The sequence below is a fragment of the Lycorma delicatula genome, chromosome 6 (assembly GCF_047948215.1).
Source record: "Lycorma delicatula isolate Av1 chromosome 6, ASM4794821v1, whole genome shotgun sequence".
NCBI lineage: Eukaryota > Metazoa > Arthropoda > Insecta > Hemiptera > Fulgoridae > Lycorma > Lycorma delicatula.
The window spans coordinates 124482653-124554741 of NC_134460.1; the positions used below are offsets into that span (position 1 = coordinate 124482653).

The 72089-nt window shown below is 30.2% G+C and overlaps 2 protein-coding genes across 2 annotated transcripts; both read right to left on the reverse strand.

Moving 5' to 3' along the window:
• Positions 1–620: 620 nt before the first annotated feature.
• senju (UDP-galactose transporter senju) lies at positions 621–42210 on the reverse strand. Its single transcript, XM_075368480.1, has 8 exons — positions 41908–42210; positions 35884–36001; positions 25531–25577; positions 22206–22345; positions 19858–20076; positions 13402–13596; positions 11136–11378; positions 621–4532 (listed from the first exon to the last, which is right to left on the reverse strand). Exons 1-8 carry the CDS (start codon positions 41996–41998, stop codon positions 4479–4481), a joined length of 1107 nt encoding a protein of 368 aa, XP_075224595.1. The 5' UTR covers positions 41999–42210; the 3' UTR covers positions 621–4478.
• Positions 42211–52986: 10776 nt separating this feature from the next.
• Positions 52987–60146, reverse strand: LOC142326826 (uncharacterized). Its single transcript, XM_075369550.1, has 4 exons — positions 59987–60146; positions 57067–57257; positions 55099–55262; positions 52987–53390 (listed from the first exon to the last, which is right to left on the reverse strand). The coding sequence occupies exons 1-4, from the start codon at positions 60045–60047 to the stop codon at positions 53330–53332; spliced, it is 477 nt and encodes a 158-aa protein (XP_075225665.1). The 5' UTR covers positions 60048–60146; the 3' UTR covers positions 52987–53329.
• Between the last annotated feature and the right edge of the window lie 11943 nt (positions 60147–72089).

Genomic DNA, 72089 nt, shown 5'->3' on the forward strand with positions numbered 1-72089 from the left:
AAATAAAATTAATGCATGTACCAGATGAATTTAATATAATTAATGTAAATGATACAAATAATGAATAAAAATTATGATTTTTGAATTATCTCTAACATTAACATTTATAAAATTAAATTATACATCAAATTATTGTAAACTTACTAGCAATTTCTCAGTAATTTCAAATAAAGCAAAATGATACCAAATATTAAGTTACAAAATAATTAATATATCCCTTTAGAGTTTTTTCACTTCCCTAATATTTTACATAACATTTGGCAGAAATGCTAAAAAAAGATTTAATATTTAATTAATAATAAAAAATATTAAATGAGATACAACTTTTAAAATATGACATACAACTTTATTTTAAATCAACATTATAATTTTATTTTTGTCATTTAAAAATTAAAGCCATACTTCAATCTTTGCTGACTAGTTTTTAGAATATCGAAGATGCACAATTATACATCTTTATTTTTAATAAAAATTACTTAATATCTAATAGTATAAATTAATATAATTTTTATCACAACAATTTATTAAAATTAAATTTACAAATATGACCTTTGGTATATTCTTAAAAATAAAAATATAAACTCACTTTAATTAAAAGATTACACAATTGGTGGTTATTATTCAACAGCTAATTGTTTCAATTCAAATAAAGAGTAAAGTTTCTATTAACATGAAAGTATATATAATCTCATAATTGTAAATCCTTTATCAATAAAAATACAAAAATTCTATAAAAAAAGGAAAAATAAAATTTTATCTTTATATCCTTTAGAAAATAAATTTATAAACATACAACTTACAAATAAAGATACTTTTAATCTGCAAAAATTGGAAATGAATAAAATATTTTATTAACAAACAATAAAATGAATTGATACGAGATTTTTACAAAATATGTAAACATCATTAAGAGAACATAAGTAAGTCAACATTTTTTACCCAATAATGTAACATTAATCTTTTTTTTTTTTTTTCGTTGTTTGTGAGAAAAAAACGCCTGGGCGTTATCATCGCCTGGTAGTTATTAGTAAAAGGGTAAAATAACTCCAAAATAATAAACTATACAAGGTGTAAACGTAATATTAATCATATAATAAAAATTCACTAAAACAAGCCAAGAAGGAAAAATAAAACTCAAAACTAATACCACAGACAAGGTTGATAAAATATAAAAGTTAAAATAATAGATTAAAGAAAGTATATAAAACTTACCTAACTCTGATGGATGGGTTGTGCAAAAATCCCCTCCCCAGATAGTAAAATTAAATACATAGAACCAAAAAATCAAATTGAAAATAAAGGTTAAAATTATTAAAAAAACTCTCCTTACAGAAAAACATATATGAGCATATTAAATCCTTTGCAGTAACCTGGTACTATGCAAAAAGAGAAACATCCGTTCCAAAATCCCGCTATTATTGCACAAGATATCACGGATGTTTCTGGGTATATTAAACCGATGCCGCATAACATATGCAGTCCACAAGAATGTGGTGCACAGTCATGTGGCAGCTGCATTGTGTGCACAGGGGTGGGTCTTCTGACATTAATGACATTAGGTATTTGTGTGTGACCCTCGTAAGTCCCAACTGTAACCGGCAGAGGACCACTTCCTTACGACGAGAGTTTCTGCAAGAGGAGCCCCACGGCAACACTGAATCCTTAATCCGTCGGAGTTTATTATCGACGGTAGTCGTCCAGTCACTTTGCCACCTTGCTTGCAGCTATTGTTTTATATGATTGATAAAATCAAAGGTAGTAACTCGGGTGGTGAAAGGAGGCTGAATACACGCTTCTTTGGCAGCAGAATCTGCTCTTTCGTTACCGAGAATAACAACGTGGCTAGGGATCCAGCAAAACCCTACCTCCCTGTTGCGTTTATCTAACTCAGCGATTTTATCATAAATGTCAATGACGACAGGATGTTTGGAATAAAGGTTTTCCAACGCTTGGAGAGCACTGTACGAGTCACTGCAAATAAGAATGGTCCTATATTTAGGGCCAACGATACTTAGAGCCCTATCCACAGTGAGTAGTTCCACGGAGAACACACTCGTAACACCGGGTAGGCCAAACATATAAGTCTGTTCATTGATAACAAAAGCACAACCAACATTACAGTCATGTTTCGACCCATCAGTGTATTTCACCACGTCTGAGTTCGACTTGGTGAGGAGAAACTGAAACATCTGCCGGAAAACAATAGGTGGCGTTGAACGTTTATCGTACGTTATAAGATCAAACGCAAAATTTACATGGTTTATTCTCAACGGGGGATTCGAGCACAGACATGATGGAAAGAATGAGGGAGTGTCAACATTCATACACTGCAGCAGACATCGTGTACGGACACCCACAGGTGCAGTACAATGTGGACGGTCCTCATACTTCCTCAAATTAGGATTCTTAAGAACTGGGACAAAAGCTGGGTGATTCGGCTGCCCACTGAGATGGGCAAAATAAGACAACTAAAGGTGGTCTCGTCTATCCCAAAGTGATGGCTCGCCACTTTCTACAAGTAAGCTTGCGATAGGGCTCGATCTAAACGCACCTGTGGCAAGCCGAAGAAAAGCATGATGCACACCGTTCAGCATTTTACGTACGGTTTGACAAGCTGAAGAATAGGCGACACAAACGGAACGAACAAGGGAGTAGTAAAAACGTAACATACATGACCGATCGGCCCCCCAGTTGGTGTTACTAAGGACCCGCATCATATCTAAAAGTTAGGAACATTTTGTCCTCAATTCCTTTATATGTTTGATCCAGGTAAGATGGCTATCAAAAAGTAAACCCAGAAAAAACCTGACGTAAGTAGAGACAGCAATAAGCTCTGTTCAGAAAAACCCGTGGATTAGAAGGGTTCTGTAGCCAAGAAAAGACTACACATTTTGTCTTGTCGGGTGAAAATGTGAAACCAGTAGTTCCTGTCCAAGCCTCAAGGCAAAATATAAGTGTTCTGTATCAGTCGCTCTGCAGTGGGTGTAGAGCAGCTCGCAACATAAATAACAAAATCATCAACGAAAAGAGAACAAGAGACAGGAGCCTGTACACAATTGGTAATGCTGTTTATGGCCACAGAAAACATGGTGGCACTCAATACACTACCTTGAGGTACCCCATTTTCCGAGACGACACTGTCTGAAAGTGAATCGTCTACACGAACACGAAACATCCGGTGATTCAAGAATCCCCGGATAAAAGCAAGCATATTGCCAGTGATCCCCCACCTCCTAAGGGTGCTAAGAATGCCATGTCACCAGGCCGTGTCGTATGCATTTTTTATATCGAAGAAGATAGCAACGAGGTGTTGGCGGTTCAGGAAGGCGTTTTGTATGGCTGTCTCCATTGACACCAAATGGTCAATGGAAGATCTCCGCTGTCGGAAACCACGCTGTTCCGAAGAAAGAAAGCCATGTTTCTCCAAGTACCATGCAAGTCTGCGGTTCACCATTCTCTCCATTATTTTACACAATACGCTTTTTAAAGAAATAGGGCAATAGCTTGAAGGATCGGTTTTCTCTTTACCAGGCCTTAGTACTGGTATAATAAATGCTTCTGACCAGCTGGGCGGAAAGACTTGTCCGGAGAATAAACCATTGTAAATACTCAAAAGATGTTGTAGTGCTGATTTAGGAAGGTGCGAAAGCATACAAAGGCGAACTTTGTCTGGTCCAGGGGAAGTGTCAACATAATTATCTAATAAAATAGTTAGTTACAAATGCACTTTTAAACACAAGAGTCAAATCTTGAATTAATAATTCATAATACACTCAAAAAAGGAAATCATAGTTTTATTCTGAGGAAAACAATTAAAAAATACATGTAACTTACAGGTATTGATTCTCAAATTCTAATTTTTTAATAAAAATTTGAGAAATATATTAATATATTAATCAACAAACAAAAATTTTACTATAGACAAGTTTTATTTAACTTTCTGATTTCCTAATTAATTATTATACAAACTGTGGAGAAAGAAATAATTATTCAATGAATATATTGTAATACAAAAGTAGAAAGAATCATGTAATTTTTAAACATTACATTTATAATTTTTTCCCAAATAAGAAAATAACATTAACATAAAAAAATAAAACCCTTCATACATTAAAATATTTTTGTTTTTTTATTTATAGTTTCATAGCGGTACAGATGATTATTATACTAATAGTATACTAAATATTCACTTGTTCGCAATAGATAAATCATGCATGCATGTTAACAAACTTAATGCATAAAATAAATAAAATAAATGTACAAATTAATAAATTAAACAAATTTTAATATTACAAAAAATTACTCATAAATTTATTTTCAGACTTATTAATAAAAAAAATATTTGTTGTACAACAGGATGAGATGGGCTATTATTTTAAAACTGTAAACTACTCGCTTTAGAATTAATGGATCTTCTTTAAAGGTCTTTTGGAGCTAATTATCAGCTAATCATTAGTAGCACCTAATGCCAGAATCTTCTATTGGAGAAGTGGCAAATAAATAGCTTTATCCTTCTTTGGGAAAACCAATTCCTGTGGAACAAGTTTCAGTAATTTGAAAGTGAGCAGTTAATATTTTTTTAATAATTTTAAATAACAAAAAACAATAATTGTAAACCAAATTTTTACAATACAGTTAAGTAATTATATGTCTGAATGTTCTTCATTGGAACTATAATTTTTAATTCAGCTGTTTTTTCCCAGTAGGATTCATCACTTATTAAGAGTTACATATGGCTGATTCAATTACTCAATATATAATGCATAATATTATCAACTAGGAAAGTGAACACCATTAAAGGGTGAATTGAAAGAAAAAATAAAGTATAAAATAATTACAAAAATATGCTAAACTATAATTGAGTTATAATTAAATCTTATTTACAAATATGAATAATAATTGAATCCTGAATTTTGAAAAGGTAAAATGTTCAAATAAAATTTTTCAGGAGAGAAAAAACGTTTGTTGAGATTGGAGGAAAATGAGGTTAATATGGGTTAAATAACTAGCAACAGGGTTTATTATTAATGTGCTAAAAAATTTTTTATTTTCTTCATAATATTCAAAATAATGGTTTGAAATTTTGGAAATGTCTTCTTTTCAAAATTCATAAGAAATCTTTGATAAAATACGAGTTTTAATAGCTTTAGGAAAGTTCAGGGGGTTAAAAGAAGTTAATAATTTTTAATTTAAGGTATATTTGAGGAGCGATTACTAATAAAACACTTATTTATTAAATGCAAATAAAAATTTTATTTAAAAAAAAATTACACTATCAGTTTTTTAGTAGACTAGTCATAAAAAGATTGAAAGCTCCATGTTAAAGCATAAAAATATACAATAAATAAAAATCAATCATGAAAAATACATTACAACCAAAATGAGATTAATCAGCAACATCAGAGTCATAGAGCGAATCAATTTCTTTGACTGATTCTTTATTGGTAACTGGCCAAGAAAAAATTTCAACAAAAAGATGTTTTTTCTCGTGCGGTATGTATTCTAATTTCTTAAGATCATTCATCTTCTTCATGTCAATTGTAAGTTTATAATTATATCCTTGGCAGTTCTTGGTGGTAGGAAAAGAGACCACCGCATCAGCAATTTTTGAAAGTGGAAAATGTTCTATGTTTAGGCCATCTATAAACTGTGAACGCCTTTAGTACTCCTTTACTTTCTGAAGAAAATGTTAACTGATAAATTTTCTAACAGAAAAAGATACTTTTTGATCTTTGTGAACTTTCTTACAACTTTTTTCTGATAGGACTATTCTTTTATAATGAAACTGCCATAATTTCTTATCTATTATCTCAGAAGTAGAAACCTTATGAACATCAAATTTGTTAAACTTTGATGACTTTTTTATTAGTTCAACTTATTTATCATGAGTATATGAACAATCAACTCATCTAATTTTTCTTTTTACTGTAATGAAATCCCTATAACATTCATTAAAGGAGTGTCAATGTAGTGGCAACTTATATATTATTTTTTTAAATCGACCTGATGAAACCATTACAAGAAAGAATATGATTGTGATTCTGTCTAAGTCACCAATTTGAAAATACATGCAATTCTGTTATATGCTGAGGAACATTGTGCTCAATGTAGTGATTAATAAAAGTGCACACCTCATTACATCCTTTGCAGGCTTCTCCTCATGGTAAGAATAAAATGTTGCTTTGTCAGTTTTTAGGTTGTGAACACAGAACTCATTTACCCACAACTGTCAAGAATAAAGGATCTTTTATCTTGTATGGGTAAGTGGGGCAGGAGCAGATTTTGCATGTAGTATATTCACAAACCCACAACATTTTCTGAATTTTTATCAGTACACATTTCTTTCAACTCTTTTATTTTAGAATAAGATTTCTTAGCTCTCCTCTTGTGTACCAAATGTTTGGCAGAAGTTACACATTTTGCATTGTCATTGCGGTGAGGATCATGAATTTTAATGCCAAATTTTTCACATTTAGAGCATACATCAATTTGTGGTCTTCCAAAGGAAATATTGAAATTTTCCTTTAAGTATCGACAGAAAAAGTTATATTTGAATAGAAAATAAGCAGGTCATGTAAAAGTTATCTAGTTATAAGAAAATAAAGAAAAATAGTTTAAAAAAATAATAAAAAAACTTAGGACACTGAAATAGGATGTGAAGGATCAACTGGTAAAACTAAAACGTTGCTACTGGAATGATGCAGTTCTTTTTATTTTATATTACCATTTGGCAAAGTCTACGGTTTATGTACTTTTTCTCTTTCAAGCAATGAAACGTTTAGAAGATTTCTATTTTTAATATAAGTACTATCATAATTTTATGGTACTTACATCTAACTGGCTAGAAGAAGAGGTAAGATAGGGAAATCCTATCAGCTGATTTGATTTACTTCTGGTATTGCTTAATAATGGTTCCATAATAAACAGCTGTTATATGTGTTCTGAAAAGGGAACATGCACTGGAGATGTTTCCTTTTCAAAATACACAGAAACAGCAGTCTTACGATTCTATCATTAAAACAAATGCATATGTTACCTTTTCACACTAAATATTGTATATTTATAAAAATGTGAGTGGAAGGATATAAAAAAGCAAAAATTTTAAAAACATAGAGATGTTGCCTTTTCAAAATACATGATTCAATTCTACTAGCAAGATTCTATATGTGTCCCATTAGTTTTAACATATAGAAATATATACATGTTTTTAATGAAAACCATTCTTATTTATATAATATGCTTTACACTACCATTGTTTTGAAGACGCATTTTGATGCATGTCCCCACTGCTGTAGAAACAAGTAAGCATAAGTGGTTATGCTTGGTTGTAATGGCATTTGTGATATGTTACAGATGATTTATGTTTTGCATATTTTTATGGTTTCCTTTAAAAAATGTTTATTTTTCCAATGTATGGAAATTTATAGGGCACTCTGTATAGTATTAGACACAAAATAGAAACCCTGTCAAATAGAGTTATATCTATAAAGGATTCTGGGCAAGACATAAACTACCACTAACGACTATGACATGTATCTTCCCATTCACTCATTTTTCTTACATTTTATCCCTTCTTCTTCATTATTAGTTATATGAGTATATGATATATACAAAAACTTATCCAACTTACTGTAATTTATAATAAATAAATTATACATATTTTAATATATCTACTGGATATTTTTATTTTTTACTAAAGTTACGGTGTGTTTTAAATTTGAAGAACTGCAATAATAACTACAGGTAAAACAATATATATAATCATTTGATTACTACTACTTCAGTACAAAATAAATGGATAAAAATACTAATTAAATAAATACACTGTGCTCTTTATCCACTATTTGCAAATAACATTAGCAACAATAAAAAAACAATGTAAAATAATAAAAGTAATATTTCAGCTCATAAACTATCAAGGTAATAATAAAACATCATATTGTGAATGCATATCATTATATACACAATTTAATACAAAACATATAATTTATTCTACCAAGAAAATAATAATTAATCTACTTAAACATTAATAGTAATGAAATAAATTCAAAATAATACTTGATTTGTTCACAAAAAAAAAAAACAATATAATTATACTAAATTTTTAAATAAATTCTTTTATCAAAAAGCAGAAACAACTTCCAGTTATTAATATTTCACTTATAATTACATAGATTTCCCTATGTAATAATTTTTAGTTAATTTATTGCATATAAACTTATTACCACAGTGAAGTGTCACATAAATAAACATCAAATATTTGTGTGTAAATATGTGTGTATATCTGAACTAGCTAGAAAATAAATTTGTTGTGGTATTACTCTGTAATATATACTGAAACTCTTTCCCCCAAGAGTAGTAATTTAATTTTATATTAAAGACTGAATTCATTAGTCCATTTTTGCAAAAAATAAAAAACTTCAGAAGGTGACGGATTAAATTTTTGAGATTGACAGAAAATGAACACACAATTTTACTAATTTGCAGTGATAGAATGAGACATGTCAGCGCTCAGGGCACTATAAAGAAATATCACTAATATCTTTAATATGCTATTTGAATGTCATAGCATTTTTTCAGCTTTAATGGGCAACAGTGATGAAAATGTTACAGAATTAAATGAGACTCAGATTATGAAATAATCAGAAGTATGAGATATAATATGACAGTGAAAGCAACTGTCATGAAAAGTGTTATATTTTCATTGAAATTACACCTAATGATGCATTTTAAGCAGTGAAGAACTTTATTTCACAGAATGAAAAATAATTTGAGTGCATAGAATATTTATTATTAAAATTATTGAAATGAAAATATCTTTAAAAATTGCCTTTATCATTGCGCTGAAGTTATTATGTTAACTCATTTAAGAAAACATTGACTACAGTACCTGAAACTTAACACTAGAAAGTAAAAAATTTAAAACAATATTTAATAAAAATTACACAGTAGCTACATATGTCAAAATTGGCAAAGACCTGCATCCAGGTAAAAGAAAAATCACTATCCGCATCTGTTGTAGGTTAATATTTTTGTTATTTAAGGCTTGTGAATATATCATTGCACAGTTCAAATAACTATTATAAAAATTTTGTTGTACCCTTTTTTGAAATAAGTAGCTTACTTAACATTATAAAATATTATTGATCATTTAAAAATTTGAATTACCTTTGATCACAATTGTTTTTTTATAACAAATTCAACAAATAAGTTTGTTTAACTTACATTTTTTTATATACTTATGAAAATTCAAATGATCAATCTTTGTGACATAAATAAAGAGGAAGATGTCAAGATTATTTTGAATAGAGAGACACGTAACGATGATAAAGCAATAAAGATTATAAAAAAATGTAATAAAAAAATCTTCTGTTACAGTTAAGACCAAAAAATAAACCTTTTAAATGCTGAAAATACGTTAACTTATTGCATGCATTTTTGTATTGCTGTACTTACTAGTATACTCACTTATTACCACTTTTCTGTGAATGGTGTATTTTTCTAATAAATTATATAGTCACCTATACAGCCATCGCATTTGTTAAACTACTTGGGTACATTTTATTTTAATAATACATTTATAAAACTTTTATGGTACTATAATTGTTCCTTGATCAACCACAGTTGTCATAACTAGTTTGATGCTTATTCCTAGATTACTAATAGTTGGTAACTACAGATTTTCTTTGTATTTGTATAGATTTTGTGTTAACTTGTTAATTTTGATTTACATAGTTCATTATAGCTTACAATACTGCTTCAAAAAGCAATAGGATCTCTTCTGATAGTCAAAATGTTGCAATACTTTTAAGCCTTCGACACAAATAAAAGAATTTGAAATTTACATATTTTTATATACATAATAAAATTAATTATCTTTATAATTAAAATAATCTTACAATAAAAAAATTATTGGCAATATACAAATATTTTTATCTGTTATAGGATTTACTTTTTTACTTCTTCCATTTGTTAGGAAAAGATGATTTTTAAACACAAATTTAAAAACTGGTAACTTATTCAAGAAAAATGAAACTTGTAGATAATTAGAATATCTGCATATTTTTTAAAACCGCGTATCTTTGATATTAAAAAAAATTTGAACTAGTAAACAGAATACTGGCAAATGTAATCAAATAATGAGTTCATCTCATTTTTTACTAAAGATGCAAACTTTCATAAGAAAGTTACATGCCATTTATTTATTTCACTCAAATGATAACTTAAACTTTAATTTAGTATTTGATTCTTATGCTTGATATGAATAATTCCATTTAGGTAATAGGATTTAAATAGTCATAATAATGAAAAATTAACACCTGCCAACTTCTGAAAATTAAAGATTTTCTGAGGCTCACATCACATGCGGGTTACTATCAATAAGGAATTATACCAAATTAAAAAAATTAAAATAGCACTTCATATAAGTATTTTATGAATTTTTGTATTAGTATGTTTTAAAGCTAATCAGTAATTTCATAGGACCAAACATTTTTTGCTAAATCATGAAGTGAAGACACACAAAGACAATGATCACCAAAAGAAAGAGGATATTTTGACAAAAATTGCTAAGAAATTGTGAATTGTATCTTATGAAAAACACAAAGAACTGGCTTCAGTCCTCAACACAACATTAATTATGAAATATTTAACAAAAAGTAAAACAAGAAAGCGATAATCCAAGAATGGATTAAAATCCATTACAATGAATCAACAGAGGTGAAATGTGGAATGTTTAAAAATTTAAATCCCATTTTTCTCATCAAATCAATTACGTGAGTTTGTAATTTTTTTGAGAGCATTTACTCGATTGTCTAGAAGAGTTCCATATACTTTCAAAAAATTACAAAGATTCTTTTTAAAATATAAAATTGGAATTTTCTGGGAAAATTGTCAAATGCAAATCTTCTAATAAAAATCCTTCTAGTGGAACCTTGTGGAGTAGATTTTACAAATTTGTGACAGTTACAATACAACTTTAAATTTATAATTCTGATTTATCACAATAAATAATATTAAATATATAATGTATGCAGTTACAAATAAAACTTATAGAAAAAAATAACTTATAAAATAATAATTCTATTTTACCAGATGGTAATTATCTACACACTATCACATTCCTTACTACTTACCCTGGGATTGGTAACTGTATTAACAACTGGATTTTGGCTATAAACAATGACTGCAAATGAAACAACAGCAATTGCCAACATTGTATTTGGATATATAGGTATTTCAAACAATATCCAAGATAATATTGCAGTAAATACTAACTCTAAAGCACTAGCAAATGTCTTTAAAATTGAATTAAGCGATCGTAAGAAGAAACTAGTGACAATCCCAATTGCAGCATTGTTCAAAATAACTAATAAAACCTAAAAAATGAAAACATATAAAAGATTAAAAGCAAATAAATCTTCAATAAATGTACAACAAAATCTTAAGTAATAATAATTAGATAATTATTTTTATTTTATTTTTCAAGTGTGAGTTTGCACTTTCTGCTTGTATATTCTTTTTGTTTTTCCTTTTCTTTATTTTATTTATGCAACTTTTTTTTTCATTATTAAGACTGTGTATTAAAATATTGGCAGGTAGCACAAGATAATAAAGAAAAAGAAGCACCCCGCTTCTTTTTCTTTACCCCAGTGATTTTGGTAATATTTTTAATTTAAATTTTGAAATTCTAGGAAGAAAATATAATTTTTTTTTCTTTCTTTCTTTCTTTCACTTTTTATAGTACATTGTAATTTATAATTAATTATTTAGGCTACATTTGAGATGAACTTATTTATTTTTTGTAAAATATGAAAAAATACAGGAGATCCTAAATTTAACAGATGATAAATATGTTCACTAGCTATTGTAAAATAGTGAATCAAATACAAGATTACAAAAAAAAAAAAAAATAACTATCTATTGATGCAGATTCCTAAATACTAATTACTAAACAAACATACTTCTGAAAAAAAGTCTACAAATTAAAATAATCTTTTGTTTTTAACATTTATTACTAAATAATAAAAAATACAAAACATATTTATTATTTTTCTGTTGTCTCCCTAAGTTCTACACAATTTTCCCAATGTCCGGGGGGCATTCGATTCATCTTCAAAAAACGTTTGAATATCTATCATAAGCTGATTGCGCATTAATCACTCTACTTCGTCTTTTTGGTCTAGAATCAACATCTTCCCAGTGCCTCCTTCAATGACCCAAACAAAAAGAAATTGCAAGCAAATAAAGCTATAGGGGTGATTTTCTAAGATTCCTAGTAATTATAATATACAGCATCCACAGGGGGATGTTCATGGAGAAAATCAACAAGCTATAGTGAGCTTTTATAGCTGATGGATGCGTTTTTGCCTTTACAGGGCAAAGGATCTTACCTCCATAATCATCAATTTTGACTTTCGACTATAGTAATGGGCTGATATTTCATCATATGGGACTGTTCAATGCAGAAATGTATTTCTCTGTCATCAAAATTAATTTAAGAGCCTTTGGAAAATTTTCACATTTATCAATTTTGACTTAGGGCTATAGTAATGGACTGATATTTCATCACATGTGATAAAACATGATTTCATCGATGCAGAAATGTACTTCCCTGTCATCAATTTAAGAGCCTTTGGAAAATTTCCTATCAGTCTAGTTTTTAATTTTAAGTCTTGGAATTTTGCACAGACTTTGGGGAACCCAAACTGCTTTGTGATAATGGAATGGCAAAACTGATACCCACTCTGAAACAATTTTCAACCATAAGATGTCAATCATTTCAATGAGGTAACAAATCGTTAGAATGCTATTCCCCTGTCACACTTGTTCTTGATTGCCTATTGTGATTCTTTTCCTACATCTTCATAACCTCCTACAAATTTGCTGGCAAAGTTGTAGGTTTGGGTATGTGGTATCATACCGCCAAACTAGAACACAGTTAGTCAAAATTTTGGAGGGTTTGACTTCCTCATTCATGAGAAACTTCACAGTAATATCTTGAGCAACCGATGATGAAACCTCTTGCTTTGACATGATGATGTTGATTGGAGAGACATAAATGCTGAGGCGGCGGGAGTGTCATTCCCACATTTCCACCTACAATATCCTTCCATGCTAACTCACTCATCTTTGTATGTTAGCTGTCAAGACAAAAGTCCAGTTAATGTTTGACTGACCTTCACAGTAATGTCAGGGCACTTCACATTTACTAAAAGGGTGCCGCCCTGTTTTAGGAGCAATTCCTTCATCTAGCTTCTTCGCATTATAGATAAGTGTTATCTATAATGGCAGCATTTATACAGCTACCTGATTTTTTAAGATAGCTTCTTCATCAAAGACAAGATCTCATATCACTAACTGGCACATTTAAAAAAAAAATTTCATAATATTTAAACTTACCTTGTAATGCAAAATAGAATTAATTGATGTTTGAGTAAATATTTCTTCAATACTGCCAGAAAATAAAAGTAAGACTAGATTGCAAACAATAGAATTCATATACATGAATACATTTTGAATGTAAATATTACAATCTACACCTTGTCGTTTTAGTAGGAACTCATTATAAACACCAGCTAAACATGAACAAACAACCTGGAAGCAAACAATAGATATATATTCAACTGTAAACAGTAAAATTGTTGTGAAAATTAATTTACCATTTAATAAACTAATGTTTAGAAGCATGTGTTAATGAAATAAATAATCTTTAACACTAAATAAAGTAGCAGTACAATATTTTCTGGAAATAGTAAAACATGACAGCAACCTCTAGTAATAATCACCACAAAGACCTAATTTAGTGCTGATAATATCATAACATTTTTTTTTTATATACACTGTAAAGTTTAACTATAAAAACATATTCCTGGGTCTTTAATATACTTTTTCAACAGCTTTACATTAAATGTTGAGATAGTTTTATAGAAAAAATCATAATATAATATAAATATGAGTTTCTGGGGATTAATATAATAGCTGTACAGTGTTGTGAGCATAGAAGAGAAACATTATTAATGAAGACCCACATTTCAGACTGTTCATATGATCTAATGATGCTAAAAATAACCATATCTATTAATTGTTGGTTTAGAAAATGTTTGTGTAGTATAATACATAACTAATGCAGATCTATAATGAAAAACTATTCTAAATGTAAAATTAACAACTTTTTTTTAAAATCCCTCTACTATCTAATGAGAGTTTTGTATAAAAGTAAGGGATAGGAAAGTGTACATGTATTAGTCAGACACATATTAACTAAGTAGAGAAACTGTCATTACTTAAACCTACAAATACATGATCAAAATTGAAAGTAACTACTTTATATTGCGATTTAGATCATCAGAATCCATACTGTAAAAAAATGTTGCACTGTATGCTAGAACTTTTGGGTCAATTAAATTATGATGAAATTAGAAAATTTTATTAGTAACATAAATTACAGATCAGGTGTGTTTTTTAATTCAGATATGAATTTTTTGATTACCGAGTAATGGACTTAGTTTTTATTCTGCCTTTTTACAAGATCGACTTTATTGCCTTTGGCAATAGAGGCTATTTTTGCTGTTTTGATTGAGGATTGAAGGTTTTGTTATCTATTGATAACTGTCTTTTTATTAGTTAATGGACAATACTTAATAATATTATGTTATCTTATCTCATGAGATAATAATATTAAGTAGAATATTATTTCTCAGTACTGATTATAATTTTATATTATTTACTGGTGTTATTGGTTTAAGCGATAGCTTGGTTAGCAGCTTGACTACTCTAGCTACATTATTGATATTTTAACTAGAATATTGAATTTATTTTATTTTTGTTTATCTTACTGGCCCCTCCATAATAATGGAAGTAAAGCCGGCAGAAGAACTGGAAGTTGCCCCTGAGCCTATGACGTCAAGACAGGAGGCAATAGAGGAACAGCCCATCCTGGTTGCCACTAGGACTGTAACATCTGACCTGCTGGTGGAGGTCTTGCCCTCCAGAATGACTGTGAAGGGCAAGAAGGGAGCCAAACAGCTGAAGGTGAGGTGGTCCTCCACTGAGAAGGAGGACATACCTCTTGACATGGAGATGATGGTCTGGCGGCCTGGAAAGCTAGCCAAAGAACTCAGGAAAAATAAAAACGTTAAAAGAAGTATAAAGGAAACTGATTAGGAGTTCATCACTGCTGTGAAAGATTTACGAAGACTGGTTCGTACTTTAGCTGGAGCTACTAGGAACAACCAACTGGTCGGGGCTACCTAGACATCGGTGGTTACAGGGTGCCTGATACTAGATGAATTGGACAATGGGATCAATAATCCAAATGGGAACGAACTACGGAATAGTAAAAACGCAACATACATGACCGAATGGGCACCCCAATTGCTATTTCTAAGGACTGGCAGCATATCTAAAAGTTTGGAACATTTCGTTTTTAATTCTTTGATGTGTTTGACCCACATAAGGCAGCTATCAAAAAAAAATCTGACATCAGGATAGATGGCAATTAGCTCTCTACCAAGAAAGACTTGCAGAAGACTTCCACAAGCGAGAAAAAACTACACATTTTGTTTTCTCAGGTGAAAATGTACAGCCGGTAACCTTGGACTAAGCTTCAAGGCGAGATACAGTGTTCTGTTGTAGTCTCTACGCTATGGCTGTTGAACGGGACATAATATATATATCAAAATCAACAGCAAATAAAGAACACGAAAGAGTCGTATGCACACATTTAGTAACACTGTTGATGGCTATGCAAAATAAGGTAGCACTGAATACACTTCCTGAGGTATTCCAATCTCCAAGCTGTTGCTACCCAAGAGAGAATCTCCCACATGAACACACAGAGTTCGGCCATTCAAGAAATCCCTAATAAAAGCAAGCATATTGCCCTTGACCCCATTCTTTGAGGGTGTTTAGGATATCACGTCACCAGGCTGTGTCAAACGCCTTTCTGATATCAAAGAAGATAGTGACGAGGCGCTGGCATAGTAGGAAAGCATTCTGAATAGCTGTTTCCAATGATACTAAGTGGTCAATGGAGGATCATCCTTGTCGGAAACCACACTGAACTGGAGATAAAAGGCCATGTCTCTTCAAGAACCACATAAGTCTGCGGTTCACCATTCACTCCATTATTTTGCATAAGACGCTTGTCAAGGAGATAGGGCAGTAGCTTGATTTACCAGGTTTAAGTACTGGTACGATAGACAACGGCTTCTGACCAGACAGGTAGGAAGACTTGTGCAGAGAATAAATCATTATAAATGTTCAATAGGTATTGTAATGCTGAATGTGGAAGATGTATACAGAGATGCATACAGATGCATACAGAGACAAATGTTGTCAGGTCCAAGGGACATGTCACGTGAGTTTTTAAGTGCGCATGATAACTCGAGTGTGAATGAACAATGTACCATTCGCATGTGTTGAATGTGTTGGACAATGTACCAGATGATAAGGACATGAATGTGTGTGACTCATCATTCAGTAGACAAAGGTCCAAGATTTGTCTTACTCTGTTTATCATATTTCCTTGAGAGGAGTAGAAAGATGAGCGCTAGGAAATATGGTGGGTATTGAAGTGTCCTACTATTAATGACTGTGATGTGATCTGAGTGAGATATGACATCTCTAGAGCACTGAACTCAGAGTTCAGTGAGAGATACAAATTTCAGATATGCAATTTGAAGGGAATAGAGAACTTCACAGCAACAGCAGGAATAAGGGTAGCTTGGTATCCTTGTAGCCAACACCTCATTCTGCATGAAAATGTCTGCACCTCCACCAGTCTACTGTCTGTTAGACAGTTATATTTCTCACAGAAATAGCTTCTGAGTGTTATTGCATCTTGTTGTGAAAGATGTGTTTCTTGGAAGCACAAGATTAATGGTTCATATGCATGCGCCAACACTCAAATATCCTCAATGCAGGACCGAAGACCTCTAATGTTCCAATGAATAATGTTCATAAATAAAGGTAGTTATAGATACAGGATTTTAGGAAAATAAATAAATGTTAGTTGTATGTGATCTGGTTTTTCTTTTTCGTATTTTTGATGGTAAGAAACTCCGATGCCCTTGAGTTAATGGTTCCTCAACCATACCCTCTAGTATACAAGGTGATGAGGATTAAAATACAACCATCTTAGTTTTTTGAAACTGATAATAAAATTGTTTTTCTTATTTCTATTCAATCTAATCTGATTAGGAAAATTTGTTAATTTAGTATATTTTTGTTTCTTTCTAGTTTATTAAGCGTTTAATTGAAATCCACAAATGTTTTTTCTAATTTTTTTCTAAATTTTAATAATAATTCTGCTAAGTGCTTGTAGTTTCTAATAATTTTATAGGTTATGTCCAGCTGAAAACAATACTTCATTCCTGATATGTTTAAATCAATCTCCCATTCAGATCACTGCTTTGCTGTCTGCCCTTCTTTTTCTTTATTTGTAAGATTATTTTGAAGTAGCTGTCTAATATCTGAAATTTCTATTTTATTGAAATGTGCTATCAAATGTAATTGTGTAAATCGGCTGATGAATAGTCATAATGAATAGTATCTTGCCATAAATTCTATCAGTAAGCATTAATTGTCAACATTTATACTAAAGTTAAGTTAATGCAATCAATAATATTGTAATTATTCCAGTATTAAATTACTGTTAACAAAGAATCACTCTCCACTGAATATAAGAATGGACTGAAAGTGAAACATACTTACCATTGCAGAAAAATAAGCTTTAAAGAAGCAGAAATATTTATTGTCTTGATGAAATTAATTTTTAGTAATGTTCATTTTTAGAAAACAAACATTTTTAGGATGTCACTTGAAGATGGAAATTCTTTGCTTTTCAACTTTTGGAAATAAAATAATAAAAAATAAGTAAAATAATAAAACTGAAAAAGTAACAATATATAATGATAAGTTAAAATTGCACGGCAATCTCTCGAGAGATAATTCTATAGCCAAAAATAAGAAACAATGTTCATATAAATACAGGTCAGAAAACGCTTTGTTATCATTATACCTAGTGAAAAATTTTGCCCTGCTTTCTGCTTCCTCAGTGAAATTAAACTGTACAGGTTTTATTGGGATAAAATTGGTGCTTCCTTGTAGTTTTTAGAAATTGATAAAAGTGGTCCCAGACCTCTATCTCACTAAGTTGTACCCTGTTTTAAGAAAAACAGGGTAAAACATTTTGTTGGAAAATACACTTTTCTAATTTACCAATAAACAAATAAAAATGTCTAGTTAACTTAGTAGAAAATTTAATTGTGAGAAAACTGATGTACGAAATAAAGTCTATTAAAATTAAACACAAACGAGAAGCTCAACTTTAATTACAAAGAAAACATACACAAATTTGGATCGAAAAAGTGATATGATTAAACAGTACAATTCTCACCAATGTTTGAACAACATAATGTAAATGGAAACTAGCAGAAAACTTATCAATAACAGAAAAAAAATGAATAAACAATAGATTTAAAAAAATTAAAATCACATAATTTTTGGTGTTTTTATAAAAATTATTGAATATAAAAATATTTACTTGATAAAGCTGAAAACATTTCTTCAAAGCAGTTGCTCAATGTGGCCGCCATTTTGTTCAATCCATAGTACTGCTTGTGAATCCAAGGTAGTCAGACATGTCTAATAGCATCATTATTATTCCTAACAGTAACTCCAACTTCTATATATGGTGTCTCACAATTCTTCTTGAGTGCTAGTATGAGCGGAATTCACTAATGACTTCATCCAACCCCAAAGGAAAAAGTCCGCTGGCGTGAGATCAGGAGATCAAAGTGGCTATTTTATTGGTCTGTTTTGACCAATCCATTACTTACTAAATATGTTATTTAAATGAGTCATCACATCATGACAGCAGTGAACAGGTGTGCTATCATTGAAAAACCACATCTGCATGAGGAATATCTTCCAAGAGTTCCAACAGATTTGTTTGCAAAAATATGCAAGTACCTCTCTCCATTGAGTATAGGTGGTAAGAAAAAAAGCCTATGATATTATCAAGAAGACCAAACCACACATTTAACAAAAAAGTATGTTGGAAATGACTTTGTAACAGTCTCATGGGGATTTCTTCTGCCCAAGTGTGAGTGTTTCAATAATTTACAATATCATTTCTTGTAAAATAGTATTGTGATGTTCACATTTTCTAATTAACCAACAACACAATTTCACTCGTTAATCAAAATCTTGTAATAACTCCTGTACATGTACTGTATGAAATGGGTATAATTGTTGCTTCCAAAATGTTCACCACACACTTGACTGTGAAACATGAAAGCGATGTGACAACTGTCTGGTGTTTGAAGTGGGAGATTATTGTACCACATTGAATATTGCTTCTTCAACGTTGGCATTTCTCACAAAACATTCACAACCAGCATCACATCATTGTGTTTTAAGCATATTGTTTCTTAAACTCGCTTCTCCAAAGCCTCAAATTTTTTATGATTCGGTACTCTTTGATATGGATAATTTTCCGTTTCACACACAGCAGTCAATCCACTTTTATACTTTACCATATGTTAACAAACATGTCCATTAACTCTCCAAATGAAAACAAATTTGTGTCACTACCCATTGTGTGTGACTGACCAATCAATAACAGTACAAACACCTATAAACCTAAAAACCTATATTATAATATTTTTTTAGAATATACCTTAAATGTTACCTCACGTGGAGTTATAGAAATAATATTTAAATTTTCAGCCTGTAAATGAGACAAGAGCATCCTACATCAAACATTTGATGTATAAATTATCGGGCAAAAATAAATAGTTATTAATCAACAGAGTAACAAACAAAGAATAAATAAAAAAATTTATTAAATACCTGAATAAGAATAAGAAATAAATTGATGCTAAAAGGTATCCCAGTTTCCTTATTCAAAACAGATGCCTCTGTAAGTAAATTTACATTTAGGTGACCCTGAGAAGACAATATTACTTCTTTACCTGGAACTGGAATATGGATTTGTTTTAACATACACCCTATTGTTAAAACAATCAATGATATCCACTGTTTTCTACTTAATTGTCGATTAAACACAATCTGAAAAAAAATTATGGAGATATGTTACATACAAAAAGAGAATATGGAAACACTAAAACTGTTCTTAAAGAAAAAACAAATTAATGGAAAAGATTCAAAACTGAAACAAGTCATCTTTTAAATACATAATTTTGCAACGAAACCTCAGTTCATGTTGAAATCCAGCATTCCCACATACACATACGAATGCATGAGTTATAGAACATTACACTCCATTTTCACTACATCAAAATAGTAAATATACAGCCAAGCAATTAGCTAACAGCTGAACATACCAGATGACAGAAAAATAAATAGGCAGCTCCCAAAACATTATTAACAGATAACAGCAACTATCAATGAATAGCTAAAAGAACATATAAATTATTAAAAGATACAGAAAATAGCTAACATAATTTGAAATCTTTAATTTTTTTAAACAAACCAAAAGGTAAATATTTAAATTTAAAAAAAATTATATTAATTGGATAATTAATTAATGGTAATAAAAGTCAGCTAAACACAACTTCCCATTAATATTTAATTTATAACATGAAATTGACAATAAAGTCAACATAATTGTATGCCAGGTTCTGGCACAAGGTACTCCACAGTTTCAAGAATGATATAGATTTTATTTTGCAGCACCAATAGTGTTTTATGCATGATCTTGAAGCAACAATGATTAAATTTTGTTTACATATTCTTTGTCAGATAGCAGCTGCTTTAGACTGTTGCACAGCCCAAGCTGTTATGAGCTATGTTAATTCAGTGTCATGGCGACATCACAAGAGAAAGCATAGGGGGTGTACTGGTTTGCAGAAATAAAATCAATGACTGTCATACAAAGAAATTATAAAACTGTTATTTGTACTGGTTGTGTTATCTATATAAAACTACTAGTTTAATATAATTATGTTTTTATTCAATCAAAATAAAATTAAATAGTTTCAACACAAGAAGATAGTGAACAAGTGATAAATCAAAGGTTATTTCCTAGGCTGAGGAATATAATCATCTTTAAACTCACTTTCGTATGTCTCTGAATTGTAGTCTATAAAGAATTTCACCTTAACCGATATTTTAATTGATTGTTCATCATTTTTACCCAATAAAAACATAAAGCACTAGTTTAGTACAAGATCACGTGAATATTTAATTTTACTGTTTTATTCTTTCTATAGCGTTTCATATTAGGTTGAATTAAATTCTATCTTTTAAGTTTTACCTAATGAATACGTTTTCCTACATAGATTTTATAAGAATGTGTAAATATGAAGCTTCCATTATTTTGTTACTTCATTTAGGTAATACAATGCTGTCTAACTTCACACAGTGATTAATAAATCTAAATTTGAAGATGTTTGTAACATTGTGGGTAACTAAACTGAGTCAGTTCTTTTTATTTTGATGAAAATAAAACCTTACAATGAAAACAGCTTGGAACCTAGTTACATGTTTAGTTGTAAAGAAGTGTTTCATTCACAGTTTTTTTCCATTTACAAATCATGTGAATCAAGTGAAAATGAACTGTTGAAATTTTTAGCTATCTGTCTCTACATTAAATGTAACAACACTTTTATAAGTGAAAATATTAACACTAACAAAAAAATTAACAAGGGAATGTAGTTGTGGACTTCAAAGAAGAAAACAATGCTGATAAAAAAGGACAGTTATATTTTTCTGTACGTATTCCTATTCCAAGTTGAAAAGTATTTAAAGATAATACAAAAAAAAGTCTATTGAAGAACTATTCAAACATCTGTCGATAAATTATTGGATATTTCTCTGAAAACAAAATCTAAGTAGTGTTAAAATATTACAAATCTGTTTTAAACAAAAATATTATGATAATTTCTGTAAACTTTGTTTACACAAATCATAAGAATTTGCACATGACAAATAAAAATTCTGTGGTGCTTATTCTGTTTACATTATAAATTACATTACAAATGAAGTTCTTAAGTTTTATTAAATTTATACAAATTGTACACATCCCTTCTTACATTATATATATATATTTTTTTTAAATTTAAACTTAATCTAACACACCTGATTTTACCTTAGTGTGAAAAATTTAGTGCTGCAAAATTTGACTAATATTTTATAATAAGTAAAACGGAAATAAAATACAAGTAAAGAATAAATACCTGGAAGACGATGCCAGTAATGACAACTCGTAGCTGTAGCAAAAGATAATATGTAGTTGGATCAAATACTGATAAATTGACAAATGAAAGGTTGTTGTAAAAACAGTACAATACAGCTGGTACAAAATATAGCCATAACACTGTAACAAATAATTTTATAAATAAATATTTAATTTCGACAGGTAAATAATTTTTAGATTTTTGTCAATAAGGTCAATTGTAAGCCTTAATATTAATAAATAATAATATATTTTTTAATCATAAATGAGTAATGTTGTTCAGTATGAATAAAAACAGAAAATATTCCAGCATTTACCTGAATGGATCAAGGGAATCCATGCTAAAACCTTGATCAGAAGAGGATCACAAAACGCATAATCAATAATAAATAAAAAAGTGGTTAAATTCTACACTAATACCAAATTCAGTAATGCAAATACGTGAGTATACAAAAAAAGAAATAACAAATTACTTTCCCAAATGTTTTCTGGAATTTATGTACTGTAGGTGCTAATAATAATGGGTAGACATGTGCAGAGAAATCATATAGAGAAATAATACCAGGGAGGGAACAACAGTCCTTTTAACTAATTAACTGATGGCAAATCAAGCCAGAACAACAAAAATCAAGCCTCACTGCTTTTGGCTTTGAATAGTTAATAGATGATAACAATGTACATATAACTAGAACTATATGTTCATAGAAAACTTTTACAGACTTTTTAAAGGAAAAAGTATTACTTTCAGTCACATGTATGAAGAGGGGAGAAACTGAATTTTCTTTACGTTTTACATAAGAGGAGTATAAAAATACCATTCAATTAAATTGCTGTTTCCTTATATATTAACTTGTAGGTCTATGTATAAAATTTTGTACAATAAAAAAATTTGGCTCTAAAACACAGTGTATCTGAAGTTGTGCATGTGAAAATTTGATGAAGATTGGTCAAGTGGTTGTTGAGTTATGTTCAATTTAAGATCGAAAAAATTTGTGTGGGGCAAGTTAGAAGCGTAGTTCATTATGATGCTGCAAGTTGGAACACTAACGTTTCTTTATCTATTGAGCCTATTATTAGCAATATTTCTCAGTGAATTCAGGTAACATTACCTACTTTTTGGGTCATGATGACTAGGTATATGTTTAAGCGGGTCAATAGGAAACAAAATAAAATAACAAAAAGTTGGTCTTCTTGTACAGAACTGCACAAGAGTTTTGTCCTCATTCCTTTCCTTTTCAATTAAATTATTACCATAGCTTTGTCTTAGATGAATATTTCAAGGTGTAGTAGTTACCTTATAAGAAATTCTAATCATTAATAATGTCATCTGAATAGAAAATAAGAAACAGACATTTAAATTAACATATATATTCTCTCAATTTAGAATGTGGATTGGTTGGATAGAAGTTTTTCATACTATGTTAATTTATGATACATAATTTTTTAAAACATTATTGTTTGGCTGAATTTAATGTTCCCTACCAATTTCTACAAAATTTTGTGGATAAAGAGTATTTTTTTTTGTAAAAGAGATAAGAAAACATCTTTGCCCCCAAGCTCAACAAAATTCCAGGAGTTCCATCATTCCACTTTTTGGTATTGCAATGGTTACATATTTTAATCATTTATCTCTTTCAATATCTTTCAAATTTAGATAGGGCATTTTAGAGTGATAATCAAAAGCTGATTTATAACCTAACATATTACTTGAAGGTTGAACTCTATTTTGAGCCAAGCATATACATTGCTCTTCAAGTCTTTGAAAACATTCTGGAATAGATTCACATTGTCTATGATCATAAATTCTAACAACCCTAGAAGTACTTCTTCCTAACTCCAACCTTTCTGACCTAAGTATTATGAAAATATTATTACCTAACTGAAAGTACCAAATTAATACCAATTACATATATGGCTCACCCTTGTGAAACTACTTAGATCAGGATATAAGAATATACAGTGCTACTTTGTTTGCAAATAGATGAGTTTTCGTAGGTCACTGACAGATTAGTATATGCCATTAAACTTAGTAAAACACATAACTTTCTGAAGAAGTCGATATTGATATCAAAATTTACTACTCCTTAAATTATTAAAACTTTATTAAATATGTAAATAATTAGCATTCCCTTTAATTTTATTACCATATTAATTTGTTTTTATGTATATTACAATAATAACATAAACTGATATTTTACACACAATAACATTATACTTGGTATATTGTATAACTGTCTGGAGGCAGTTATAGGCAACAATTGATGTAGAAAATGACAATCAACATAGACAACTTAAATTTAATAAAAGAAGATCTAAGTAATTCATTTATATATTTATTTTTTATTTATGATTTGCATAGTGGTAAGGTTTAAACTGTGGTGAACATTCTGGGGTCATATGAAAACTACAGTTAAAATTTTGTAATGTTTAATCATGTGAATATATATATATAAATATTTATATCTAATCCAACCTGATCCACTAAGAACAGAAATATAAATTAAATAAGATGGCATCCCTTATTTTTTCATATCTTACACTAGCGCTTTTGTGGCAACCCACATCTTCAGTTGTAATTTACGTTTTAAGTGTTTGTATCAAACTACATACTATACTCAAGTACAATTAAATATATATAAACAAATTTTTAATAATATATGAAAAATGTTTTTATAAATTTAAATTAAAATTAAATTCAAGAATTAAAGTAAAAAATTATTTAAAAAATCACAAATTAAAAAGGTTTTTTAGAATAAATAAATTATAGAAATTAAAAATTAAAAAATGTTTAAAAACTACATATATAAAAATATGATGAATTAATAAAAAATTAAAATAAATATATAGGAAAATGCATCATGTATCTTGGCTAGCCAATGTTATAATAATGTGTGGATCTGAATTAAATTGGATTTATGCATTATCATTATTTTTATCTGAAAAAGTGCTGCCATCTACTGCAGTCTTTATAAGTGAGTCATCTTCATATACTATTTGCAAGTTGATCAAGTTAAATTTCCTTTTATATTTATATATACATACATTTTTGGTAATATTACTTATATTATATTTCTTGATTTCCAATATTTCCAAATTGGTTTGAATATCAGAAATAGAATGTTTCTTGTTGATGAGGTGGTTAGCAACATATTTTAATTCTTGAATTTCAATTTTAATTCGTAAAAAAAGTCTTAAATATTACTAATAAAATTATTATTATAAATATTGATGAAATTTTATTATTTAATAATAAAATATTTTATTATATTATTGATATTTATCAGTCATTTTTAAAATCAATAAATATAGGTTAAAGATATATTTACCAGTTAAATGATTTGCTGACTCCTTCCACAACATGAAAATGGGATGACTGAAACAATTTAAAAAATAAAAATAAGTATCATTAAACATATGCTAAATATGTAAATAACATACCTTAGAATATCTGAACTGATACCAATTCACTATAAAGGAATGCAGGTTTTCTGGTTTTGCTTAAAGCAGGCTAGAGCTGCAATAAAACATTATCACTGAGTAAACATTACCATTTTTTTATGATTATCATTTTTTACAGCAGAGGAGGAAGTAGATAATTATACAAAGTTAAACTTTGTTGACAAGAATTTTAGAGAAAAATGAGAATGTTACCTAAGTATTATGTGTGAAATTATTTCAAAGTAGTATAACATTTTTTTAATATCACCTAAACAATGGCAAACACACTGAATGACAACAAGGAACAATGATTTACTGCTCAAATACAAGTTGCTGGATAATGGAAGTTGGAAAAGGGTTGTTGAAAAGTTGTGGCAAAGTAACTGATAGGCTGTGTCCTGGGTAAGATGTTTAACTGCACCCCCCTGCAACCCGATGGTTTCACAGCATCTGAAGCATCTCAGGGAGTAGCAGAGAATAGTGGGGCTGTGAAAAATACTGGTAAGTCACTGGTTGTGTATCTTGAAGTTAGTGTTGATGCCAATAAGAAATTGACATTAAATATCAAGCAAAGCACATGACAAAAGAAAGTCAAAAACAGCAAAGCCTATCCTTTATAAATAAGGGTGAGGGTCAGCACCTGGTGCCTAAAAACTGGTCCATATTGGATAGGAGAAGGAAATCCCCAACAGAAGAATTCTGCTTCTCCCAAGTTGGAATTAGGCGAGGTGTTGGCAACTCCACACTGTAAAACACACGCATATCAGGAAATAATCAAGGAGCCTCGGGTTAAGACTGGTTTTTACAATAAGCAAAATGGATATGGAAAAAAGAAAGGATTTTGGAAACAGAAATACATTATAAATGCATAAATATGGATTGTGCAAACAATGTTAAAAGTGAGAAAAATGGCAGAGATTGGTGAAGAAATGAGGAAGTAGCATTGAGGTTGGGTGGAGAGAAAGTGGTAGAATAGACAAGAAATATCTTACATTACTTTATAGTGGTGAAAAGGGAAAATCTGGTAACATGGGACTGCTTTTATGATAAATGCTAAAGTAAGGAAGAGTCTCTTGGCCTTTGAACCTAAGTCAGAACATATTTGTAGAATCAGGTTAACAGACAGATTTAGAGATATAACTATGATTTTTATATGTCTCACTGAAGAAGCTGCAGATGAAATTAAGAGGTGAATTCTACAAATGCCTTGCCATAGAATGTGAAAAGATACCAACCAAAATATGATATGTGTTTACTGTTGGGAAATTTTAATGCAAAAGTGGGAAAACAGAGCAGTTCTAATAATTGCTAGCAATCTCTTCATGCACAAGAATATACATTTGGGTACTTGGAATAACTGAGACAAGTACTGTAAACCAGACTGATCATGTGCTAGTGCCAAAAAGGCATATCAGTTAAGTAGTCGATGCCATGGTGGCTACAGGTCTGAACTGTGACTCAGACAGTGGTCTGAGTGAGATGGTAAGAGTTACTGTCTTATGAAGGATAACCTTGGCAGATAAGAGACCATAAATGGAAAAGGCCAAGGTGAAATGTAGAACTCACCTTGGCTTTTTCTGAACAATCTAAGGATGAAGAAAAAGGAAGAACTATCAAAGCAGGTTGGAAGATAGGGTAAACACTGTTGTGGTGGCAGAGGAAGAAGTGGAGAGAGATATAGACAGTGTGTGTAACACAATGATGAAGACAATGGTGGATGCAGCAAAAGAGACCATGGGAAAAAGTGTAGGGGGACGGAATGCAGAATGGTTTGATGATGAATGCAGGAATGTGATTGGACAGAAGAATCAATGGAGGCTAAGAGTGATACAAAGATAAAGAAGACGGAATATTGAAGCTTATAACGAAAGTAGAAAAATAGCTAATAAATTATTAAGAGAATACTTGAAAAAGAAACTGCAAAATGTAGAACAGTTTAACAGGACTAATGAGGTTACAAAATCCTACATTTCTAGCTAGAGATGTTACATGTAAAGACAAAGAAGAAGATAATGGAATTATGAGTAGAATATTTTTAAGAGCTTTTTCAGACTGAAAAAGCACAGCATTGAAGGGCGGTACAGGAATTGAAGGTTGGATACCAAAGTATGAAATCGCAGATGTGAAGATTGATAGACCCACTCTTATGGAGGTAGAAAATACTGTAAGAAGACTTACAGTATTTTTAAATGGCAAAGCAGCAGGGGAAGATTCAATAATTCTGGAAATCTGGAAGTGGAAAGCTTATCGAGTGGCTTTTTAGATTAATTTTGTTGGGCTGGGATAAAGAAGAGATGCCAAAAAACTGGATAAAAGGCCTGATGTATCCAATGTAAAAGAAAAGTGAAGCAGAATTGTGCTAACTGCAGAGCAATCATGTTGGATGTTGCATACAAAGTGTTTTCAAGTATACTTCCTGACAGAGTAAGTTCTTTTATAGAAGAGATAGTAAGAGAGTATCAATGTGGCTTTCAAAAGGGGAGAGGAACTGCAGATCAGATTTTTGTAATATGATAGACAATGGAAAAATGTTTTGAGTATGGTATAGATCTACATATGCTGTTTATAGATCTAATGATCTTTTGACAGGATCCTCTAGCCTTTGACAGGATTAATAAAATCAAAGTATTGATTATTAAGGAGAGCTATGGAATACCATGCAACTTATAAGGCTTGAATAAAAATGACACTTTTAGACAGCTCAGGAGTAGTACTGATGGGAAGTAAAGTAAGCTGAGGGGATAAGGTGGACAGTGAGATTAGACAGAAGATGTAATATCAGCATTGCTCTTTAATTTGGTGTTTCACAAGGTGGTAGGGGAACTGAATTTTAGAGGAAACATTATAAACAGAACCATTCAAGTGCTGGAATATGCAGACAATATTGTCCGAATTGCTAGGAATATGTATACCTTACTAAATGTATTTGATCAGTTACAGAGAAAACAATTAGAGGTGGGGTTACGAGTGAATGAGAGGAAAACTAAATACACAGAACAGATGAATTAGTAAGTAGATGTCTGAAAACATGCAAAGCTTTACGTACCTCATAACAGAAATTACCAAAGATAACAGAATTTCTGAATAAATAAGGAAATAATCCTGTTGAGTAACAAAGCATACTTTGCAAACAAGAGATTTTAAGATCCAAAGTAATATCATGCAATAAGAAAATAAAAGTATGTAAAACTTTAATATGACCAGAGGTAACATATGGTTGTGAAGGATGGATTGACAAAGGCAGCAGACTCCAATGCTTTAATGGTTTTTGAGAGAAAGGTAGCCAAAGAACATATGGATCTATCAATGAAGGAGTGGGGAGAATGAGATATAACAATGAAATAGAACAAATACTCCAGAATCAAACTATTGTTAGATTGGAAAGATCAAGGAAGCATTGGTTGAATGAACTGCTGGAGGACTTGAGGTAAATGGAAGTGCTGGAATGGAAAGCAGTAGTCTCCATAGAATGGAGGGTTGGAGGCAAATTGTTGAAAAGGCCAATTTATAATTAATAATCATATTTATGATTATTTTTCAACTGTTTAACACATCGTTATTACCTTCTATTTCTTAAAAATAAAAAAGTGGATAATGAAACCTTATAATGAATTATTCAGTAAACAGATTATTCTTTTTTGGAACCTTTATTTTATCTTTTAACACTAATTTCAGTTTACAATGACAATGTGGCAAATATTTTTCTCTATCTGTCAAAAAATAATGATGATAAAAAAATTTTAACTAGTAAAGTTAATAGCCTAAATGTGGTTAAGTTTCAAGCCAGCGGTGTTTAATTTTGGGCTTACTTATTTCACTGGATGCACAGCTAAATTTAATGACTATCAAAAAGGGTTTATATTTGGTCTACATTTTTAAACTATATTTATCATAATCAAAGATAAAATGTATAATTACATTTGAAAATGTATAATTTATGATGTAACAAAAAGATTCATCTGATTTCAAAAGGCTTTAACTCGGCAATTATTCACTGCTAACAAACAAAACATACAGCCTATAAGAGAGGAGATTCTGGATTTTCACTTGTGTGCCTTCATTATGACACAGAGTGTGTCAAGATGGCAACCCTACATCAGAAAGCATTCTTTGTTCTGCTCTTCAACAACTGTGTCTACGACTACTATGAAGTGCGATTTATGTAGACAATACCTCCAACAGTGAACCTCCTATCTCACGCCAGCTGATCTGGCATTTACCACTAGCCACCAAGGTGGCTCGATCTCACTGTTTTTTTATCTTGTGAAAGGTTCCATTTGTGTGCCCTCTCTTCCAGTAATTATGGACGAGTGCAATTATTGTCTAGATGTATGCTGTAAATCTGGAGGGAACCATATTAAACATTTTTGATAATTCATATTACAATATGAGTACAATTTCATATTCAAATATGCATTTTATAATTGACGGCACAGTTGTATGTTGATGAGTTTTAAAAATAAAGAATTTTGAATTTTCATGAATCTTTTTGATAGACACTGTATATTTATAGAACATGTAATTTAAGTATTATAATTATAACAATATAGTTGTGGTAATAGTTTATAATTGTAATATAATGTAATATTATTTATTTTGCATAATATATGTATACAATTTTTTTCTCAGCTGTCTTCAGTAGATATCTTTCTAAGATGTTATATGATTTTTTGTATGTTCACTTTTAGGGAGTAAAGAAATGAGAGGTTTTGTAGAAATAGTATCTTGTAAGAAATTTTAATTATTTAAGGATGTTTTTGAGGGAACTTCAATTTAGTCTTAATCTTTATTTGTTTTGGTTTTTAATTACTTTTTTATTACATATAAAATGGTCATTTCCTGGTGTGGTAATAATTTTTTTAATAAATTTTATTCTTTTTCTAAAGACTTTTATGATGCTTATTTGTAATAAAGTTCATATTGTGTTTTATGTTTAAGTTTTGTGTTTTAAGTTTAAATCTAATGTAAAAGTCAAATTTAAATTTACTCAACTGTTCCTTTTGTTTTTTAACAATTAACTTTTTTATTAACTAAACAATTAAAACAATTTTTTATCTCATTCACAAATATATCAATCTTTTATTATAAAATTTCTATTATAATCTTTTAATTAGAAACAGATTAACTTCTAACTGAATTGATCTTCCTACTTACATATATTATTTCTGTACAAAAAGTTAAAATAGAAATTTATAAATTTACATATATTAATACATTAACTTTTCTTAGTTTACACAGTTAATTGAAATTTATAATAAATTATCATTTATATTATGTTTTTAATTTTCAGCAAGACCACTTTTTGATATACATTTTTTATAAATATTATATACATGTAATTAATATAATATTAATAAACTGTTGATTGTTGATTATATAGTTTTTTATCTGTATGGTTAAACTCAATATAAATTTATAACCAATCTTACTTCGCTTCCCTTGTAAGTTGCTGCCTACGTAATACTATTTGGTTACAGCAGTTAGGTTTTAAAAAGTGATACTAAATTTTTTTAACATTCTGAATGGCCAGGTGATCTCCCTATTCAAATGTAGCTGGGTACTTTGTAGATGTTCTCAAGGATATTGTTAAATTTCTGATAATTACAGAATGTAGCAATAACCATTATTTTAAACATACCCTTACAGAATACCAAAGCTGATTTTCATGATACACAGTGGGATATATACTGTTAATCAACACTTATTAATATCAAGATGCTTGTAAACAAAAAAACTTAACATGTTGCTACTCTAAAAAGTATGTTGTTTAAAAAGCCAATGGATGCATCTCATTCTAATTGTAGATAATAAATATATAACGGATAATTAAACCTGAGTGTAGCATCAGCAATTATACGTTATCTCCTACTTTATTGATACAACCTTGGACAAAAAGTACAATAACTCTGTACACGGAAAAGATTGTTTAGGCATTAATTTTACATGACTTATCAATTTTTAAAATATTTCTAGTTAATTACTTTTAACTTGGCTATCTCACATTTGAAAAAATATGTTACAAGTGCTGCTTTTATGATGATGAGCAATGGTTTCATATCTATTTTTCATTCATAGTTTACCTTCTCTATTTCTTTTTACATCATTTAAGTAAAAATAATTAATGATAATTTAATTTTCAAAAATGTTTTGTAACTTTTACTTAACAGATTTTTTTCAATTATTCTGTTTAGAACATAGAGTGCATATGTATACAACATAATGTTATCACAATTATATCACCTCATAGATAGAAAAAAGTTTAAAAAAATAGTTATAATGAAATGAGAGAGAGGAATAATCATGATTCTGAAGTACTCTCTAGATAGGCAAAATAACATGACATAAAATAATATTCTGAAAACTGGTTTATATCTCCTTATTAAGTATAAGGGTTTAATATTTGTAAATCCTTATACTTTGAAAGGATACAACTGAAATATGTTAATGTCTAATAACCATAAATAACTGATATCATTAAAAATAAAAGAAATTCCTTCAAATAAATATACGAACCCAGTTAATAAATAACCAAGATCAATCTTAGAAAATCAAAAAATTTAACATTTTATAAAATCAAATATCTCTTAATCTTAGTTATTATTTATTTTTTTTTTAGTTTAGAACACCATACTTTTTTCAAAAAAAATTATTTTTTGTAGAATTTTCAGTGATAACGGTTTATTTTTTAGTAAAAAGTATCTAATGCATTCTTAAACTTTTATGATAAACTTATCTAATCTTCTTAAGTTTACATCTAACTCATTTGTCTGCCTTCAAAATAGAATCAGCTAATCAAAGTACAAGTATTTAAAGTCACAATCTCACTGACAATAAAATATTTAAATCACTGACAACAGACGAACCCCAGCTGGGCAGCATTTGCTGCATTTTACATAATCAAAATTACCTATCTCAATTAATAAAAATAAAATTAAAAATAAAAGTACTGAATTAATTAATTAAACTACTGTATTAGTGTTTGATTATGCTGTAATTTTAGATATCTTTTCAACCCAAGATCCAGTTTCTATTAAAAAGGGATACAAATTTTACAATAAGAAGATTTTTTTATATACTAGAATATTATGCATATACTATATATATTTTTTTTATTTATCATTCTTATTATAATAATTTTTATTTTTTATTAATTGAATTAAATTCTTCAAACAATTTATGGTTACATTTCTTATTTTATTATAAATCTTTAGAAATTATTGGATCCTCTTCTAAAAAAAAAAAAAAGAATTGAACTGAATAATTGTTTTTTTATTACTTTCATTCAAGAGGCAAATGATATTTATAACAAATATTAAAACAAGAAATTTTATGCTTCCAGACTTCTGGAAAGTTTATATGTTATTACTTTTTATTATTTGGGCATTTACCTTATTTTCATTTCTTATTAAATATTTAATTTTTGTATCTATACATTCTTAAAAAAATGTAAGTTTGAAACATGAAAGACTCTACAGCGATTCAATTAACATCAATTTTAAAATATGTTTTCAAATTAATCTCCAAATTATAAAATGACATTTAAATTTAATTCAATTATTTTTTTAAATATTGTAATTATAGCTTACACTACTAATTAGAAGCAATGTATATAATCTATTGTTTCTCCACAGAAGCGTTACAATTGCAAAAGCATATGAGTGACACTATTAGAATATTCCTAAAATAAAGAAAAATATTTTATAATGAACAGAATATTGGTATACCGAATATCACCTGCATAATTTAGGTGAAAATTTCACTTTTATTTTTCTCTTCTTCCCATCAACGTAATAATGATTCTTACTCAAAGAATGGTACAATTAATTCAGAAAATGTCTAAATGATGAAGCCCCCAACTTCAATTAAACTTTATTAAATAACCCTTTAATTAATAAAAATTGAAATATAGTATAACCTTTCTTATTTAAGATTATATCTAGATTATTTCATAACCCAAGAGCAAGAATCAGAAAAGATAATAATCTAACATTCTTTAAAATATTTATTTCCTTTAAATTTCAAGCAAGAATAGAAATTTATTTAACATATTAATTATCTATGTAAAAAAACACACGTGTAACAACATTATACAAATAAAGAACTAGGTTAAACAATTATTGAAATAAGTTCGAAAATAACATTATGATCAAAAACTTTTACAGAAATTTTAATTAAAATGTAAAACTAGCTGCCACTTGCCAATGTTAATTAATTTAGTGGAGAAAATTATCTAACATTTGTTTTTTACTACTTCTAGGAAAATCCCATTAAGAATACAAATATTTTATTGTTTAAGTGTAGATAACATTTTAATGACATAGTGAGTCTGTGATTAATCATCAACCTGACTAATTATGGTAGGATACTACTGTGGCAATAGAAAGCATACACACGTTTAGGAAATTTGTATCATTTATATATTTATTTGTAATGAACTATACTTTGTTGAATGGTGACTATCAATCAGTGGTTAAAAGTGTTGTCATTACTGTTCAATTGTATTTTTTTAGTCTAATGTAATACTACAATCTTCACTATCATCAATAAACTGTGTTCATAAATTAAATTAGGTGTTTTACGTCAATAAGAAAATATATTAAATTACAATTTAAAAAAAATTGCAAACTATCACAATACCCAAATAAAGAACTCTGCTACACAATTATTGAAATAAGTTCGAAAACAACATTATGCTCAAAAACATTTACAGAAATTTTAATTAAAATATAAACCCAGGTGTCATTTGCCAATCTTAAATAACCATCATTAGTAGACAATGAGGAAAAAACATATAAAATGTAATAAATAATAAATGAAGAAAGAAAAAAATAATAAAAAATATTAACTGACAAAAAAACAGCATTACTAAACAGTATAAAGCAAGTATTTGAAGCAGTTCCTTCTAAATATAAGTAGAAAATAAAAGTAACAAATACATACAACTTTATTATTTTTCTCAAAGACAAGAGAAAGTATAAATTTAATAAACAAATACTTTTTTTTTAACCTCCAGGTCTGCAGTCAAGCAATTCTTTCTGCAGAGGATGAGATGAGTGTTTTGTAGCGTGTGTGAAAAATGCCATGCCTGACCGGGATTCAAATCCAGGACCTCCAGGCAAAAGGCCGAGACGCTACCACTCGTGCCACGGAGGCCGGCAATAAACAAATACCTAAATTAGTTTGAGCACAACACACAACTCAATGCATGCTTCTGATATAAGTTGAATAGATAAAATTTATCTTAAGAAAGAAAAAAAAAATGGCCTGAACTATAAATAAGATATATTCCTGCTCACGAATGTATGAGAACAATTTTCCCTTTCACAAAAAGATCTTAATAAATTTCAAATCCAAAAAAGCTATAAGATATTTGTCCCTTATTAAATCCTTTATCATTAAATTTCTTCATCATCAATGATTAAGTTTCTCAACTTTCTAACATCTGTTGGTAATGTAAATTTTTATCTCAATGTATATTTTTTTTAATAATTAACTAATTTTATGCAAAGTTTTTAAGCAATGGTAGCTACAACTGATTTTGCGATCTTCTATAGTTATAATAAGTAAAATGCTGCTTGAAAAAGTTTCTATCTTTTTTTATTTGTCCTGTTTATTTTAAATTGTAATTATTGCTTTAATAAATTAGTGTCTTCTCTTTTGGTGGGATTAGTTTTATCTTTAGCATTTCTGAGAGCTAATGCTCCAGTTTTCTATACACAGCCATAATAACAAAGCTGTAATTTTTTAACTTGTTACTACGAAGAGGGTAACAACAATGTACAATTTTTTTCCATACTTTTCCCAAACCTATATCTCCTTTTCTTTTAAGTAAAATAGTTTTGCTAAGTTTTTTATAGCTCTTTTTCTGTATGGTCAAAAAATCAATTAGAAAATTATTAAATTGATGGATGCTTTCCCTAAAATATTTCAAGTAAAAAATTGAATATATATATTTCAACCTGATTTATGAATAAATTCCAATAAAAACATTATTATTATAATAACTCTGTTGTTATCTTTACCTAATCTCATTATCTTTATAATAATTCTCATACTGTGATAAGAAAAAAAATTACAAAAACAATACAAATGGGATTATTAATGGCATCATAAAACCATTATTATATCTTGTTTTCATCAGGTTTTACTTCTTACACATTAAGGGATCAAATACCATACAAATGGAAATATATACACAAAAGTTTAATTACATATAAATCAACAAATAAAAATTTACTTACTCTTTGCAGTACAGAAAGACTGATATAAATAATTTGGTAACTTCTGTTAACAAAACAGCCAATACAGTATTGTAGTTGTAAGCATTGTCAAATCTTTGTGAAGCAGTTACTAAAAGTCCTATAACAGATAAGTAACAATACAGTTACAATTTAAAATGAACTAATTTCAATATTAATACCAAAAATATAGGTAATCGCACATTATTCTACTTTATTATTCAAGTTAATAATAAGTGTATTGCAACACATTTTTTTCTCAGAATGTATTAAAAGCGACAGCCTAGTTGTGTAAGGATTTGGGAGTTTTAAAAAAATGTTAATTTCTCATTTCCAAGGCGTAGTAAAATTTAAGTAATACAAACACTGTTATCTACCTTTATTAATAAATAGATAATAGTTTGAACGAAAATTTTCTATATGCCGGAGGAACAGAATCAACCAATTATTGAAAAAACTTATGAAGCCCCTAAATTTTTTAAACATGTAAAACTTTACAAACATATGTAAAAAAATGTGAGAATACTTGATGATCAAAACAATCTTTTTTGATGTGAATAGTTAATTTCAAAATTTAATTACATGAAAAATAAACTAAAAATTACCTTTATTCTTTCCCATAGCGGGAAAGTAGCTGGACCTATTTGGGTAAGCAGATTATTTAATTAAAAACAGAAGAAGCTCCAAAACAGGCCATAAATCCAATTTCTGTGACTTCTCATTGGTGAGTCATGGCATTAAGATTTAGCTTCTACTTTTTTTTATGGACTTTAGTGGACATCTAGGATATTCATGAATCAATCACATTTCTGATTAGCCTTTACAGGCAAAACACCAAAATTGAGCCAAAAATTGTTAAGATATTACCAGGGAAATCTACAAGTCCAAGCTAACAAATGTTTCATGTTACAGAAGAACCTGCAGTTTTTTCCTTAGAAATATGTTAAACATGTTTTAAATCAAACAGTGTAACTTCTTAAATTCTTATGCTTAAATCAGCGTAACTTCTAAAGTAATAATACAACTCGTTAAGAATGGGTTACTTTGTTGTAACACAGACACTATAAAACACGTTTAAGTATGTACAACATCAGAACATGTAACAAACACCTTTGTTACATGTACCTGTAGAGCACACATACAGATAAATTTCACCTATTATGCAAGTCACAATTTTATGTGCAGGTAATATACAAGTTATGACATAAATGCCTTCAATACAATAAAGTTCACTATTATGAATTTTTCTATTGCACAGCACTCTTTTTACCAGCAATACTTCTAGTCCCTTCACAGTTCTACATCAGAGAAATGCATTTTAATTACTCTTTTGTGGCAGATACAATTTTAGGAATCCTTCTGCAGTGCTGAATCTTTCAGCCTGCTTATAAAAATGGCTGTCAACAATCATTTATAGACAATAATCAAAAGAGGATAATGTTTATCTACACTGCAGAGGAAGTTTGTATCCTCTGATTACAAGTGTCCTTTGACTATCAAATAAGCCCCTTATTACCCACTACACTTAATATCACATTTGACTTTAGAGTTACCATTTTACTATAGTTTTTTTTTATTCTATAACAACATCCTCTAAATGTATAACTCTATCATCAGATAAATATTTAAAATTAATTATTCACAATGTGTTAAACAAGCTGATGTAAGAAAAAATTCCATTTCAATTACTCGATCAATAGGAATGATGTAAAGACAAGAGAAAAAAATAGACAAGCTTAAAATGAAACCTACAAGTTAAAAAGTTATGAAAAACAAAATTTTAATAAACTGATCAATCTGTTCTGCAGTGGTTACGTAAAAAACAGTTTAAATATCCTAACAAATAAACAATGATGAGAAAAGCAAACAATCATTAGAATGAAAAATTTCAGAATGATGTTACATATAATTATATTTACCAATTTAAATTATGATCATAATAAAGTAGTTCAGAAAGAAGAATACCATTTTCTTAATGAGCTCTCTCTATTATGCAAATTTTGTTATAGTGGTGAAATCTCACAGTCCCTTACAAGCTTTTCTAATTGTATTAAAAATAATGCAAAATTAAAATGTGCAATTACATAAAAATTATACTTTCAGATCTTTTTAAAGCTAATTATTATCCAGCAACTTCTTCCATAAGTTATTTAGAGGTACCAAAATTTTAATTATGTAAGTCTTTAAGTGGTTATGTAACAACTGTAATATGTAATTAATTGTTTAATATGTTTTTAGTATTTGGTATAAGTTGTATATTTCATATTGTTTAATATTCAGATCTTGTTTTTTATGTGATAGATCTAAAACTTGTATGTTGAAGTCTTTGTATGTGTGTTCTGTTTTTAAGAAGATTTGATAAGTTTTTATAAAAATTAATTCTGATGTGTATAGTGCCTATATCTGTCCGTTGTATATATAAGCAAATGTGCATCCAATCTGTCCAATGTAGAATTAGTATATCAGTGCATTATAAGTTGTACACTTCTGCATCGCTGGGCTTTTGTTCAGTTAGAATTAGTGTTGTTGTATGAGTTTGAGAATTTTCCTAATTTTCAAAGTGACACAGTAATTTCACTTCCTGAAAAAAATAGTAGTTTGCATGATTAGTGACTGATCTATATTATCATTATGTATTGTATGTCACTAGGTGTATTAGGTAGATTTCATAAGAAAGCTACCTTTTGTAATGGGTACAATGATTTGACTTCTGGAAAATTTTGACATCTCTTCGCATTTCACATCCCCCTGACCCCAAAACCATGCATTGTTGGTTCAAAAGTTTATAAATATATTTCACTTTTTTCTGGACACAACTGCCGTAATTTTGCACCAATCACTTTCAAACTGATACATAAAATATAACGACCCAAAATCTTGGTCGAATTCATTAATGGGAAAAATCAGACTATGGGGGTGCTTTTTTGAAAAAAACAAAGTATCGCTATAACTTTCTTATTACGTAAAACATCAAACTCATTTAAAATCAAGATGAAAAAAAAACAAGTTCCTAATATTCTTTGGAAAAGGGCCTACAACTTATCTAGGTAAAGGTTTTTGATATTACCAACCATTGGCCCAAGGGGGTGGAAAAAATGAGGTTTTGAATTGAAAAAAAAATCATACCTCCCTTAATAGGTACAGTACTGAATCAGTTTAAAGTGGTAGTTAGTCTTCTAAACATTACCTAAAACTTTTGTGTGAAACAATTTTTGATATGACCAACCCTTACGGCAAGGGATGGCCAAAATGTTGCTGGAATTGTATGATGGGGCTTGTCGCATGCTCAACATGTGAAACTTTTTTTCATATGCAACCATTGTCGTAATGAGTAAATTTTAAGTTTTTCTTAACTTATGGTGGAATTATCCCCTACTTAGCACCGATGAAATCTACCTCCACCTTTTGGCGTGCTGAAAGGGATTTTTTTTTATTTTGTTGTCTCTTTTGGTAGATGGCTATTGAACTATTGGTCAAGTATACTTTTAATGAGTTCTTTCAATGTATTTATCAGGTGACAGGAATTGAGTATTTGGCAGAGCACATGCATAAGAAAATGGTATGTTGTATTTTATGATGTTATTACATATGTTATCGGCAATTAAGAAATGCTATAAACAGGAAGTGCAAACTGGCGAAAGAAGAGTGGATTAAAGAAAAGTGTTCAGTTCAGTACAATTAGTTTAACTAGTCATGCATCAAAAATCTTAACTAGAATTCTAAACAGAAGAATTGAGAGGAGAGTGGAAGAAGTGTTAGGAGAAGATCAATTTGGTTTCAGGAAAAGTATAGGGACAAGGGAAGCAATTTTAGGCCTCAGATTAATCGTAAACAAACCAACATTCTTGGCGTCTATAGACCTAGAAAAGGCATTTGATAACGTAGACTGGAATAAAATGTTCAGCATTTTAAAAAAATTAGGGTTCAAATACAGAGATAGAAGAACAATTGCTAACATGTACAGGAACCAAACAGCAACAGTAGCAATTGAAGAACATAAGAAAGAAGCCATAATAAGAAAGGGAGTCCGACAAGGATGTTCCCTATCTCCGTTACTTTTTAATCTTTACATGGAACTAGCAGTTAATGATGTTAAAGAACAATTTAGATTCGGAGTAACAGTACAAGGTGAAAAGATAAAGATGCTACGATTTGCTGATGATATAGTAATTCTAGCCGAGAATAAAAAGGATTTAGAAGAAACAATGAACGGCATAGATGAAGTCCTACGCAAGAACTATCGCATGAAAATAAACAAGAACAAAACAAAAGTAATGAAATGTAGTAGAAATAACAAAGATGGACCACTGAATGTGAAAATAGGAGGAGAAAAGATTATGGAGGTAGAAGAATTTTGTTATTTGGGAAGTAGAATTACTAAAGATGGACGAAACAGAAGCGATATAAAATGCCGAATAGCACAAGCTAAACGAGCCTTCAGTAAGAAATATAAGTTGTTTACATCAAAAATTAATTTAAATGTCAGGAAAAGATTTTTGAAAGTGTATGTTTGGAGTGTCGCTTTATATGGAAGTGAAACTTGGACAATCGGAGTATCTGAGAAGAAAAGGTTAGAAGCTTTTGAAATGTGGTGCTATAGGAGAATGTTAAAAATCAGATGGGTGGATAAAGTGACAAATGAGGAGGTATTGCGGCAAATAGATGAAGAAAGAAGCATTTGGAAAAATATACTTAAAAGAAGAGACAGACTTATAGGCCACATACTAAGCCATCCTGGAATAGTCGCTTTCATTTTGGAAGGACAGGTAGAAGAGAAAAATTGTGTAGGCAGGCCACGTTTGGAATATGTAAAACAAATTGTTAGGGATGTAGGATGTAGAGGGTATACTGAAATGAAACGACTAGCACTAGATAGGGAATCTTGGAGAGCTGCATCAAACCAGTCAAATGACTGAAGACAAAAAAAAAAAACATATGTTATGGACAAGTGGTCAGTAGCAGGCTTTCTAACTATTTTAAACGTGTGTTTATTTATAACAGATACAAGAAAGTTAAGCATTTATCATATTATGCCGTATTATATTAGATGCAGTAAAATATAAGGTGGATTCAATTTCTTGATACTTATGAGGAAAGTATGCCATTAATTCACATTTCCTTTGCATACAATTATGTTATCAACACAGCAATGCCAATATATTTTTTTTATTGTGTAATGATACAAATATCTTCAATATTATAAAATAATTATCTTCAGTATTATAAAATAATTTTACAAATGAATTAACCCATTGGCATGCCTGATGGAATGTAGTATGTACATGCGATGCACTCTTGTTTTGTGTGGTTTGTGTAAGGTTATGTATTCTAGTGATGTGTAGTTTGTTTCTTTAGCAATTCACATAGCACATTACAAACATACTAAAACCAATGAAAATAAAATGCTAAGCAAACAAAACATGAAAAATTTATCATTATTACCACAAATATCAAAATTGATATTTATATTTGATCAGTCAAGTATAACGCTTTACTTTGTGGATTTGTTTTTTAATCACTTTGAGTAGTGTTAAGAGTCTCTTCTAATACCACTGTGAAAGAGACTGTATTTAATTTTAAATGAAGTTCTGGAAGCATATTTCCAGGTATTTAGAAAAGGAAAAGAGAGTTGTGATTTTAATTACAGAATACCACAAAATATCAGTTTACCCTAAACAATAAGGTTAGAATAAAATAGGGTCTCAGATGTATCCAACCTATGAGTACTTTTAATAAACTTTTATACATTATAAATTATTTAAAATGCAGATCATGTATTAAGTAAACTCACTGCATACATTGAAACACAACATACTTCACACATCGTTAAAGCTACGGCCAAAATAATTTTCAAAAAAATAAAATTATGAATTTTTCCCAATCAATAATTAAATTAAAATTAATTATGTTTTCACTATTTAATATAGTAATGATAATGATATAGAATTTAAAACTCTCAAATTTGCAAAACACCACAAAATTTTAAAATCGACAATTTTCAAAATGCGAGTAGAAAACTTACTATACCTTGGTTTACGAAAAGCGTCATGTAAGTCATAAAAATGATTACGCTCCATTTCGAAGGAAATAAATCCGAGAAATTGACTCTCAAAAACATAACAATGTCAAAATAGTTCTCTGAAAGGAAGATTGATTAATCTACGTGTACTCCTATAACCGAAAGATCTACCGGTAACAATGGAACATCAAACATATTTGAACTGAAACGAAGTTGTATCTTGTATAAAAAATACTCTAGTGGGCCTATTATGTACAACATTTAACAACAGACTGTTTATATCTTACGGTTATCTCAATAAATGAGTTGACATCTCGATGTGTTAAAATTTTATCACTAGAGTTCAATTAAATCGACAACTTTCACTATCGATAAAGAACATAATATATCGATGAAACGAAAATTGGTTAGAGAAGTGGGAGGGAAAATTAAAAAAAAAGGTTTAATTATTTTAATTAAAAGTAAATAACGAACTAATATAAAGTCAAACATAATATAACTTAGTTGGGTTCATAATATAATACTAATATTATCTGCCAATATAAAAGTTTGTCTTTTTATAATATAAAAGAGATTACATAAAAAATAGTGTCTCATACATTTAAAAACATAATAATGTACTGATAAAATGTTTCAAATGAGTGTTTGGTTTCAACATGGTAGTCATTTAAAAAAACTTGCAACTTTCAGTAAAGATAGAAAACTTTAATCTGAAACACATATTTTAAGATATGTTTAAAGAATCTCATCATCATTGTCTGGTGTTCTATCTGACACCAAGTGACTTATGTCACTGCTATCTCAATCTTTCATCCCAAGCCTTCTCCTTCATCCTTCATCCCCTTGTAATTTCCAAACTTTATCAAATCTGATTCCTTTTCTTTTGTGTACTTTCTGCATAAAAACTTTTTCTTCTTTAATCTAACCTGTTCATTACTTCCTCATTCCTCACTTTATCCATTCATCTTATTTTCTGTATTCTTTTTCATACCCACATCTCAAAACCCCCAATCCAGTTCCTCTTCCTCACCATTCATGCTTTACTTCTGTCTAATAAGACACTCAATACATAGCATTTGGCTAACCTTTTCCTTAACTCTGAATCCAGACTTTACTATCACCATTGATTTTTTTCTATTGTGTTCTTTCAAACCTTTATTAACATAGAACCCAAATATCAAAATTTTTACTTTTTTTATTCTTCCAACACTTATTCTTACCACTAAATCCTCTTTCTTGTCCACTTCCATTACTTTAGTTTATTTTTATTTTCATTTCATTCTCTTTCATTCCTTTCTCAATGGCTTGTTAACAATCACTGAAGCATGTTTGTGCTTTCAGATAGAGCTATCACATCATCAGTAAACCTTATGCATCTTATTTTTTATCCTCCTATACTTATTCCTTCTTCTCTTTTTTCTAATATCGTTATCATATACTCTATTTAAATATTGAACAGTGTCAGTGAAAGGCAACATTCTTGGTTAATGATTTGACCTAGATAGACCTAGACAGTCATATTCTAATTTACTTTCATTGCTGCTGTTTGTTTCATGTATAATTCTTTAATTAACCTTTTGTCTTTACAGTCAGTTTTTCTCTTTAAGATTGTCCATCTTTCCCATTTGGCTCTTCAAATGCTTTCTCTAAATCGATGTAACACAGAGTCATTCCTCTCCTTCTCTTGAAATATCCCTCTCCAACTACCCTGAGCACCAAATGGCAAATGGCATGTTTGATTTCCTTTCTTGAAGCCAAACTGTTCCTCCTCTGTATTCTCTTCCATTATTCTTACCAATCTCTGGTTTAGGACTCATATCAGTATTTTAGCAGCATGGGATATTATACTTATTCATCTGTTTTCTGATAAATTCTGGTAGCAACTTTCTTTGGAACTGGTAACATTACCATTTACACAAAGGCCTCAGGCCATTCTCCCATACTGTATATCCTATTACATAGTTCAACTATTTCTTCCATTCCTTCCTCCTTTAAGCATTTATAAAATTCTGTGGAAAGTTCATCTACTGCTTTTAATTCTTTATTCTTCATACCTTTAATTGCTTTTTGTGCTTCACATTTTAACACCAATGTATTTTAGATTCTTCAGCTAGCTTCCACTCTTTTCTGTGTTTAATTTCTCAGGTTTTTTCTTGTCATATTCTGGTTCTCCATGTATTCCTTTCATCTTTCTCCTCAAGTAGCATTTTACCATCTTTATCCTCAATTTATCTCAGCTAACCATTCCCCTTCCACTTACATATGCAATGCTCTTCCTATATTTTCCTATACATCATATCATACTGCCCTTTCTTTTCTAGATCCTCAATATCATTGAATTCTTCCTTCAATCACCTTTCACTAGGTGTATCTGTTTCACTCCTTAACTCATTGTTTAATTTGCAATACATCACTCTTTCATCTTCTCCTCTCTTATGCTTATACTTACTTCTTCCATTTTCTTTAGCATTTCTGTTGTTACCAATCGTTTCTTGGCTTAATTTTCCTTATTATAGTCTACTTCTTTCTATTTTATAGCATTTTTTGTTTTCATCCAAGTCTCTTCTTTACTGTCCTCAGTTTTCTTTTTGCTTTCTTTAATTGCTTTAGCTAGTTTTTGCCCTATTGTTTCCTCATCCAATTTCTTCTACCTTTCTAAATTCCATTTATTAACTAACTCTGCTTTCCCTTTTTTTCTTAAAGGCTATTTGCATTTCCATCATAAACAGCATATGATCACTATTGGTATTTGCATCTGGTAATCTACTAGCTTAATTAACAGCATTCCTGTACCTTTTACCTACTAAGATATGTCTATCTGATAGTGTGCTTTGTTTCCAAGGCATATGTCTCCTACTTTTATGGTTTATATGCAATGGTTAGTCATACTCTTTTCTCTTGGTATCTACTAATCTGTTTCCCCCTTTCCATTCCTTACCCTTAAGTGAAATTTTCCTACCACACTTCCTTCTTCATCTTCTCTGACAACAGCATTCCAGTCTCCCATCAGTACCTTACAGCAGTCCTTTCAGTAACCATACATTTTATCAATATCCTCTTTGTCTTCATAATTTGACATTGGCAAATATTATTATACTGTAACTAAATCTTATACTATAACTAATCCTTAATGATACTTTATTCCTCATAATTATGGCCACTTAATTTTTTCTGTACTTTCTTTCAATATAGAATATGGTAACTTTCTTCATTCTTCATTTTATCTTTAACTTTCCATCTTATTTTACTCAATCTATTTACTCATTTTAATTATCTTCATTTCTCTCTTGAGATTCTCTAACTTTATACTCTGTAACAAAGTCTTGAGATTCCAAGTTCCTGTATGCAACTGGTAAATATTTTGGTAAATCAAAACAATAATGTGATATTTTCTATGGCATTTTGTTAAAAATATTTTGACAAAATGTGTTTAATACCTTTATGGATTTCTTCTACCACGGATATTCCTTCATAAATGATAAGGTTCTTTCTTCTTACCATAATGAACATACTATCAAAACTTTAAGAAGCACTTATAAACTGAGGAGTAGACTAGTTTTTTCTGAAACACAAATGTTTGGAAGGTATGGTAGGGGAAAGTGGGTAGTTGCTTATAAATCTGCTGGATTCACCTACTGAATTAGTTTCAAACTTTGATTATGAAGAAAGTTGTTTCCAAGTTTTATATTACAATTTTACTTAAGGCAACAGAGAAATATTTTCCTGTGGTATTTAGATAGAGTGAAATCTATTTTTAGTGTAGTAAATATTCATGAAGTAATATTGAACCTTTAAGATTAAAGCAGAAACATGTAGATGAATTTGTAAAATTGGATATTATAGTGATAAACAAGATAAAGGATCATTTTAGCTCATTAAAAATGTAGAAGGTAAGAAAAATTGACTGAAGATAAAGATTACTTTAATTCTATTAATTGAACTGTTTAAAACACTGCTTCAGAACGAGTCCTCCTATCCTAGATTGAGAAGGCCGCTAACTTAATTTTCACACACTCTCCAACTGCTCAGATCACAGAGCATCATCACAGTCACGCTGTGGGAGCTCAGAGCTCTAAGATCCTCATCTAGTGTGCCTCGATCTGCCGCCCACCAAGCACATTTGAAAAAGGTGTGCTTGGTGTCATCCTGTACACCGGAGCAAAAGAGGCAATCAAGTGCTTTCTCTATGGGACGGAGATAAGAGCAGAACTACCCGTGACCTGTTAAAAACTGGGACACGTAATACTCCACCTCTGCATAGACTATGGTCTAACCAGACTGCTCTGTCCAAAGTCAAAGAGACAAGCCTTGCAATCCATCGTCCTCTGTCTTGTGGTCCCAGCTTGCTAGGCGACGAACAAGCAAGTCCGTTCCTCGTCAGCAATGGTTTCCCAGTCTTCCTCTGCCTGTTGCCTCCTGTAGATCACTGGGCGTTCCCTTGCCAAAAGAGTCAGTTACTGGTGGTCTGAAATCTCAAGTACACTATCTTCAGAGATAGAGGCCGAAATGGGGATGGAAAAAAGAAGTAAAAGAGGATGGCATAAGAATAAACCAAGGCGATAAACAAAAGAGGTAAGTTTATAAATCAAGAGGATTGTTTTTTGCGCCTTTTGTTTTTTGTGCATTTTATTTTTAAGGATATTTAAAATAATTTCTAGTTCTTTTATCAGAGAAAGAAAGTTTTTGTCCTTTTTTTGTTTGGGAAAACAGCTAATTACCATGGCAGTCAATGCACATAACGCCAAAGAAAAAAAAATTGATTTGCTTCCATAAATTGTACAATATTGGGTCCTACTAAGATATAAGTCTTATCAGCAGGTAAAATAGTAGTTTCAATACAAGTTAATCACACTTCATAACAAAAAAATTACAATGTAAGACATAATTATATCCTAAGATAATAGTTAAAATGCTATCAAATAATTAATTTGGCATCAGAAAGTAAGTCAAAAGTAAATAAAAGTTAATTAAAAATAGAGTAATTAAAAAATTAAGTTTAAGTTACAGGTGATAATAGGTTTAAATAAAGATAAATTTTAATAGACACATACATACACTTAAACCTGGCTGTTTTTGCAGATTACAGATTACATTTTATAGCATACAAAAAATAAATACTACATAGATTATACAATTTATAACAAAACACAATTTATAAAGCGGGAAATTCCTGCTAATAAATGATTAAAAACTTTCTTTTTTTTATTTATTTTTAAAATATATTTGAAGGCAATTTATTAAAAATAGTTGGAATTTGAATTTTTAAAGTCTTCTTGTCATATTAATTAAACCATGTACATTCTTTATTGTCATAAATAAAGGCTACATGTGTTTTACTAGGTAGTTGTTATTTAAAATAAATAATTTACAGTGTATCATCTCTGAGATGACTCAAAGTAATACAACTGTGAGCTTCTACTGGATCCCCAGCCATATTGGAATTTCAAGCAATGGGAGTGCTGATCATGTGGCAAAAGAGACTTGTTTATTTCACTAATTGCGTTGTTTCCAACGATCTTGTCTGTTTTCTAAAAAATGTGCTTCGTGATGAGTAGCAGAGTGAATGGAATGCTACAATCAATAATAAACTTCAAACAGTTAAGAACACGTTGTCAACCAGAGTTCTTCATGTGGGAATGAATAAGCGACGGGAGGAGGTTATTATTTGCTGTTTGCGAATAGCGCACACTAGGCTCATTCATGGGTATCTGATGACTCAAACTGATGCACCAGTTTGTGTTCACTGTGACTGCCAACTAACAATGCACCACATCTTTGTGAACTGTGAATGTTATACGGCATTGATTCAGAAGTTTAAACTAGGACCTAACTTACAAAATATCTTCAACCACATTAGGCAAGTAGCGGTGAATGCTGTCTCTGTGATGCATAAGCTTAGAAGGATTGCTTGGAAGTATTACAGGCTGTCGGGCCGTCATTTGTACATGGTGTACCGAGTTGTCTTCAAAAGTATGGCCTCTTATGCTGCGTCTGTTTGGGCGCATAGGTTGGACAGAAATAGAACACTTATTCAGAATTTAAGGAGTGCCCAGCGCAGAACCTTAATAGTATGCATTGGTGTTTTTAGAACAATCTCCCATGAGGCTACCACCATATTGGGAAACACTCTCCCAATCGATTTAATGGTGAAAGTTCGGGTGGCCATGTGGAAGTTACAAAGAGGCAGGGAAGGCGAGGTATTTGGGATGCGGTTTCGAGCCGGGCCTGTACCGGAACGGAACGGTGATCACAATGCACCGGTTCTAAATTTCGTTTAGTTGTCCATCTCCCGCCTGCGGAGGAGGTTTTACAGCCTCGCGATGGATGCATGGTAGCAAGAATGGCATACCTCAAATAAGGGAAGGTTTATACAGGACTTGGGGGGATGGCAGTATCCCTCTCCTTCGTTTTTAAGGGCAGTGGGTGCCCAGGTGCTCTCCAACCACGCGAGTTTGAACCAATATTTGTTTCGGTTCCGCCTGGCAGCTGATGAGCTGTGCGTCTGCGGGGAGGTCCAGTCGAGCGAACATATGATGTTCGACTGCCCAGCTCTTGGAGGGAGGGTCAGAACTCGGCCACCCTGGAACTTAGAGGTCAAAGAGAAAATTGGCCATTCATAAGCGGCGAGTCAATGTGGCGAAAGCCGCATTGTCGGACCGTGTGGATGTTCCTTGATGCCGTTGCTTTGTTCAACCGGCATCAGTAGTTTATCTAAGGGAAAGACTCCTACTTCGCTGCTGTGGGAAGCTTACCGAGAGTTATGCTGGCCATCAGCCAATTAAAGCTCCAAGCGCTTTAACATTGGTGGAAGGTACTTGCTGGCATTCAGCGATCTAGGCGTGGCAGCGAATTGTTGTCTTGACGAGATAAATTTATTTTATTGAATGTCATATATATTTTAGTAGTTGACAGGATGCGCCAACTCATTTTAGAAATACATGACAAGTGAACGGTGGGACACGAAGCAAGTGGTGTGTGGCCCCACGCTTAGTTCGCTCACGGAATTAGGTTAGCTCTAGGAGCTAATTGGACACTGGTTGCTAAACTGATTCGAGGCTCAGTAGCTGTTTGTGTCACAGACATTCGGTCTTATGCTTTTGGGCGACCGAATGGGCTGGGGGCGGGAGAAATGCCATGCAAACCAATTACAAAATATATTAGCCAAATATGTATCGATGTTGTCTACTGTCTTACGATTGCATCAATTTGATCCGTGCATTTGGATTCAAATGTATTTGATTAAAACTATTATGTTTCTGCTTTTGACGTTCGGCAATTTTGTTTTATGTTAAATTTTTAATACTGTTTTTATTTCGAGCCTAGCAGTTCGCATACGCATTTTATATCGTTTTAATTTTTACGATAAATTTTAATTATTAATTTTCAATAATTTACTATGGTAATTTTGTGTCCGGACGCTGATAATGATACCTCGTTGTGCGCTCAGGAGAAAAAACAAACTGAGCAAAAAAGGAGACCTAGTGGAGTTAACGTAATACTATGCTTATAAAGATTTAAATTTGGGTCGTTTGACAGAATGCCTGAAACAACTTTAAATGCTCTTTTTTGAAATTTAGTTATAGTTTTTAAATATGAGTCAATTGCCGAACTCTATACTTTCACAACAAATCTTATTAAAAATTCCATCGTGACTTTATACTTTAGTAAAACAGTTTTACGTGGGAGGACATTCTTCAAGTGATAAAATCTATTCAGACAAGTTGTGATTGTACAAAAGAGATTTTTTAAGTGATAATTCCATTTCAATTTACTCAATTATCACAGTCAAGTATTAAATCTCGTTTATTACAAGTGCTTGGCGAATTGATAACTGAGTCTGAAGAGACAATTGCAATTGTGCGCAATTAATAACGTGAAGGAATCAGATCTCATATGGACAGTTTTGAAATATACGAGTATAGTTTTGTTTTTGTTTATAAACGAGTCGGTTACTATGAGACCGTATTAAGAATTTGTTAATCTTGCAATAAAGATTCTGTTAAGATCTTTATCTGCAATTAAAAGTGCAATATTATCAGTTTACATAAAAGCCAAACTATAGGATAGTCTGTTTATAACTTCATTTACAAAATAAGATATAAAATCATGCCTAGGTGACTTCCTCGTAGTATCCCAAAATTACAATTCATCGGATCGCTAAAGCTATTACCTACTTTACCAAGAAATTTTCTATCATTTAAATAACTTCAAAAAGAGTCAAGGAGATGATCTACAATTCCTATTCTTCTCAAACTAGTCAGTAGGATTTCATGATTGAGGATATCAAAAGCTTTACTAAAATTTACAAAAATTGCAAGAATATGACAATTGGCGCTTAATTTACTATTTATGAAGTCGAAGAATACAGCCAATAAATCTCTAACAGCCTTTCCTCTCTAAAGTAAAAAACTGGATTTTTTACTTAAATTGTTTTCTATTAAGTTTATTATTTAAATAATTTAGAATGAGTTTTTCAAAAACTTTTTCAATTACCGAGAGAATAGCTGTAATTTGTTACTTAGCTACGATCATCTTGGTTAAGTATGGATCTTTAATACAATATATATGGTCTTTAATTTAATATAGCAACCTTCATTAAATCAGGAAAAGAACCTGTTTTTAAGGGCAAATTTATTAAATCAGCAATCGATTGACTGCATGTTTTATTTAATAATTTTAGATATCTAACTCTAACCTTATTAAAACCTGGAGATTTGGATTAATGGAGTCGAGTAATTATCTTCATAATAGAATGAGTAGTTGCTAGAGAGATATGAAAATTTACTTTCATTATCAGCATGATTCTACCCAACTTTAACACACTACTTCTGAACTATATTTTCGACTTCTGAGGCGAAAGATTTAGTAATTCTACTAATATTCCCACTTAAAAAAAACAAAAACTAATCAACTATGAACTACTGACGTTTCTTTGGGATCATTATTGGATTTTTTAATTTCATTTTTAAAAATAGTAATTTTTATGACCTTATCATTTTAGTAACCATTTTCTTGATTTTATTACAGTCAGTTAAATATTATTTGAAGGGAAATTTTCCATCTCTTAGAAGCATCCTTTTTAGATATTTTAACAGCAATCTATTTACTCGTGTAGGTTTATTTTTACAATAATTTATGAATTATTATCATAAGAATTTTGAAGTACAGAACCCAACTGTTGATAAAAATCGTTAATATCTCCTTTATATGAGATATGAGTCCAATTATAATTAAGTAATTTAACTACAATTTTTTTTTATTTTTATAAATCTTACATATTTTGTGAATAAACTGAAGTTTGTTAATATATAATTAAATTCCCGCCGGATCTATTTTACCTTAGTTTGTAATCTCTTTTATAAAAGAGAATGTCCTGATTGACTCACTGACTCATAATCAACGTACAACCAAAACTATTATAGATAGAGACTTGAAATTTTCAGGGTACCTTCGTATCTTTAAGTTGGCGTGCACTAAAAGAATTTTGCGAAATTTTGATTTTAAGGGGTTCAAATAGATAAAAAACTAAATTTTGTGTTAACAGCGTTATATGTTGAACGTAAAAGCAACATACGCTATATTAAATATTTTACGATTCCATTGCAATGTTCCCGAAATGTGTGTACGCTATAGACTAAAAAACTATTGGACCGATTTACGCGCGGGGAAGAAGGGAGAAAGGAAAATAGGGAAAAATCGAAAAAGGTAAAAGGGAAGAAGGTAAAGAGGGAAAATGGAAAAAGAAAAAGGGGAAAAGGTAATGGAAATGAAAATGGGGGAAGAGAAAGGGGAATTGTAAGTAACGGAAAGAGAAACGGGAGAAGGAAAGGGAAACCGGAAAAAACGGGAAGGGAGAGCGAAGCGAGTCATGACCCTCTGCTCGTGACGGGAAGCGCAAGTAACCATAGAGTACGGGCGAAGCCGCGATGGGGGTGCTAGATTTGGGATTATAATAAATTTTTTGTTCAATTTATAATATTATTCAATTTTCTTATCTTCCTTTTTTGTTTTCCTTTCTTTAAGTTTTGGGCAACAATTTATTGTTTATCGTATATTCCTCCAGTATTTTTAATTACCGTTTTATCAGGATTTAATGAAATTCTAAATATAATATTGTTGATTAAATATTTTTTATTTATAAAAAAATAATTTGCTATTAAAGAAGCATTGCGAGTGAAGCTACATCTATATTGTGGGTGAAGTCGAGACTGGGTGTGCTAGTATTTTTATAATCTGGAATAGAAAATAAATCTATTACGCTTACCTTTATAGAAAATTCTGCTAATATTGTAACAGATACATAATAATATTATTAATGTATATTAGTATATAATATAATAATATATATATATTATAATATGTAATAAATACATATATTATTATATATATTAGTATATAATAATAATTCTACCTCAGCCAAATGTTCTTTTAAAAGACTTAATTTTAAGATAAACGATAGATAAGAAGTTACATTTAATAATAACAATAAATAATACTAACTTTTGTTAGAGTTGGAAACTGGTTTTGAAATAAAACTGGTAACTTGACCAAAAATACAAAATGCCTCAATTACTATTGTTTAGAAGAGTTAAATTAAACGTAATATTTTCTTGTACGTAAAACATAAAATTATATCGTTCTTTATCTGCCTCAAACAAATTCATTTACTTACCTACTTCATCAATTAGTTTTTATTTGGTATTAATTCCATTAGATACTAATATTTTGGTGAAATCTCTGTAACTATTTTAAAAGAAGTCTAACTAGCTTCTCGTAAAAGTTAGAAAAAAAGATACATATATAGTTTTCTGTATTGTCTACTGACGATAATTGTTTAAAAATTTAATGGCCACCTAAATATAAAAAAGAAAAAATCTTTGTTAACGGTTTTCATTAACAATGTAATCTCGTTATTTAATTTTTTTACTAAAAGTAATATTTCATGGATTGAATTTTTTTCTTGTGACATTCTATAACGGAAAAAGTATGTTTAATTATAAACTGTTTAGGATTAAAATATGACAAGAAATAAATAAAAAGAAAGAAAAATTTTACTGAACAATTTTTGATTTATTATTGTGCGTCAACATAAAAAAAAACAAACACAAAAGGTTTATCTGAAATATTTTGTTAATGTTTTTTACAATGTTCTTAATAATACAAGTTTAAAAATACGTGATATTTTAATACAGGACAATATTAAATTTGAATTATTCCGTATTATGTTTTCTATATAAAAAAGGTGTTCATTTTTAACATAGTCATAAATTAATAGTCATATTTTTTTAAATATTAATATTATATCGAATTTTACTTAACGTTTTTAATGTTTTATGAAATCAGACTAATCCTTCGAATTTATACAATATAAATAGTAATCAATAAATCGTTTACATTTCGTTAAAATTCTTCATTACGTAGCGATAACTTTCAATTTTTTTTACTCTCCTGACGTAATTCTAGAAGAGAATTAATTTCATTTTCCAGTTGTCTAAAAAAAAAAAAATATTAAAAATAATATTTTATTATTATTTACATAACAATGAAAAGACTATAAAAAAATAAAAATCAGTATTAACAAAAAATTATTCGTATCCCAATATTTAAAAAAAATCTGATGTTGACACCACGGTCCTTGTACGCCTACCAAATTACATATACACATTTTTGCTGTTCTTCATTTAAACTTATTTCATTTGAAAGTGAGATAGATGTTTCAATTCTTTAATAAAAGTGGACAGTTACACAATTGCTAAGATATTAGTTTTTATTAACATCAAATATTTATATAATTAATTAATTCAACATTCTTACCTGAAATATTAGATTAGAGTTAAAGGTCTTTTATTACTCTTAAATAAATGTATGTTTTATAAGTATCTAATACTATGTTTTTTTAAATTATTATGATGTAACTATCAACAAACAAAAACGAAACGGGAGAAGGTTGCTAAATTTTATAGCGATATTTATTATCAAATAGCCTGAAACAAATTCGTAAATAAAAATAATATGATTCTAAATTATAACGATAAGATTTTCATCAAATTTGATGTAGATGTTCAGATTCATTTGTTTTCTTTGTCCTTTTGCTTAATGTAAATATCTCCTGTTATCTTCTTATTTGTTAATGAACCAGGTGATCCTAATTATTATTAGAATTAATTATATGAACCTACTTTCCGTTAAGATGCATTAGCAACAACATCACTAAATTTTTATTGTTTTAGCTAGATATATTTAATATATATTTAAAATGTGAACTTAACTAAAAACATAAATTATTGCACTGTTTAATTAATGAAGTGTATATTTTGAAAGTATATAAAGGAAGTAATTATTAATGTGCAGTTATACCGCACTATTTACGTGTACAGTTTACACAATCAACGAATTGCTCCGCGGCTGAAATTGTTCAATGGACACTACATGACCTCCTTGTACGCCTGTTAAATGACATATACACATTTTTAAAAGTACATACATTTTATTTCACTAATAACCGATGTGCCTTACCATTGTACGATCCAAATATTTCATAATTAAAATTTTATTTGGCTATAATACTGGAACCAATGAAAATAAGTACCACTTATGATATATCGTTGAAAATTTCTCAATGAGGGCTTATTACTGCAGTTAAGAAAAAATCCAAAATTCAAAATTTTTAGATTTAGGGCTTTTAGGACGCTTTTGGTTCAGTTGATTGCAATCAAAAGGAGAATTTCACAACTAGATATTACAACAATCCTAAATTCAAAATTTCGAAATTCTACGGCTAATAGTTTTTGAGTTATGCGAGATAAATACATACGTACAGACGTCTCGCCGAATCTAGTCAAAATGGATATTTCCGTTAAAATCTGAAAACTGACACTTTTCGCGTTCACAATACTTCCTTTATTTCATACAAGGAAGTAACAATACTATTTTACTAAATAAAGATTTTCAGTCCTCTTAAAAGAAGGTTTCTGAAAAGAAAGCTTTTAAAGAAGCTTTTCTGTAAACAATTTCATTATCAAATTCCTTCTGTAACGGTAGCAACTTGAAAAACTAAAAAACAAAAAAATGATACATTAAAAGGTTGTGAGTTGAAAAAAATTGTAACTGATTATAAGATAAATAGAATCTGAAAAAACAGCAATATATAACTATAAAAATTATGAATGTAATATAAATATTAAAATAAGTAAACTTACTTATTAGCATCAATCTTTCTTTGAAATTTAATTTCTAAATCGTCTATTTGAGCCTGAGCTGCTGCTAATTCTTCCAGGCTTAGAGTACATTCTTTCATTTTTTCCACTAATGTACTCAATGTTTTATTTTCTTCTCGTATCTCTTCAGATTGGTTCTTTAATTTCTGAAATTAAATATTATTACAAATTATTACTATTTAATTGTATTACTCAATTTCTACATATTTTTGAGATTACGTTTTTCATTGTTCTTAATTTCGTTGCATAAGCCAAGTAATAGTTATTCAATAAAACTTTGGGAAAAAATTCCGCTTTCAGAAATAACTAGGAAAATAATTTAGTATAAACAGTAAATCTATCGTCGTTTACAAATAAATATATACTGATGAACATTAGTTATTCAGCGCATTTTAGGGGGTTAATAAAAAATGAACAAATTAATTTAGCGCGCGTTGATTTTTTTCAAACATTAGTTAAGGATACAGGAAGTGTAGTTCACAAAAAAGGTGCTGGTAGACCTCCCACCTCCGAAGAAGTTGTGGATCGATTAAAAGAAACTTTTCAAAAAAGCCCAGGTAAATTGACTCGTCTCGAGCCGATTTACCTAGGTCTGAGTTTAGTACTGGAATACCGCGATCGACAATTGTGAAGATTCTTTACAATCGCCTAAAACTTCACGCATACAAAATTCCCCAGCGCATGCGATTGAAGATGATGATAAACCACGCCGTTACAATTCTGCCGTGGACATTTTTGATAAAGTTAACGAAAACAATGCGTTTTAAGAAAAAGTAACGCCTTCACGTAGCTTCTCTGACGAAGCTACCTTCCGTGTTTCTGGTCACATTGTCATAATTGTCGAATTTAGGTAGCGAGAAACCTCATACCGTTCGACAAAACATAATCCAAAAATTAACGTTCGGTGTGCGTTGACTGCTTATGAAGTAATTAGACTATTCTTTTTCGCCGAGCAAACCGTTACTATCGCTAGTTATCCAGATGTGTTATAAAGGAGTTTGTAGAACAACAGGTTCTTCTCTTTCTTTTCTATTTAGTCTTCGGAATCACCATAAGATATTACTTCAGAGGATGATATGTATGAATGTAAATGAAGTGTAGTCTTGTCAGTCTCAGTTCGATCATACCTTAGATATGTGGTTAATTGACACGAACACCGCCATCCACGATCTAGTATTCAAATCCGTATAAAAGTACTGTAACTGACTTTACTAGGATTTGAACGTTAGAACTGACCGAACGTCGGCAACCCAAAGTTTCCTTCAACCAGATGACGCACTACTATGGGTTTACATGTTAGGGACTACCTATATGAACAGTTTCCTCGACGTTGGGTTGCCCGAGACGGTCCAATTCCCCTGACGTTACGTCATTCGATTTGGATGTACGCAATGAAGGTTGTTAATATCAATGAACTAAAAAGAAGAATCGAAGGTAGAACAATAGAATCGAAGATAGTAGGATAATTTCAGATATTCTTCGTAATGTATAGGTGGAATTGAATATCTACTAAGCATTTTACGGGCCACCAAAAGTGCTAATGTGGAACTTCTTGGAAGTTAATAATTTTTGTAAATAAAAATGTTTGGAATGCCCTGTTCAACAATAAAATATGCATGTAAGTACATTGCTTTGTTATATTTTTTTTTTATTAAAACCTAAAATGCGATGAATAATATATGATCACACTGTATATTTTTTAAATTTTACACGTAACCCAAAACTAATTAAAAAAATGTTAGTGATAAATTTATTACTTAGAATTTTATTTTAATAAAAGTTGTATAAAGTACATATGACAATATATTTTCAATATTCGTTCAACTGTATTCTTATGCTTTTACTATTAACTTGTTTCTCGACATGTGTAAGTTTCTTTAATTTAATGTGAGTTTCTGCAGCTTCTAATCGTTTACGTATATCTTCCCGCGTTTCATCTGTATTTTGTACCTTTTTTAACTCATCTGCAGTACTTTCTGTCGGATTGAAACCTTCAAATCCTTTACTAACATGTTGAATTGTTGGTAGTGGCAAAGATGTAGCAGCTGTAGTTGCAGTGGAAGAAGACGTTCTGGGATTTGAACAAACGTTGAATGATAAATCAACTGTTTTACTACCTTCAGCACACATACTATTCTCTTCTGTAAAACAAAACATACCTGTTCACTTAATATATAAACATAATATGCTCTTATTTAATATATTTCCATATTAAGTAATAAGGAAAAATATCTGATATTAATATAATAAAAACATGGCTGCTGGTAACAATAAAGTAGGAAGTTAAAAATTAACGCTATCCTTTATCAACCTTTTTTCAATCTTGTTAATTGAAATTATGAAAATGAGTACGTATTGCAATACTGTCGTTAAATAAATAATCCATTATTGCACACATCTCCTACTTTAAATAGAAGGGCTATATACAGAATGATTCAAAGAAACGGGAAATTTAAAAAATTAAATAACGTTAATGAAAAATTTTTTTTAGAAAATTAATTTTATTTCATGTAATTGTACAAATGTTGCCATTTTAGGATACATACATTTTAGTTTATTTTTTAAAGATGACATCTTGCAGGTGACCTCTTCTACGTAAACACTCACGAAGTCTCTTCGTTAAATTTTTCATGGTTTGACGTAACATCTCAACTGGAATTTCCGCAATTGCTTCTCGGATCTTTGCCTTCAGTATGAGCAATATTGATATTCGTGCAGTATGTGACGTTGCTCCGTCTTGTTGAAACCAGGCTGTGTTAAGAATTGGTGGAAATCTCTTTTGTTGTTCCACAACAAAGGTTTCAAGCATAGCTACGTAACGAGCCGACGTCACTGTAATCGCAAGACCGTTGACATCCTCAAAAAAAGTAAGGGCCTATTAACACTGTAAGATGATATAGCACACCACACGGTTACTTTCTGGCTGTGCAACGGACGCTGGTGTAGCTGCGTAGGATTTTCTTGTCCCCAGTATCTGAAATTTTGCTTGTTAACAAATCCACTGATGTGGAAATGCGCTTCGTCTGACATCCACAGTTCGTGAACAAACTCTTCGTTATCATTTATCTTCTGAAGCATTACATTACAGAATTGTGCTCGCACAACTGCATCGTTCGGTTTCAGTTCCTGGACGATCTGCAACTTGTACGGATGGAATTGCAAGTCCTTCACTAACATTCTTCAAACACTTGAACTATGCGATTGTAAAGATGCTGAGATTGTAAAGTCGTGGACTTCGTGTGACAGCATCTTGTAAAGCTTGAACATTCTGTAGTGTACGGACGGTTCGCTCACGGCCTGGAGGTTTCTTTTTCATTGCCGAACCAGTTTCCTCAAAATTAGATTCCATGTTTTAATTGCATGTGCTGATGGAACACGGTCGTGCCGTCCCAGATTAAAATGACGGCGAAATTCTCTACGCGCTCCCTCCACACTGTCATTGTTTCTGTAAAACGCTTTGAGAGCAAATGCACGTTGCGCACCACTCCAAGGATCGATGACAACTAAATGGCAGGTTAGGTTAGAGAGGCTAGTGGTTAGAGGTTAGAGAGGTTAGGTTAGAGGCCACTTATCAAGTGGTACCAATCGCCCACAGCTACCAACACAACTTTCAAAATTTCAAATTTCCCGTTTCTTTGAATCATTCTGTATATATATTTTAATTGTTGAAATGTGGGAACAACTGGTATATTTTAAATCTTAGATTGTTAAAATTCTTCACAAATTTTCAGATTGATACTAGTAAATTGTAAGTACATTATCTTAATATACTCGTAATAGAAAAAGTGTGAGAATTAAATAATAGCCGACCTCCGTGACGCGAGTGGTAGTGTCTCGGCCTTTCATCCGGAGGTCCCGGGTTCGAATCCCGGTCAGGCGTGGCATTTTCACACACGCTAAAAATCATTCATCTCATCCTTTGAAGCAATATTTAATGGTGGTCCCGGTGGTTAAACAAAAATGTACTTGGTGTATAAAGATTGGGAAAATTGGTGTATAAAGATGTTTCGTTCGTTATTTCTTTTACGTAATTTCACATGTTTTATGAAACAGATAAAAGATTTAAAAAAAATAAAGGCTAGGTTTTATAGTAAATAGTTCAGTTATTTCCATTGTATTATTAGTGAAGTGTAACTGTCAAACGAAAACCTTTGGTAACGAAAAGTGTTTTAAAAATGCATTAATGTGAGCCAGCATAATGCATTAATAATGCTATTATTTAATTCTAAATAATTAATATCCTTAATAGAATAAGCAAAATAAACTATGGTTAAATCATGCAATATAAAGTGTTGTAAAATAACCGTATTTCTATATGTATGTTTGCCTGCGGAAAATAGTACACGTATAAAATTAAAGATAAACTGAAGATTGATAACCAAAACTGAAACAAATTATTTGTTATTGGAAATACTACATTTAGATTAAAGAAAACAATAGAATTTAATATAGTCCAGTACATGGATTTAATAAATTATATTGTATAATAAAATATATTAAATAAGAACGGTGGCGACAGTGAATTTGGACTGATAAAATTTAATATTTTTAAGGATTGCAAGTTAAGTAGTATGTATATATACTACATATCCCTAACAATTTGTCGATTACATTATAATAATTTAACTCGTGTTATCCAAAATTTAATAAATCAGTGTCTTATTATTCTACAGCTAACGTTAATTTTATTCTACAATTTGCTTGTTTGTAATTGAAAGTTCTTGTACATTTATTTTTCTACTTTTGTTAAAGATATTAATAAATAAAGTTCTTGTACATTTATTTTTCTACTTTTGTTAAAGATATTAATAAATAAGAAAAATAATGTAATATATGATAGGGAAATATTTACTTATACGCATTTAAATACCTTCCTGGATGTTCTCTGAAGCCATTTCTTGCAAAATATTAGGGTACTTTCTCTTGGCCATACACGCACAGAACAAATAACTTAAAAATGGAGTTTTAAAGATACTGAAGATTTGCCCGAGTTCCAAGTCTTAAATCAGACCAATTCATGTAGATTAATCGACCAATATGTAGTACACAATTAATCCCCACCACTGATAAGGATCAGTGGTGGGGATTAATCAGTGGTAGCAGATCCCAAGGAGGTAAGGACCTCCTTGGGATCTGCTACGCATTACACACATACTGATATAGCTGTAGCATAAACATTGGTAGGGTTTTTGTGTAGTGGGGATATGTTTGTTTTAATCAACCAGTTAAATTTATTTTAAAAAGAAATTTTGTAAATTTCTTTTTAAAATAGTTCAGGAATAATTTTGTCTGCAACAACAGCCATGTATCTAAAATAGAATTATTTTCCGTATAAATAAAAATATACTAACAGATTATTTAACGATATTCCTCCAGGAAAAACTAGAAGATGTCTTTATTATGTTATCTATAAACTTAAAAATGGAAATTTATTTATTTTAAAGATTGTGAATATTAGCGTCAAAGAAATAGTTTTTTAAAGTTACAAATAACTGTCCGTTTATATAAATTTAGCTTCTTGAATGTGATAGTTTAATTAGAAGATAACCCAACCTTATATTGGTAGGTATTGAAATAATAAAAAGGGCATGTGTAAATGTAAATATAATTTTTATTATTACCATCCATTACCTTACATTTAGAGTAAATGTTGGAAGTGGCCGCCATCTTCTTGAATACAAGCTTCAATTCTTTTTAAAGCGTTTCTTGCAACTTTTTTCAAAGTTTGTGGCTGGATATTTAATACAGCTTGTTCAATATTGACTTTCAATTGTTCAAGTGTTCGTGATTTGTTGCTATAGGCTTTTTCTTTGAGGTAACCCCGTAGAAAAAAATTCGCCGCAGTCAAATCTGGAGATCTTGGTGGCCACAAGCCTCGACCGATAACACGATTACCAACGAATTCCTCGACGAAATCAGAAGTTGAACCTGCGTAGTGCGTTGTCGCACCGTCATGTTGTAGCCAGCAGTGTCTGTCTTCCTCTTCCAAGAGTGCAATGAACTGAAATAAAATATCCTGATATCGTTCTGCATTAATGGTGTACTCGAAAAAAATAGGACCGATTATTTTCTTCCGCGATATCACGCACCACACGCCCAACTTCTGTGGGTGTAATTGTTTTTCGTGATAAACGTGGGGATTTTCAGCACTCCAAATTCTACTATTTTGGCTGTTTAATTAATACTGATGTTTTGTTAGGAGCTGGTTTATCCGGGTACTTATGGGGAAACAAATCTTGCACTGCAACCACTGATTTCGTACTGAAGTACGACTCAACAATGAAAACACGTCATCTAGCGAAAACACCATCTTGTCTCTAGCAATACACTGAACGTTATGATTGCATTGTTGTTACTATCGGTAGTGTTCTACTGCGACGCCGCGATGTTCAGATGTTGGACGAGTCCATTTCAGTAATGAGTAGGGGAGTAAGCTTGACTTTTGAAATTTCATGGATGAGTGATTGATGGGTTGCGATTTATATGGGACACTGTATATTAAACCCATCGGGCTGGTCTTGTGGTGAACTCATCATCGCAAATCAGCTGATTTCGAAGTCGAGAGTTCTAAGGTTCAAATCCTAGTAAAGGAAGTTACTTTTATAAGGATTTGAATACTGCACGTGGATACTGATTTTCTTTGGTGGTTTAGTTTGGTTTCAATTAACCACACATTTCAGGGTAATGGTCGTCGACGCAAGAATGCACAAGAATAATTTCATTTACATTCATAAATCATCCTTATTCATCCTCTGAAGTAATATCTTACGATGGTTCCGGAGGCTAAACAGAAAAAGAGAAGGTACATACATGTATTATTATCACCAAGTATTTATACCTTAGCGAACTCAAGGTGAGGGATGATGTGGGACGCTCTCTCTCATATATTCTTGGGATCCGATTTTACATGTGGGAATCCCGTTTAGCCACCTAGCGGTCGGCTAACTTTACGTAATTTTTTGTTTAATTTTTGTTTGCTGGCACCGATTTCAAAAATAGTTTTGTTGTAAATACTTTTTTTTTACTTTAGTTAATAAATAAAAATATAATTTTAACTTTTTAGTTTGTAGTGTTATTTTTTGAAGTCTATTTTAATTTTTATTATTTTTATAATCATTTTAGTAAAAATATATTTTATATGAATAATATAGCAAAAAGAATCCACTTCTAAAATATAAAAACTGGAGGGAAAACTCATAAAGTTTCTTATAAATATGGGAAAATAAGTATATAACATTACTTCATTGTATATTCTAAGGGCCTAAAATAAAATATATATGTATAGAGAAGTAAGGAACATTGAAAGACTTTTAAGTATATATAATACCAAAAGATATACTGTTTCACATTTATATCTTGTGTATATATATATATATATATATATATATATCAAAGACAAAATTATAAAAATTCTACCACTTGGAGTACAGAATTCAATAATGTTTCTTACCTTACACATATAAAAGCGCTTTCAAGGGTTACCCTCATCATCAGTTAATAAAACATTCTTTTTTAAAATCACACACTTAAAATTTAACTTAAAATTGTAAACATATAAAAAGATTAAATAATTTTTTTATATAAAAAAATATATTAAAAAAATGTTTAATCTTTTTTACACTGAAAGTTTCTAGATAAAGACATTTTCAAATGTAATTTATATTAATGAAATTTATCAAAATTGTATATTACATGAAATTTTTTATGTAATACAGTTTCATTTGTTATGATAAAGAAATGGTGTATGAAATGTTTCTCATATCAATAACTGCATTTAATTTATAAAATTATATTACTTGCTGAACCTGAGAAATTTTTTTGGGAAAACTTCAGCTTATTTTTATAAAATAGTGGTTATATCACAGATTTGCTTCCTGAATAATGTTTGGAAATATGGTTATATAAGATTTTTTCAGTACTAAAATGTAGTTCAGCCTCAGTAATACACATCGTTGTTAGTGGCAATTGTCATAAAACTTTGTTAGAAAACCCATCCACTATGGAATTATTATATTATATTATTATAATTATATTTTTAAATTTATATCATTTAAATTAGTTTAATTCACGATTTTTATCGACATGTGTAAAATTTACATGTCATTTTATTATGTCCAGTTTTCATGAGGTTACTTGCAAATGATAATTCTGAAATTTAGTGTAGGTCCTTGTAGAATAATATGATTTCATTGAATGTTCAATTTTGTAAAAGAAAGAGAAAAGTGGCAGTTTAAGAATAAAATCAAGCAGAAGCTATTGACTTTATATGGACATTTTATGAAGATGAGTAAGAACTATTTGCTTAAGAAAGATTTTGAATGACAACCTGCAGAAAAAAGATCATTCAAGAATTGTAATGGAAGATAAGAGTGTGAAAAATTACATGTAATACTGTAAACACATATTATATGTATTTAATTTATATGAGAAAATTCTCATAATCTTTTTGCTATTGTGGCGTATATTTCATTTTTCGAATAGATTATTCCCTTCAGTTATGTTAAAAAATAGTTCTGTAAATTTCTTGGCAGACACTACAACTAAGAACAATTGTAGATTGTTCAAGATAGATAATTCTATGTTACAGCATAGATAAACAGTTTTTTAAATATTAAAATAATGAACCATATTTTCTTATATTGTAATGTATTAAATTAAGCCTTACTGAATTAAAAAGAATAAAACTAAGAATTTGTCTTACCTATATAGTGATAATGTACTATCGATAGAAACATCCACATCTTCAGCTCATTCACTGGTTTTCACATATTTTCAGATTTACCGGCAGAAGGCAAACAGTTGAAAGAAATTTTTAAAATTGTAAGTATCTGTGGACTAAAGATAACTTTCTCCATTAAGGAATTTATTGATAAATGATACAGGAACAACACAATTCCGCCACATTTATCCATATCAAAAGAAACAAAAACTATTCAAAATAAAATTAATAACTTAAGAGAAATTAAAAATCAATATGCCATTTATTAACTCAAATCTTATTGAAAATGTCTGGACAGATAAATAGAATAATTTTATATCAGTACTATGATAAATATTTCAACAGAATAATTGTTTTCATTTAAAATTAATTACTCTTATTTGTATTTATGAACATAAAAACTACATACCTGTATAAAGAGAATAACATTTATAGATAATGTTAAAAATCTTAGAAATAAATCTGTAAACTAAGACAAGAAAGCGCTTACATTATTTTTTTCTTTTCTAATTCTCATTTGTCATGAAAGTAATCGTCATAATTTCTCATCTTCTAACTGCGTCTTTTTAGTCAGCTGCATTTAATTAAAAATAGAGATTCTTCATCTGTGTTTCACCTGAAAATGTAAAAAACCTATTCAGAAAAACATGCGCTATTTTGTGAATAGTAAGTGGAAATTTTCCTCCCCCCCCCCCATTAACCTACACCACTCACCAAGTCTCAAAAGTCTCCCCGGACAAGCCAGGAGATTGTACAACAACAAGGGAGGATGATACCCTAAGCAAAAATGATACCCTAAACCTAACCTGTTACTCCCAATCATCCAATCAATCCTATCGGATATACCAAGCTGCTTGTACAACCTCCTGAAGTTAGAAATACACTTATAGGAACAGTGCAACCTACTCTTCCTTTTTTTCTTTTTCCAGATCAGTGCTGGGAGCTGTATTACCATTCGGTTAAGTCATAGGAGCCGTCCAACAGGCTTTTTTTCCAGATTAGACTGGATGTATTCCTGACTATTCCTACAGGCGTGTGTAGTTAAGCCTATCCCCCAACTAAGCTAGGTAGCAATTACATTTCCATAAATTTTATTGGTTATGTATATGAAATTGCTACCTATAATTTTGACCTACACAATCGCATCTACTAATCCTATCTCCTATACTTTCTAGTAATCCTATACCCTATACCCTATTACCCTACTAACCTGCGTAGTGCGTTGTCGCACCGTCATGTTGTAGCCAGCAGTGTCTGTCTTCCTCTTCCAAGAGTGCAATGAACTGAAATAAAATATCCTGATATCGTTCTGCATTAATGGTTTACTCGAAAAAAATAGGACCGATTATTTTCTTCCGCGATATCGCGCACCACACGCCCAACTTCTGCGGGTGTAATTGTTTTTCGTGATAAACGTGGAGATTTTACGTAGTCATCCAAATGAAACCGTGCTTCATCTGTGAAAAATAACGAATCCATAACATTAATTCCCTCACGCAGAAATCGACGGAACCGTTGAAAATATTGTAGCCGTTTTTCTTTGTCGGGCTCAAGAAGTCGATTTAACTAAGCCGTATTTTATAGAACTTGTAGTTAACGTTGAAACTAATAATTATTGCGTAAATTAAAATATGATTTCAAATTAAAAAAAACAAATTTATAATTAATTAAAACCAAGAAGGAAATTTGTATTTTTCTATAGTATTTCCGGATAATGACAACTTAAATCGAAAAATCTGAAACAGGAAAGATCACCTGAATTGAAGTAGATAAAGTTCCTGTAAGAGATCCTCATCCTGGCTTCACTCCAGAAACTAACAAATTACAATAATATATTGCACATTAGCTTCCTTTTATCTGGAAATTTGAAAAATATGTAGCTTCAAGGAAAATTATATAATGGATAAACAAATAGAACAATCGTTTATAATCATTATAAGGAAATGATTTTAAATTATACTTAATTTAGAAAGATGATGGCTGCTATAATTTTCTAAATTCTCTTAATTACTACTTTTCCAAATAGTTTGTTAGAGCATTTATTCCAGAAACGATTCGTATGTAAATTTCTGTAAGGTCTAGCAATGGTGATGTTAAAAAATTAAAATGCTGAAGTTTGAATTTAAATAAAATATTTTTAAATGTTATCAAAATGTGACCTGTTTTCAAATTTATTATAAAAATATTTAATTTGTGATTTTTTCTTTAGTGTTATAATTCTACAATGAAAAATTTAAAAAAAATTAAATTATGACTTTGAATATAAAAAAAACAAGTCTGTAATCAATTAAAACTAAGAAAAGGATATACACTTTACTGCCTACTGATAATGACTCGATTACAATCGAAATTGATATTTAGGTTTATATTTAACTGAGTCATATTATACAATAATAGGTGGAAGAAATATTGAAAACACGGATTAAATCTAAAAACCTGAAATGGGAAAGATTATTCAACATGAAATAGGTAAAATTTCTGTAAATGGTTCTGTTTGTGGTTTCATCCGAAAAACTACTGAATTGCAGGAAATTAACTCGTATTAAATGCTTGGAATCAATTCATATAAAAACTATAACGTCTCGTTACAAAACAATTCAATACGTGATGAACACGATAAACAATTCTGGAATAAGTTATTCTTAATCAATTAAAAATTAAATTCTTAATTGAATAGTTAATTCTTAAGTTGGACAGTTTATCCCGAAAACAATTGTTCGTTTAATTTGATTTTTGGATTTATTTTTAGGTATTCGCCTTATCGCCGATATAAAGCCGTGGACCAGTCGGAGGGTTGGTGAGCTGAACTACTGGCTCACGTAATTCTTGACCGGCCATGGGATCTTCCGCGCCTACCTGTGTGGTAGGAGGAAGGCGGATGACCCCTACAGCCCTTACTGCGGCGACCAGGATATCCCAAAACACGTGGTGTTCTGGTGCCCGCAGTGGGATGATTACTGCCTAGCTTGCTCGGGGATTACCGGACCTCTCAGCGTGGAGCAACATAGTGGCGATGATATTCAAAGAGCTTTGACAACATTGCAGGGTTCGTGGCGAGGGTTCTTCAGAAGAAGGATCAGGGGGCTCAGTGATGAGGGGGCTCGGGGATGAGGGTCAGCCCTCTGCGGAGCTGCCGTTCGCACGTGCTTGCACGAGTGGGTAGCCGTGAAAGCTATTATTTTACTTTTTCTTGTGACATGTAAATGAATTTGTACACAATTTCTAATAGAATATGACTAATTATAAATAAAAATAAAGTAAATATTTACCGAAAGATATTTAATTTATTATTGTGAGACAACAAATTTAATGTATTTTCGTTAATGTAATACAGAACATAGAGAGAACTATTCACCACTACTGCCAACAATCGATAAAAAAAACCATGATAAATACATTAAAATTTTGATTTTATTATAACACTCGAACTCATACAGCTAACAATACACTCATTCGTCTTCAACTTCGTGGATTTAGTTATAGGAACACCCATCATACAGTCGGCTGCAACAATTTTTATCATCTGGTTAACTGAAACAATTGCTGAGAAAGAAAAAAATTTGTTCTGATGAAAAGATGAAAAATTTGGTTAGCACCAAACCAAAAATTTATTATCATCAACGACCTTAAAAGCTTGATTAATATGGACTACGTACATACGTATGAAGTATGTATAAATAAAATTTTATGCGTTGATATTATATTTTAAAAGTATCAATAAACAAAATGTTTATTTTAATTTCAATTTTCCTGTTTGTGTTTCCCAATACTTTTAATACATATGAGCATCTATTATCTTCATGGAGCAAAAAATATAATAATTATTTTTATAATTACATGAAATATAGGTTAGAGTTTATCGCTTGAACTTAGGCTATGTGTTTATAGCATTGTTTACAGAATAATTTTTATACATTTTTTTCTTTATTAAACACAAACTTTCTTATGTTTATAATGAATGCACATAATTTAAGCTAAAAGTGACCGTAATCAAATTATTTTGTGACAGAGAATTGATGTGTCAGCATTACAGTCAGTTGCTGATCAGATTTATGATACTGAGTATATCATTTAGTGCTTAATACTATTGGTATATCAGTTGGAACACATTTCTCTCCATTTTCCCTAGTACAGGAAGAATACCAACACATACTAAATTATACCAATTTTTGGAATGATTTTGATTAGCTCATGAAAGGTCACTTACAACTAACGTGTTGTATCACCTACTGCAGAGAGTATAAATATGTATTTAAAGTATGTTCTGTTATTGATACTTAATATTAAAATCATTGCAGGGACTGTACATACCATATGGCTTAGATCCAGCCCCTGCATGATAGGAGGGGAGGTTTTTATAGCCGGTGAGAGCCCCGCACTGCCATCAGTGCGGGCCTGACGGCGGCTGGTAGAGCTTTTTCCTCCCCCTACGGAAAGAAAAAAATAAAAATATTAAAATCATGTTATGTTTTTAATATCTGTTAAAACTTTGTATACAAAAAAATAAAATAATAATAATTTAATCATTGCATTTCTACCATAAAATTCACTAATATTTTAGATATACATCTAAAATGTATCTAAAATTTTTTCATTAAGATTAAACAGGCATTATAAATAAATATACTAATGGAATTTGACTACCTATGATGAGAAGTTATGTTAATTTTTAAATGACCAAGATTCAGCTACTCAAATTGTGTTTTGTGTATTCAAAGTACAGCAGAACGGGATAGGGGAAAAAATTATATTTTACCCAGTTACATTGTAATCTCAAACTTCTTACAGTCTGAAAATCATGTTAATTATGTAAATACTAAAAAATAATTTTCAGTTAGTTTTATATAGATATACGATATAATTCCATAAATGTTATATGCAGAATATACTGCTTATAATATTCATATATTGATTAATGCATTTTACATCAGTAGCGCAATGATTTACTTAATGTGACTGAATTTTTACAATTTGATGAAGAATCGATACTAGTAAAACAGCTACGTCGATGGTTAAATGTTTGTGTTTGCTTTTCTCATCATAGAATTTCTCAGTCCAAATAACCAGCCATTAGACTTAATTTTTTTTATATCTAACAAATTAATGTCATCATATAAAAACATAAAGTGCATATGTAGTATTTTAGCCATTTTTTGCCAGTAGATGTGAATAAATTGTCTGAGTTGCCAATCTAAATTATTGAGGAGTTCAGTTATCTCACAATCGTCGAAATGTAATGTTAAATTAATATTTCAGATAAACTTCAATGGAAATTATTTTATTACTATATATCCCATTTAATTACTTAACTTACCTGTAAACATTACAGATAAATAAACCTATAAATATCTAACAAAATTGAGAGAAATTAAATAAGTAAAACCATACAGTAGCGAAGAAAAAAAATACCAGTAATGAAGTAAACATCTAATTAAAAGGAAACAGTATTGAATCAAAACAGACCAAGGTAAGAATTAATAAACCAAATAAGGAAAAAAAACAGAATGAAGGTTTACAAGATTATGAATGGTAATAAAATGTTACATAAAGATCCTACTAATGAATGTGCTAAAGTCATGAATCAGGCCATCAACACTTGTACTCACCTAATAACGATGCCACCAGACACAAATTAAACCCTCTCAACGCTTTAGTGTCAATAAAGAATAATTATAGACAAGTAACAACAAAAAATACAAACTAAAATACATAAATCAGACAAAAATCACTAATTGTATTCTTCATTCCACTGTAGGAGAGGAACCGCAACAGACGTTTTATACCTTCTTTCTGGTTTAGTAGAAATTTCATATCTGAACCCAAATCTAAGTTTTGTCCTATCTATATGTCGTACAATGTTTGTATATGTTTGTCTATGTCGTATTAAGTTTCATACCTTGTCGTACAATCTCTAACAAGATTGTATTCTATCGACAAGTGTAATATTAATAAGATCATCACTCTGCTGATCTCCGTGGCAGAGTGGTAGCATCTCACTCGTTCATCCGGAAGTCCTGGGTTCGAATCCTGGTCAGGCATGATTTTTTCATTTGCTACAAATTTCTATTCTCATAGGGCAAAATGATCGAAGCAGTTGATGCCTGTCATTTCCAAAAAAAAATTATTAAAGGCTTATGAAACTGTTGAAGGAATTTTATTCTTAGGAACTTATGAAAGTTAATACATGTTTCTGTAAAACAATTTAAAATTAACTATTTATTTTCACTATAATTAAATATCTAGAAAAATAGTTCTGAAAATTATAGGGTATATGGGAAAGTTTAGACAAATTTATAAAAATTAAATATCTAGCATCCGGAGTAGTTAAAAATGTTCTTGATAATATGTTTTCCAAAAAAATAAAACATATTGTTCTAGCGAACTGAAAAAAATTCAAATAATGTAAATCAGGCCAAATTAGTTGTTTATTTGTAGTTAACATTAAAACAAATATCGGTAAAAAAGCTTTTTCTCGAGATTTTTTACTCAAGTCAAAATAAACAATGTAATTTGTGCTTTTTTGTTGCTAAGAATTAAAAAATATCCAAATATTAAACATTATGTATTTTTGAACATTTTATTCATCGACATTCAATGTTTATCTACAATTATTTCAGTGTGTTGTTAAAATATATCTAGAATCAAACTAATTCTGTATCTTGTTTGCTGTTCTTTTGCCGTAACTGATGTGTTTCTGTTGATTCCTATTATGATGCGATTGCACTTTGACATACAAGTGTGTAAGTGGACGTGTATTCCTTCCAGAAGGAATGCTTCATTAGCGGTTCCAGGTGGTAGCCAGGGGTGGCAGTTTAGTCGGTAGTGTGCAGGTTTACATATGCATATTAATAACATCTTGTGGCATCTGTTAACTAGCCCGACACTGCTTAGGCATCCGTAAATGGGATTCCCCCCATTTAACAAAAAAATCAAAATATATTTTTTTTCCATAAATATAAATTTTGATTTATTAGTTTTTTAAAATTAATTTTATTAGTCTTACATAAATACAATAAGTTACCACAAATTTTAATAATCAAAAACATTTTTTTATGGGCATGCATAAACGAACCGATTTACTTTAGTAGAATAATACAATAATGTTATAATAAATATGATAAAATAGTTTGAATACCTTCATAAATCTCCATCTTCAAATACATTTCTTCCAAAATATTAACACACCTTTTTCTCAGACATAACACACCATATAAACAATTAACTCCAATAGACGCATACAAAGTAGTGTTAGGCCGAATGTGTATAAGAACCTGAAGCGCAGGTATAAATGTTGGGTGGAGTAGCGTAGATGTTGATAGGGACGGCTTCAGAAAATGAAAGAGGAAGTAATGTTTCACCACCTTTGAATTAGTCTTGGATTTTGGATAATCATACCAATTTGATTGGGATTATCATCTGTCACTGTTCTTATTAAGCACTATAGATTCCCTACCAAACTAATAAAGTTTAAAAAGCTTTTCAAGTTGTCAGGCAGAATTCATCTCTTATACGTTAGTGAAAGAAACTAATTATTGTTAGTCATTTCTAACAAATAGTTCTTTGATTTTGCAATTTGGTCCTTCCCTTGTGTTCTTATGAATACGAAAAAAGATTTTTAAGTAAAATAGTATTCTAATACAGCAATTGTTTTATTGATAATAACAGAATAGTACTAAATAAATTCCTTTTTACAAATAAAACGTTTAAAAAGTATATATAAACATGGCAATAAATAATAGCATAATTATACATGTAAAACAAAACCAAACCAACTTTTTAAAACCATCAACAAACGTTTTAAAGCTATCATTGGCTCTCCAGTGGTAAATTAAAAAGCTTTTCTTTTTTTATAAAACTGTGATAATGTTTTTCTCTAAAACTTTACCTCCATATTTTATTTATTCTAAAAGAAATTTGTTTATTACTATTCATGGACATTCTGAATAAAAATAAAAGTGTAAAAAATAAATATTACACATCTAATGTAACTACCACATAGCACTAATTTTTATAGTTTTTTTTTTTAAATCGAACAGTATACAAAGAAAAATAGTGTAAGAGAATTGTAATATACACCATGAACAATGTACGCCATCGTTTCCGCGATTTTGAATTCTTTTTTACACAAAACTATCATGTTTTAGGATTCACAATGACCGGCAAATCATGAAACTGAAAAAAATCGGCAGATCATCAAGAGTCCTTTTTAATGATGGTAAGTAAAAACAGTAATAGTGATTACTCCTAATTCCCC

What these genes read in the sequence shown, in the direction of transcription:
- LOC142326826 (XM_075369550.1), bottom strand. Translation starts at nt 60,047, where the DNA reads ATGGCCAAGAGAAAGTACCCTAATATTTTGCAAGAAATGGCTTCAGAG. An exon ending in TTCAGAGAACATCCAGGAAG is followed by an intron (nt 57,258 to 59,986) that starts GTATTTAAATGC and finishes TTTGTTTTACAG; the next exon opens with AAGAGAATAGTATGTGTGCT. An exon ending in AGAAAGATTGATGCTAATAA is followed by an intron (nt 53,391 to 55,098) that starts GTAAGTTTACTT and finishes TTTTTTTTTTAG; the next exon opens with ACAACTGGAAAATGAAATTA.
- senju (XM_075368480.1), bottom strand. Translation starts at nt 41,998, where the DNA reads ATGTTTTTGAGAGTCAATTTCTCGGATTTATTTCCTTCGAAATGGAGC. An exon ending in GTCTTTCTGTACTGCAAAGA is followed by an intron (nt 25,578 to 35,883) that starts GTAAGTAAATTT and finishes AAATTGTTTCAG; the next exon opens with TCATCCCATTTTCATGTTGT. An exon ending in TATTTCTTATTCTTATTCAG is followed by an intron (nt 13,597 to 19,857) that starts GTATTTAATAAA and finishes GTTTGCTTCCAG; the next exon opens with GTTGTTTGTTCATGTTTAGC.